Genomic DNA, 72,089 nt, shown 5'->3' with positions numbered 1-72,089 from the left:
CACGGCAAATGAGAAGGGTCTCAGAAATAGAGACATATGCATATGGTCACAGGGAAGGACAGCTTGGTACACTGGTGAGAAGTAAGATATGGAATTGAAGATTCGGAGTGTTGGAGCTGAAGAAGAAATGATGACAGACCACTAAGACGGGAAACCCCCCTACCCAGGACCCCCATTGTTCAAGTACTTCAAGTACTTCACTGTGGTGCCAGAGGAAGAAGTGTGTTCGGCATTCCTTGTTATGTTTTACGGACCACATATGTGCTCCTTCCAATTGACTAGGCATGTGTAAAGTATAAGTCCAATGACATATTTCATGTAAGGAAATCAACTTCAAGTAATAGTGTATATAGTAGAGGTAAAAGGTACTTCAAGCAGAAGAGCGTGTAGATAAACAGCTGTAAGTTTGAGAATCGTTACATTCATATATGCATCATCATCATCATCATCATCATCATCATCATCATCAAATCAAAATTGCAAATATCTATGTATAATCCACTTCATTTGCAAATCTGCTACCACAAAATCATCATCATCATCTCTCACAGACTTATGGAATTTCAATAATTTCTGTGGTAACACACATAGTTATCATGCACTTACCTCCATAAGAAAACATATCTAGTCATAATCCAACATCAGTTCATTACAAAAGTATGTTCTCCTCTCTTACATTTCTTAGGCATGGGTTACAAAATCAGCATAAAACCTTACCACAAAAATCTATCTTACTCTGTTATATTTTACTGGTACACAGTGGCAAACTACTACATATTGAATCTTAATAAGAAAAATGGATATCATTTTTGAAAATACTGGTTACTAAAAAATGAAATTGATGTTGTTTACTTCTCCCACACTGTATGTTAAGTGACTGTTCAAGATATAGTCTGGTGTCTTACATGTTGCACACTGTATACCCTAGGATAGTAGAAGAAATCTAAAAGTGCTCTTACTATCTAGATAGGATAGAAGAAGAGGAGTGGTTCCAGAAAATAAATATGAAGTCACTGGCTGGGCAAGGCACCATGTGCCACATGGTGTATCTATGAAAGTACCACAGATCCCCTACCTGTTAAATTTCACCACAAAATTACTGAAAAAATGTTTCCGACAGGATTTTCACCCCCAGATTTTGCCTTGACTATACAGTGCACAGAATGTAGTCTCAACTATTTCAACTCCACAAATCACTTTTTAATTCATAATGGATATAAGAATTTAAAAAAAGTTCAAATATTCACTGATAACAGAGATGAGAATAAATTTCTTTCTATTAGTTATTTCACTTTCACTGGATTAAAGTACTCAATGTAGGGTTTGCTAAAGTATACAGTATGACCTTGACTGTGTTATGTAAGATGCACTTCAAATAAATTTCCAATGGTGTGTCAAATATTAAAGAACAAATATCATGATTCTAAATGGGTAATTAAGGTTGTCTGTACAATTTTAGCTGTGTAACATTCCTAAGTCCAAATAACTTTTAGGACTTTGGATGTACAAGTCTGTATGCACTTGGATGTGGGTTTTCAACAATTTCAACTGGTCCTATGTAAATATCAAAGCATTTTTTAATTTCATTATTTAGAGCTTTAGATTTGGTGTAACTTTTTGTCAAAACTAGATCTCCAACTATAAATTCTGTGTTTCTTATGTGTTTGTCATGCCATTTTTTTCTTTTTTTGTAATAGTCATTCATGGTTCTTCTAACTACTTCCTCTCTTTCAGTTGCTGTTATGCTTTTACTTGCTGGAAACATTACAAGTTCTTTAAATAAGTAAGGTGGCTTTTGATCAAACATGATCTCATAAGGAGAGTGTCATGTGGTAGTATGTTGTAGGGAATGTAGGCTATTCATAATATCTTCAAAATCATTAATATAATTTAACCAGTTAGTATGTTCTTTATGGCAGTAAGTTCTACATAATCTTCCAATTTCCCTCATGTAACGCTCAGTCGGGTTGCATTTTGGTAAATAAGATGAAGTCAGGATATGTCTGATATATTCTTCAACAAATTCCTTCCAAAACTTTGACGTAAACAGACTCCCATTGTCTGATAAAATTGCTTTTGGTACACCCACTTTAATAAAGAAGTCTTTCACAAATGTGGTTGCTATTTTCTTGCTAGTTGCTTTCTTTAAAGGATAAAATTTTACATATTTTGAAAATAAATCTACAATAACAAAAATATACTGAACCCCTTCTTTAGTTGTCGGAAGTTGGCCATACAAATCTATTCCCACTAAACCCAACTGTTTATGAGGTATCACATTTTGTAAAAGACCCTTGTTGGTTTTGTTACTAACTTTTGTTCTCTGACATCCATCACAACTGGTAAGTAAAGTCTTAACCCTCCTAGACATGTTATGAAAATATATTCATTCCTGCATTTTTTGAATACATTTCAATGCACCACAGTGTCCGAAACTTTCATGTGTATATTTTATCAAAGTATTGATGTGAGAATCTGGCCAGCAAGCTTTCCATATATCACTGTCTGGTTTGTGTCTACAAAACAGAATGCTTTTGAAGACTTGGTAGTACATGTGTACCTTGTCATGACCTTCTTTCCCTAAATAACTTTCAACAAGCTACCAATGATCATCGCCATTTTGGTATTTTCTAATGGATTACAGATTTTCCTAATTTCATTTTCTTCTTTCACATCTTTAAAGCACATAATTTTGAAATTCTTTCCTTGACTATCATTTTCATTATCATTTACATTTCTCACTGGCATTCTTGAAAGGGCATCAGCAATTACATTTTCCTTTCCTTTTATGAAATGAAACGTACATCTAAACTGCTGTAAGAATATTGACCACCTGGTAACTCTCCCATGATACAATTTACATTCCTGTATGCAAGTTAATACTTTATAATCTGTATAGACTTTGACTTCATGCCCAAACAAATAATTTGTAACTTTTTTTAATCCCCATGCTATTGCCAAAAGTTCCTTTTCTGTAATCATATAATTTCTCTCATGTTTTTGTAAGGTTCTACTTGTAAATGCTATATAATGATGTTCTACTTCCCCTTTGATTTCCTTTTCTTGGAACAAATGTACCCTCAAAACCATAATCACAACTGTCAGTCATCAAGCAAAATGGTAATGATAAATCAGGCCTATAAAGGATTTCACTTACTTTCAACTGTTTCTTAATTACATCAAAAGTTTCTTAATTTCCTCAAAAGCTAATTGACATTCATCAGACCAATCCCACACTGCATTTTTTCTTAACAGGTTATTTAAACATGGTGCATTAAGTGCCTGTTTTCACATATTTACAATAAAAGCTCACTAATCCAAAATATGACTTCAAACCTTTTTTATTCCTATGTTTTGCGAATTTTGCGATGGCCTCAATCTTTTCTCCATCAGGCAAAATCCCTTTTTCACTTATGCAAAGGCCAAGAAATTTTAATTGTTTCATCGCAAATTTAAATTTTTCTAATTTTAGTGTCATAACCCCCTGTCTCATTTTCTCTCTAATTTCCTTTAAAATTTGTATATGCTCTTCCCAGGTCTTGCTTGATACTAAAATGTCATCCACATGTATGATTAATTTTTCCAAGAGTTCTTTACCCAAAACAAAGCCTAATCCCCTAATGAATTCTGATACAGATACACTTAAACCAAATGGTACTACACAGTACTGAAAACTTTTTTCATTAAACAAAAATGCAGTGTACTTTCTAGAACCTCTCTCCAGTTCAGTCTGATGAAACCCATAAGTTAAGTCAAGGCTAGTCACATACCTTACATTTTCAAACTTGTTAAGCAGTTCATCTATGCTTTCAGGATGGTCAGTTTCTCTCTCTAAGTATCTATTTAGATGTCTTGAATCAAGAACGAATCGGATATCCCCATCTCATTTTGAAACCACTACTAATGGGTTATTGTATGAACTACAACTTCTTTGTATTATTTTCCACCTTTCCATTTTCTGAAGCTCTCTTTCCACTTCTTTTCTTTTGCAGATGGGAATAGCATATGGTTTAATGAAGAACGGATCATGCACTTTACCTAATTTCAGTTTACATCGATTCAGATTCAGATTCTTTATTAGTCATTCAGCATTATTACATGCAATAGACTTCGTCAGTTCACTTAACCTATTAATTTTACAAAATAAATTTTTACATATTTAAGTTGATATTGGGCATTTCTAAAAATTCTTCTAATGAATAGAATGGATTAGTTAACAAGAAGTTATGAACATTGTCTTTAAATAATTTGTCAGTCTTGATTGACCCATTTTTAGACAATTTGTTATATATTTTAATTGCCATATACTTATGACTATTGTTAGTTTTAGCTAATCTATTTTGTGGCAACAGCAGAGAAGTACACGTTCTTGTATAGTAGCCATGCCTTTCATTTGTTACACTTAAATTAGGTAGTTCAGCAAGTATGCAGTTAACACTGTCAAGAATATATAAATTAATTACTGTTAAAATTCTATATTTAATGAACAATGGTTTACAATGTGTTCTATTATCTACCTTAGCCATTACTCTGATTGTTTTCTTCTGGATCACCATAATTTCATTTATTTTTCTGCTGTTTCCCCAAAGTATTAACCCATACCTTAAAACAGATCGAAAAAAGGCAAAGTATGCTGTCCTTACGTACTCAAATGTCACACAACACATCAGTCTCTTCAACAAATATATAACTCTTCACAATCTAACCACTATGTGATCAACATGAGAGTTCCATGTTAGACTGTTGTCAAGTACAATACCTAAAAACTTTGCCTTTTGTTTTTCTATTTTTGTAGTCTTTGATAGACTGAACCACATATTCTGGGTCTTTTCCTCATTTAATAGCAGGCCATTGGCATTAAACCATGATGTTGCATTTTCTTTTGCCAATTTCATATCACTTACAAGGTTATCAAGTACGTGGTTTACAGATAGAAAAGTTGTGTCATCTGCATATATATATGTCTTTACATCTATATTTCCTGGTAAGTCATTTATGTGTACAAGGAAAAGAAGTGGTCCCAATTTAGATCCCTGTGGCACTCTGTGTTGAACCTCGAGTATGTTTGACAGATGACTTCCTGAACTCACCTTTTACTGAGGTATGATTTGATGAGTTTTAAACTTTTATCACATATTCCATAGTACTCAAGTTTAGAGAGCAGAAGTGAGTGGTCAACACAGTCAAAAGCTTTGCTCAGATCACATAAGGTTACCTGTGCGTGCGCATGGTCCTCAAATGCCGCTAGGATGTCTCTGACTAAGAGCTCTATGGCATGTATAGCTGCCTTCCTTTTCTGTAACCAAACTGTGATGCACTTAACATACCATTTAGTTCTAGGTATTCATACATCTGCTTATATATTATGCCTTCAAAGACTTTTCCTAGTACTGGAATTAGTGAAATTGGTCTGTAGTTTGCAGGATCTGATTTGACACCCTTCTTAAAGACTGGAGTTACCTTGGATGGTTTGAGAGGATCCGGAAAAAAACCTTATATGAGACACAGGTTTATAGAATATGTTAATGGTGCTGCAATGTAATGTATGATTTCTTTCAATAGATTGTTTGACATATTAAAAATATCTGTGCTGTATGAATTTTTCATTTCTTTGACTATTTTAAGAACTTCATGTTGGCATACCTCTTTGAAGTGTTTCAATGATGATCTGGCCCTATTATGATTTAGGTTTGCTCTCTTCAGATAATCTATACATGTTACATTGGGTTTACTGATCAGCTTTTTGATATCATCAGCACAGCTTACAAAATATTTATTGAATGTATCTGCTGGTATTGGGACTGTCTTGTCGAAGTTTCTGACTTCACCTTTAACAGTATTAATTACTGACCAGGCTGTTTTACATTGGTTTTTACTATTTTTTATGAAATTTGTGTTGTATCTTAGTTTCGCCAATTGCAACTCTTTCTTATACAGTTTCTTAGTGATTTTTTCGAGATCCTTAATTTCATTAGAACTGTTTACTTTGGCAAGGCACTTTAACAGCAGTAGCTTATTTTTTAGATTCTCCAGTTCTTTGGTGTACCAAAATTTACCCTTTCTTGTTTTATGGTATTTCTTTTGAACAAGATGGGCTTTTAAAATACCTGTTAAGTAATTGTGGAATGTTTCATAAACTGTTTGGGCACTGGAATCACAGTTTTGAAATAATTTTTCCCAGTTTGTTATGCTCAGCTGGTGTGTTAGTTTTATGAGATTGTGTTTTGTTAATATTAAGGTATTAGATTTTGTTAACTTTTGTGCAGCCTTGCTCTCATCCTCTTTTATAAAATGTCCTAACTCTACTGTTAACATGGAGTGGTCTGAGAAAACAAATCCCTTTATCTTGGTGGAGTACATATCATGAGCACAGTTGACAAAAGCATTATCCAAGCACGCTTGTAGTCTTGTTGGTTCTGAATTTACATGATGGAAGTTGTGCTGTCTTAGCATATTCAGTAACTTATTTACACTGGGTTTGTTACATGTTACATCAAAGCTTGAATTAAAGTCTCCCCCAATTACAGTTACATACTGTTTCCATTTCGTCATCTAGCAGAGTACACTGTCTAAATTATCTAAAAAAGTTTTTTCATCTGAGTCAGGGGAATGGTAAATACATACTACGATAAGTTTCATTATATCACATATGATCCCGGTAATTTCAAAGTGTTTCTCTACACATGCCCAACTAAGATCTAATTCTCTACACTCTATTTCATTTGAAACATAGATAACAGTACCACCATTACGGTACTGAGATCTGCAAAAACTGTTTCCATATTTATAACCTTCTGGTACATAGTATTGTATTTGTTCTGGTTTAAGCCAATGTTCTGATAGATATAAGAAAGAATACTTATTCTGTGGCAATGACGCCTCCAGAATTTCAACTTTATTTTCAAGACCCTGAATGTTTAAAAATAGGATGTTGTTGTGACTTATCTGTGAGTTAGCAGGCTGGTTTTTCACATTTTTATTTTCTTCTTGGCTTGAAACCATAAAAAATTATCACTGAATAACACAGATGTATTTTTCCTTTGGCTCCTCCTTAAGCATTGCTGTCTTGCTGCTCCAGTTGTTGGTTCTGCTGATAATGATGGTGCTGCTGCTGTTTCACTTATTTCTGGTGTTTGTTGTTCCATAACTGCTGTGCCTTTCTGTGGATTATAAACATTTGGAGTGTTCACTTGCATTAATAAAATTTCACATTTGTCTTGGAGAGGTGTAGCTTCACTGACAGCAGTTTCACACTGGAGTCTACAGGATACACACACTTCCTGTCCCTGAGAGGTATGACTTTTCTATCATCACACTGAACATTTGAGATTTTATTTACAAGTTCTAAAATTTTTGTTATTATTACATTTTTTCCAAGTACATTTAGATGGGAACCATGTGTTGTGTGAAATCTTTTCCCTAAATTGCTGATGTTCACAAATGTTACATTTTCAAACAGCTTGCAAATATTTTGCATCTCTTTATTTGCAGTTTCAATTTCTTTATTTACACAGGACCATTCTATCAAGTCGTAGGAACGGAGTGGCACTGAAAAAACAATAACATTTGTTCCTCTCAGCTCATACAGTTTTTTTTTTAGCGAGGTTAAGAGATCGTTTTTTTCGTTCCTAGCTATATCATTTGATCCCGCCAGGAAGATGGAAAAGTCCTTTTTGCTCAATGAGGAAATTTTTTCTTGACTCATTGACGTAGCAGCACTGAATTTTGCTCTGGTTTTATTGTACAGTTAAAACTAAAATTCTGACTACTTGTACGCCGAAATTCAGCGACTGTATTTCGTCCTTGGCTGTCGGCATACAGTTCAATTTTACCGGTACTTGCTGTTCCGAGATTACCTGTTTTCTACCTACCTTTGCAGTAAGCGAAGTCTTGCTTGGCACTATTTATTATGCCTTTTTTGCTAACACATGTCGATATTGTCTCAGTAGAGCAGCTTAGTGGTGGAAGATTTTTCGTGAGCACTTGCGCATAAGATCTTTTACTTAACTGCTGCTGAAATATTACATGTTTTACCCTATTCACAAAGTTGCTTGGTTTTCCACATGGTACACTTGCACTGTTAACTTCACTTTCACAATCTGTAGTCGAAAGAGCTTGAAAGTAATTTTCGTTCACTATATTTATGTTTCTTTCGCTGTTTTCTGTATCTTGTATTATCTGTTTGCGTCTTTTGTACTTCACTTCCGTCCAATTTTCCGACATATTCGTACTTTCATGGCACGTGTTTTTCATGTTCCGTTCACTTTTTTCTTCTTTAATTTTCTTGATATCCATCTTCAAGGAACTGATAATAAATTGTAAACTAGACACCCGTTCGCTGAGCTTTGTAATTTCATCCTTACAACTGTCACAATTTTTCTTTTTCACGGCAAAATTCACACTTTTTCTCGGACACGCACAACGAATTTTTACACTAGCCGCCATCTTACTGATACCCTTTTACTCTCCCAGGTTTTACATCAAATATGTCATTATAATCCCACAAAAAATCCTCAAGTTCTCTTCTGTTCTCTACATTAAGGCTTTCAGTTTCAGACACTTTTCAGCTACCAGTTCACTGTAGGAGTCAACACTGTTATCATTAATACAAAATTCCTCCTCTTCCTCACAATAACCATCACCATTAGTCTCTTGCAACCCCCTAATCAGATTACTTTGGCCATGATCTTCCATTACAATACTAGCTTCCCCACAAATTACTCTTTGGTTCAACAAACGTTATTTTCATGTCGGCCCAGATAAAATTTACTTTTGCCTTAATTATCCAGTTCATACCCAATATCAAGTTTTCATTGAAATCATCAGTCACTAAACGTCCTTGTACAAATTGCACATCATTAATTTTAAATTCTAGTAAGACTTATCTGGTAATCAATTTACTACTTTTTCCTGTTGCACCTTTTACTCTTGTCCCTGTTACTGGAAATTATGTGAAATTCTCATTACTTTTAATCCTATCTCTTAGCTTCTTTGATAATCCTGTAATTGGGCTACCTGTGTCCAGAAGACAGCTTCCTACTCAATCAGAAATCTGTACTACAATATATTGACTTCCAAGTTCTTTACCAATTTCATTGACTTCATTTTCAAATAAAAGTTCCTCCTCTATATCCCGGAAATTCACCCCTTTGTCACAATCATGGCTTTCTTCTATTGTTTCTATGCATCCACTGATTATTTTTCTGTTATATGACTGTTTTAGATTTTCGAAACAACTTTTCTTCCCTAAATACACATTTTGACAAATTTCATTTGTGATTTTAAACCTTTGGTCACTATCTACTTTCACTATTTTATCACAGATCAAATTTTCTCTCTCATTTTCATTAATACATTCAGACACAATATCACTAACATCTACTGTCAAAATTAAACTATCACATACTTTTCTACTTGTTTCAAAATCATCACTCAAGCTTACATCGGAGTTTCCAGAATCATCAGCATACAATCATCAACCTTAACTTCTGCATATAACATTCCATCCAATTCTGTGAGCAATACAGTATCATCAACACCGTCTTCATCATCATAAACATCACCATCATCATCATCACCATCATCATCATCATCATCAACATTATCATCACACTTAATACCGCTCTCAACACTAAATTCATTTCCATCTTCACACATTTCTTCAAATACACCAACAACTTCAACACTATGATCATTCTGTTCTACTACATAATCTCTTTCCTGTTTATTGCTAACTGAAATTTCATCTGGAATAACACTATCACCTTCACTTTCATTTCTAAGTACATGATCATCAGCTTCCATACTTACAACACCAGTATCAGTTCTTTCACTCATTTCACAATCACTCAACATCTTCTCTAAACCATACTCATCAAATCTGTTCTCATCACCATCAGTAATTACTATTACATTACTACTATCAAAGAAATTTGTCAAAATGTTTTCCTCTATTTTAAATTCAAATTTTCTTTTCCTTTTTTGTTCATCCTTGTTCTCATATAAAAAATTCTCCCAAAAATACTTAACAAAATTCATTCTGTTCACTTCAGGTTGTCTTCTGGATACACAGTGTTGGTATGCCCTATTTGCTCTACCCCTTCCGTTTCTGAAATCACCACAATGTGCCTGTTTATAAACACCATTTCTATTTGCCTCACTCCTCCAGGCTCCAAAAGAGGCAGGCCTTAGTTCCTGGACCAATCCTTCTATTATCAAAATTGTTACCAACATTTCCTCGACTTTGTCCCTGCTACCTATTTCTCGGTTCAAAATTTCTGTTCCCTGGTCTCTGCCTATCATTTCTTTCCCCATTTCTTCTGTCATCATTTCAGGATCTACTGTTCCCTTGGTACTCTCCCCTATGATTTTCATTTCAAAAATCTCCCCTATATTTTCATTTCTAAAATCTCCCGTCCTATCCATGTGTTCAAAATGATCATTGAAAGCTCTGTGGTTTCTATTTCTACTGTCATCTTGCCTGTCATTATACCTTTCATTTCTTTCCCAGGCTAGGTCTAATTTGTAAAATATCTCAAAAATTCCTCAATAGTGTCGTCAGGCCCATAGACCAGACTCAACTGTACTCTTTGTGGCAAATGTCTTTTCAAAGCATCAATTTGAATCATCTCACCTAGTGGCTTATCTAAATGCACTAATGTTTTTAACTGCTGTTCACAACAGGTTTTCATCTGACCACTACTTTGCTTGAAATTTGGACCATTTAAGAACTCGGACTTTACTCTGGCTTGTCTAGTTTCCGACCAAAATTTATTCATGAAAGCACATTCAATTTCACAAAAAGTCACGTCAGGTTTGATTGTCTGGTTAGGCCACAAGAGAGCCTCACCATTCAATTTAATTTTTAAATTGTCATTCGAGCTACTTTCAAAATTGTCTTTAATTGAAGCGTAAAGTCGACAGGATGTATACCCCCTTCCCCTGAAAAGGTTTTGATATTGATATTATTACAAAATTTATTGTAGTTGCTGAAACATTTTATAGTAACAGTGTCCTCAATTTCCTGAATTTTTTAATTGAAATTTGCACTAAACATGTAACAATGTCTTCTCTTAGTTCTGTAAAATTATCATTCGCAATTTTGGTGAAGTCTTGTATACTTTTATCTGTCTTGGTAAATTTTTTCACCACATCTTTGTTAAACTTTTTTAAATGTTGAAATTCTGATACTGCAAATTTTTCGAAATTATCATCTTTTCTATCTACAGATTCTAATCTTCCTTCAAAATTCTGCTGTTCTTGTTTTAAAGTAAAAATTTCCCCCTCTATAACTGACACGTTCTTGATATTTTTGTCTACTTGAACCCAACATTTTTCTAAGCTATCTTCTGTTTCACATATTTGGTTCCCGTGTCCCTCTAATTTCTTTTCAATAGTGTCAAGTATTTGATTGAGAGAAATTTTATGTTCATCAATTGACTTTTTCTGTTCCTCCATTACTTGAACTAACCTATCCAAAACAGACGCACTTGAATTGAACCCAGGAAAAGATGAACATTCACTTACATTATTGTGGTCACTGTTCTCCCCAATTCTGTTGTTTCGATTATCATTTATTTCCTCCCCACTAACATTTGCACCATTCTGATTATTTACGTCAACCTCCTTGTTGTCTTCCATATTAACAAGGATAGCAAGAAATTTTCAAAGAGAAAAAAAAAATAAATAAATAAATAAATAAAATTTATACCTACAGTACTTTTCTTCTTCTACGCTTTTTGATTATTTCAGTTTACCTCGATTTTGGCATTTATCATTATGTTCTTTGTATTGTAGTGTTGCTGATTACCATCTCGTTGTTTTCCCCGTGGGACCCTCAAATACAATATAGAATTACAAAATTTTTCTGAAACAAAATTTAAGATTAATTTACAGAATCATGACATAACCCAGCTCCATTCACCACATGTGAAATTATTATTAAAAATTTTTATAATTATGTAGGGTGTACTCATCCAACTGCTTTTTATCTGCTGCCACCACAAGCACTGTGTTCCTTCATGTCCACTGTAACTTGGTTTTTACACCAAGAATGACCAATACAAACATTATGTTTCAGAACCTTTATTTTATATCATGTCATAATTATTATGTTACTTTGACAAAACGCAAAAATACTGATGTGCTTACAACACTGACGTGCATCTTACTTAAGCAATTACATGCTTCTTGCATAACATCTCACGAGATACTGCCGTCCAATGCCAACATGGCTGTCCCTTTATATATAAATCCGAACACTCCTTGGTATTGTTATAAAGGGTTTTTAATAAAATTACAATTAAAACTGCTGTCTCAAAATTAATGACATATTTCAACAGTTGCACTGGCTCTTATAGAGCAAATACATATAACAATGTTCAAGCATTTAACATTTTGGGAGTGTGTAAATACTCAAAATTCGAATTATTTATAATCCTTTTACTATTTTTATAAAATGCGAAAGATACATGGTTCAGAAAATGTTCCTACCAATGTATATGTTTCCAAGCCTCCCACTGAATGTGGCAAAATAGGTCTTTTATTTATTATTGACAAAACACATAAAGAACTGCCTATGTTTACATGCCACTTATAACATTTTCACTAATTACATTTTAATTTTCTAATCAATTTTGATTCTCTCAATTGGTTTTTCATTTAAATACCATAGACTTTAATTTAGATACTGCTTTAACATAAATCCATCTCAGTTTCAAAGAAATGACTTTGACCAATGTTCTCAATCATTTGTTCCAGATTTTACCTAATTACGTTAATACTAAATATTCCTACCAATTATAGAACTTATACACTTCAATACAATTATAATTTAGTAAACAGTTTCATTGTAACAATTTTATAAGTTTAATTATACCACTACCTTTTGTTTACATCAGTGATTCCTGTTTATTTCAAATTGGCTCAAAAATGTGCGTTTTAAATGGATTTCAGTGGACTTTTATGTCTCACACATTAGTTTTCAATTAAGTCATGTTGGGGAGAAATGCTTACAACAAATACTTTCGCTTGTGACATTTTTCCTAGTGATTCTCTCAGTGCTTTTACAGCAAGGCTACTGTCTTTTTCATACGCATTGTTATCTTCCTCCAATTACGACACAGTTCACACCACCTTTTACAGCTGTTGCAGTTTTTCAGCACTTCTGGTAAAGGAGCTCCAGGTTTTGTAATTCCAGTGACTTTATAGTCTGACTGGATATCGGACATGATTGTAGCTAGTCCTTTACCATGGCTCGTTGACAGAACGTAAATTTCCTCTTTTTCCTTCACTGTTTGTTTTTCTGTCTTCCATTCCTTGTTGTCACGTATTGTGTTTACACCATGCTTACGTTTAACAGGACATAACGGTAACGAGTTGCCACAGGCACTTATTTGGTCGATAGACGTGTATGAGCAGTTTCCTGCAGCACTGAATTTTTTTTTTTCGTGTCTTTTTACTGTCTGAATTTAACGCCTCGTATCTGTTCATTAGTGGAACATGATAAACGTTCACATTTAACACAGGGTGGGAGCATTTCTTAGGCTTAATAAACACACTCTCCTGTTCACAACTTTGTGTCTCTGTCGGTATGTCCACATACTGAATCAAACTTTTCAGCATTTCAATATATTGTCTGGCTTTAGTTAAGTTGTTTTGTAGTTCTTCCCTCACACTTATTTCGAGTCTTGCATTACACATTTCTAAGGCAGCTTCAGGACCGTTGCACTCAGTTCCGCAATCAAGTGAATTTTTACAAAGATTTGCTTCCATGAAGCAACATGAATGATACCATTTGTGTGTCACTACACATGTTCTGATACCTTTTATCACTTGTTTTTCACATAGTAGACAATTTACTAATGGTAATTTACTGATATTTAATGAGTGATTTACCAGTACGTCCATATGTGCCACCATCTTGGTCAAAGATATAATGCCTCCGCCAATGTATTCACTGGACATGGCCCCCTCTGAATTCTTTCTGTTACTGAGGCTGATGCAAACCATGAAAGGACGTTTTTGCCACCATTGCTGAGATAAAAACAGAATCGCTGAACACCATAATGATAAGTGAGTTCCAGGAGTGCTTTCAAGATTGAAAAAAGTACTGGCACAAGTATTTTATATGTGACAGGTATTACTATGAAGGAGACAAAATTGATGATGATGACGATGACAATTAGATAAAGATTCTTTCAGAAAAACAAAATATCCTGTTACTTTTTGACTTTCCTCATACACCATGCAGAATGACCATGATGGCAAAATCAGAGAAATTAGAGCTCATACAGAAGTTTTCCAATGGTTGTTCTTCCCATGGCCATTTCGTGAATGGAGCAGAAGTAGTGGTACCATAGGTACACTCTGTAAGGCAGTTTGAGGAGTATGGATGTAGATGAGGTAAGTTTTCACTGGTAAATAGATTTCTCCACTCCCTCCTACTTGTAGGCATTTGCAGCACTGCACTCTCTGCAGCCCCAACTCCTGTATTGGTGAGATTCGCATTAATTCAGAATGACTTCACTTCTGTCCCAGTTAAGCACAATCAACATTATGAAGCAAGACATTGGTTAGCAATCTGTAGGTTATAAGACCATCACAGATAGAGCAGAGATTCATGTGTAACAATCACAGGGAAGTAAATCAGGATCTGAATCCCAGTTTGTCAAAATATTTTAGAGCTTTAATAACTAAGCCACCTAAATTAGGTGCACCTACCCAAGTTCTATTTCATATAATATGCGAGAAAGATGACACATTGAAACATAAATTGATCACCTACTTCCATATCCTATGATTGGTTCGAAAAGGCAAAACGCACCATTCAGTATTTTGGGATGTATCCATTAACAGTAATCATTCTCACATTTTGCATTCAGCCCAAAGAAAAGACTGGTTTGATGCCACTCTCCATGCTACTCTATCGTGTGCAAGCCTCTTCACCTTTGAATAATTACTGCAACCTACATTCTTCTGAATCTGCTTGCTGTATTCATCTCTTGGTCTCCTTCTACAACTTTTACCTTCCACACTTCCCTCCAGTATTAAATTGGTGATCCTTAGACGTCTCACAATGTGTCCTGTCACCGATCCCTTCTTCTAGTCAGGTGGTGACACAAATTTCTTTTCACCCCAATTCTATTCAGCAACTCCTCATTAGTTATGTGATCTAATCTCCAGCATTCTTCCATAACACCATGTGTCAAAAGCTTCTATTTTCTTCTTGTCTAACAGTTTGTCATCCATGTTTCAGTTTCACACATGGCTGAACTCCAGATGAATACCTTCAGAAAAGACTTCCTAACACATAAATCTATATCTGATGTTAACACATTTGTCTTCTTCAGAAATGGTTTTCTTGCCACTGGCAGTCTACATTTTGCATTTTCTCCATTTTGGCCATCATCATTTATTTTCTTGCACAAATAGCAAATCTCACTCACTACTTTAAGTGTCTTGTTTGCTAATATGATTCCCTTAGCACCACCTGATTTAAGTATACTACATTTCATTATGTTTGTTTTGCTTTTGTTGATGTTCATCTTATATCCTCCTTTCAGAAAACAATCCATTCTGTTCAACTGCTCTTCCAAGCCCTTTGCTGTCTCTTGACAGAATTACAATATCACCAGCAAACCTCAATGTTTTTATTTCTTTTTCTTGAACTATAATTCCTACTCCAAATTTTTCTTTGGTTTGCTTTACTGCTCGCTCTATACGTACACTGAACAACATTAGGGATTGGCTACAACGCTGTTTCTCTCCCCTCTCATCCACTACTTCCCTTCCATGCCCCTCTGATTACCGTACAAGTTATAAATAGCCTTTTGCTCCTTGTATTTTACCCCTGTTAAATTCATAATTTCAAAGTGAGTATTCCCGTCAACATTATCAAACGCTTTCTCTAAGTCTACAAATGCAATACATAGGTTTGCCCTTCCTTAACACACCTTCTGAGACAGCTTGTAGGATCAGTATTGATTCATATATTCCTACATTTCTCTAAAATCCAAACTGTTCTTACCTGAAGTTGGCTTCTATCAGTACTTCCATTCTTCTGTAAAGAATTTGTGTTAGCATTTTGTAACCAGTACTTACAAAACTGATAGGTTGATAATATTCATACCTGGCATCACCTGCTTTCTGCAGAATTGCAGTTATTACATTCTTCTTTAAGTCTGAGGGTATTTCATCTTGCACACCAAATGGAAGACTGACTCTCCAGATGCTATCAGTAATTCTGATGGAATATCGTCTACTCCCAGGGCCTTGTTTCAGCTTAGGTATTTCACTGCTCTATCAAATTCTTCTTGCAGTATTGTATCTCCCATCTCATCTTGATCTTCCAGTTTCACATTATTATCTCCCTTGTATAGGTTCTCTATGTACTTCTTCCACCTTTCCCTTCTTTGCTTCGATCTGTTTTTCTGTCTGAGGTCTTGATATTCACACAGCTGCTTCTTTTTTCTTTGGTTTTCCTGTAGGCGGTATCTATGTGTCTCCTAGTGATATATCCTTTTAAATCTTTACATTTGTCCTCTAGTCATTCCTGCTAAGCTGTTTTGCAGTTCTCATCAATCTCATTTTTTAGACATTTGTATTTCCTTTTGTCTGTTTCATTTGCTGTGTTTTTATATTTTCCACTTTCATCAATTAAATTCAATATCTCTTGTCTTATCCAAGGAGTTCCATAACCAATAAATTCTGGTCAGAGTCCACATCTGCTCCCAGAAATGTATTACAATTTAACCTCTGCTTCCAAAATCTTTCTGACTATTATACAGTGTGTTCAAAAAAGTGTTGAATACTTTGAGAGGTGATAATACTCACTGAAACAAGAAAAATTAGCACAATAAACATGGGACCATAAATGCATACTTTCTGAAATAACTCAAATAAGTATGGGTCCAGAAATCCAAACTTTCTACATTAAACACGTGTTTACAAGTGGTGTTCAACATGGCAACCCTCTGGTGTAAGGAATGACACACCATTTGAAATATACGCGGTTGCTCACCCGCTGGCAAGCATTGGAGACACGACCCTGTAATGTCCGCACTTTGTTGCTTGGCGTAGTGTAGACCAGTTAATCAAAAGTCTATGGGATTGAGATCTGGGGAATGAGAAGGTCAAGGAGTAAGATCCCCTGCACAAAATTATATCAGGCACTTCCTTCTAATTTCTTTCCTCCACTCCATATTCACATATAATTTCCTTCTCTCCCTTTTCCCACTGTCCAATTCCACTCCATTAATATTTAAATTTTCATCTCCTTTAACTATCTGCATAACTTCTTTTATCTCATCACACATTTCTTCAATCTCTTCATCATCTATGGACCTAATTGACATATAAACTTACACTACTATGGTGGGTGTGGGCTTCGTGTCTATTTTGGCTATGATAATGTGTTCATTATGCTATTCACAGTAGCTTACCCACATTCCTATTTTCTTATTCTTTATTAAACTCACTCCTCCATTACCTGTATTTGATTCTGTATTTACAGCCCAATATTCGCCTGACCACAAGTCCTGTTCCCCCTAACTTCAACCTATCCGTTTCCTTTAGAACGTCAGTTTTGTTACACCTGATGACAACATCCTCCTGAATAGTTCCCACACAGAGATCTAAATGAAGGCTGTTTTACCTCTGAAATACTTTACCCAAGAGGATGCCATCATCATTTTACCATACAGCTGGATGTCCTTGGGAAAAATTGCAGCTGCAGTTTCTCCTTGCTTTCAACTGTTCACAGTACCAGCACAGCAAGGCCATTTTGGTTGATGTTACAAAGCCACATCAGTCAAGTCACCCAGACTGTTGCCACTGCAACTACTGGAAAGGCTTCTGTCCTCTTCAGGCACCACATGTTTGTATGGCCTCTCAATAGCTACCCCTCCGTTGTGGTTGTACCTGTGGTACAGCTATCTGTATTGCCAAGGCACACAAGCCATCCCACCAACGCCAAGGTCCATGGTTCATGGGCGGCCTCTCAAATTTACATCAAATTAAACAAATCTCCATATTAAAATCAGTCATTCTTGTATACTTTCAATGTAATTGCAGAGAGGAAAACAACAATTTTCTGTAATGAACTGCAGTATGCTGTAAAAAATATTGTTTACATCAGTGTTCAATAGTGGTATGTAAAAAATACGAATTCACGGAGAATTTGACTGCTGACAGGCATATCTTGCTATTTCAACAATGACATGTGTGACAGATGATTTATCAAATTTTTGTGTGATTTTTCAACATTTCAAGATCTTTTCCACCTGACAGAGGTATGGATGTACACAGAATCAACTTCTGAATTGCTGCACCTTACATCAGTGCAAAAGTGTGACTTATCTCCCAATCGATTCATGGGTAGTACTACTTACAATCTCAGAATTTGCTAAGATGGTGTGGTTACGTAAAAGGAAGGTTTACCTCATAAAAATTCAAGTAATATCAAGCTCATTCTAACGAAGTATCAATCTGATTCACACAGAACAACTGGCTTTCACTGCTGTGAAATGTTAAGTTATGCATATCACGAAATATAAAAAAATTGTAACAATCACAGCTAGAGTCCACCATAATGTAAGCAGCACTTTTTATGAGAAAAAAAAGAAAAAAGGGGGGGAGGGGATACTAGTACTCACAAAGGAGACATTGCTCATTACTTCAGCAGCTTCCACAATTTTAACATATCCTCTGATGTAAATCAATGTTTCTAGACTGCTTCTTGCTTTTGCAATGAACTACAGACTGAAGACTTTGGGGTAGCTGTGAATCTACGTATTTGTTACGTCTGAACTAAGCGAGAGGAGTTCCTACCATCCTGATGAACAACAGTGCAAAAGTTGTTCGCACAAGCATTGATGACCTAGATGAAGTAACTATAAGATCCATTTGAGAGAAATTCCTTTCACATTCACTGAAAGATATTGGAACTGTGCCCAAAGTGTGCTTCAGAGGAAGTAGTGTATCTGAGAATTTATTTTCTTGAAGATATTCATGGAAACCATGAATGATTTCCCTTCAGTTAAACAATGGAAAATCCAGGATGGAATGTAATAATTATAAGAAAAGGGAAGTTGCCACTCACCATATAGTGGAGACGCTGAGTTGCAGATACGCACAACAAAAAGACTGTCACAAACAAAGCTTTCGGCCCATAAGCCCTTCAACAAAAACACACACACACACACACACACACACACACACACGCACGCACGCACGAGCAAGCAAGCAAGTACACCCCACGACGCGCACGTGTGTTTGTGTGTGTGTGTGTGTGTGTGTGTGTGTGTGTGTGTGTGTTTGTTGTGCCTGTCGGCAACTTAACATGTCTTCTTTATGGTAAGTGGCAATCTGTCTTTTCCTACATTGTTGATATTCCTACAATGCTTTATTTTTTCCTTCAGATGCTATTTTTTGGCATGCTTTATGCCTCGTGCTCTCCTTGTGATTGTGTATCTTTTTTCTCAGTGACATTAACTGCTATTTTTGGGATTGTCCAGAATGACTGATTTTTACCATTTGTCCACACCACTGAAATTTTCATTTGCATCCATTTATTGACAGCTAGACTTCTCATTTCAGGGCACAATTTACATCCCAACATTTTATTCTTGACATACAGCCACTTGTTGCTCTTCCATTTATCTACAACAGTGTCCAACATTTGGGTAGCCATATTCAGAATCTTTCTCGTTTTCACCATGAGCAGATTCAACACTTTCTGCTTCTTTAGTCTACCTATTTTTACTAATAGGCATAATGAAACTACTTATTTTCCTCATTTTAAAGAAGAACTGCACTGATTTAAGCTAGGTTGACATTAAAGCTGACATGAACAGCTCGCAAACACATGCTTGTAGCAATGAAAATATCACAGAACAAGAAACACTGATGCAACAAGTGAACTGAGTGCAACTTCCTATTTGCAATAGCAATGTACGAAACAAAAAGATGTGGTGCCAACTTATACGGTATATAACTGGAAATTTCACACATGAAGAAAGTGCCATCTACTGGGATATTTATAATACATTTTTCTCTAAATAAATCCAACACTTTAAAACGTAAGAAAAAAGGTGCTGTTACACATAATGCTAAGAAAAAGCGCTGGTTACAAGTACATGGTAGAATCAATGTGTGTAGATATGAAGCCAAAAAATCGCATTTGCTGTCATGAAGCTTTAATTTTATGTAAGTTAAAATGAAATCTGTCTATTACACTTTGCTTACAAAACACTTTCACTGAACTTACTTGAATATTGTTCATCATATCATTCAATTACTTAGATCACAGACTGTAACAGTTTAGCCATTCTGATATTGCGGGAAAAGGTGATATAAGGAAATATTAATTATAGTGAGTGAGTATACAGCATGTAGCTTATATGAGCATAGGTTTTCCCAGGGTTTATGAAAAGCTCTCAAGCTTCAGCCAGGAGACCATGTTGTAATACTGTGAAATTTTCACGAGTGTCCTTCTTATTTTTTTTTTTTTTTTTTTTTTTGGTAAAATGCCAAGACATTGTGGTTGTCATCCTATTTATATGTGAAGGATGGCACTATGCCTCTTCCTCTACCTGGTGTCAATGAGCCAACAGTGGGGGAAGGGAGTTGAGGCACGGCCAGACACCACTCTGTATGGATATCTACATCTGCCTAGCAAGTCAACTACTGCAAGGTGGACTTCCACCATTCAGCAGTTAATACACAATTTTACAGCAAACTAAGTTGATAGCCTTTGTCACAATTGATAATCTTGAGGTGCATCAGTTTACTTCAGCATGGAATCTCGTGTTACCAGCTATATGCTAAGAGGATACCAATCAGTAGTTGTCATGCCAGGCAGGTCAAGATGTCCACACACAGCACTTATACCATGCCCAGAACTGGTGATGCGACAGGTTGGTTAAGAATGGACACACCAAGAATTTAGCACAATCTCTAGACCTAACATAACAGCCCCTCCTGCTCCATCATGACATGGTGGACCCCAGTATCCATGGAATGGAGGTGGCTGTACTTCACATACACTGACCAGCCAGAACATTATGACCACCAACTTATTATCGACAAAAACCAATCCAGGCAATAGCAGTGTCACCTGGTATGGAGCGATTGCTAGTCACACTCACACACACACACACACACACACACACACACACACACACACACAGTGCATGTAGTATCAGCGAGTGTGCTGTCCATGTGTGGAATGAGGAAGGCACGCATTCCGAGTTTGATCAAGGGCAGACTGTGATGGCCTGGAGGCTCAGCACAAGCATTTTGGAAACTGCACGACTTTGTCATGTGTTCACCCAACCGGACATTGTGGTGCTGGATGGCCACCCCTCACTACAGATGTCTGGTGTTGTAGACTGGGCAGACTGGTAAAACAGGACAGGGGTGAACTGTGGCAGAAGTGACATCAGACATTAATGCTGGATAGAGTACAAGTGTATGTGAACACACAGTGCACCAAACACTCCTAACAATGGGCCTCCTCAGCCGACGATCCATGTGTGTGCCAATGTTAACACCATGTTATTGGCAACCACAACTGAAATGGGTATGTGATCATTGGCAATGGATGTTGGTACTGTGGCAGAGCGTTGCACGGTCTGATGAATCCCAATACCACATTCATCATGCCAATGGCAGAGTGTGAATCTGTTTTCTTCCATGGGAACACCTCCCTGGCACCTGTACTACAGGCTTGTGACTAGCTGGCAGTGGCTCCATTATGTTCTGAGGAATGTTCATGCGGACATCCATGGGTCTATGGAGCTCTCGCGCAAGGCACCATGACAGCTGAGGAGTATCATACACTGGTTGCAGACCATGCACACCCCTTCATTACAGCAATGGCATTTTTTTAAAAAGATAATGCACTTGTGTGTGCAAATGTGGTGCTAATTCTCTGCAGTGACCTACCAAGGCCTCATTGCCTACCTGCCATGATGTGTTACCACTGTTATCATGCCACGGTGTCTCACCACTATTATCTGTGAAAAAGGTGGGCGTACTGGCTATTAGGTAGTTGGTCTTAATGTTCTGGCTGATGGGTGCATAAATATGGGGATAACAACAATGTCTCAATGCTTCACCAGACGACAAGTGTGACACCTGTCAAAAGTCAGTTTCCAAACACTACCACATAACTGGAAACCCAGGGTCTTTCATCAGTGTGTACTATCTGATAGACTTTTTTGTGTCAAAGGGTGAAAATCAGCAATTGGTAATGCCTTAAACCTATGAGCGTTGAGGTGTGTGATCTGTAAGTACAGAATATAAATTCTGGTAGAAAAGCAAATGAAAAATCACAAAATAATTTCCTTTACAAATTTTCAATATTGTCTTACTAAGAATACATAATAAAGTAATACAGCAGTACTGTGAAAGAATACAAATCAATGAACATGGAAATTATACATTTCTTTCAAATATGAGCATCTTTGAACTGCTACCTGGAGTGTGCACACAATATATTACCTAAAAATAAATAATTTATCAGCATGCTATGAAAATGTGAATCAATTCTCTCTCTCTCTCTCTCTCTCTCTCTCTCTCTCTCTCTCTCTCTCTCTCACACACACACACACACACACACACACACACACAACACACACACACACACACACACACACACACACACACAAAATTATAAGTGCAATAATAAATAAATATAGATTTGGAACAGATATGGAAATTACTGCCGCCATTTTACAACAAGAGAACCCTTCCTGACAGAGACACTGTTCAAAATGCAAGTTAATGAATGACATATGACATCACATATGACCAGGAAATTGTGCATAGGACCACTACAGTACTACATTCTTACAGAAAAAAATAAAAACATTGACAGTTAACTAATGTTCTAAATTTTTATCTTGTTCTGCAACACTTGGTTCTATTTCCGTTTCCACTTTGATCTGCTGAAGCCAATGCTCCACCTGGGATGGCCTTCGTTCAGTTGCATTCTCTGTGCAATCCTCATTCTGAAAGGAAAGAAAAGGACAGCTACTATTATCCATTTCAACTTATTTTCTCCTTTTCTCTTAATTGCCATGATATCTCAGAGCACAATTCAAAGTTTTAAGAAGTTTTAGTTCTCAATTCCAAGCAATATCATTTGAGACTGATGATGGAAACATATTGAAAATCTCAAACTTTCATCATCCATACTGCAATTAAAATGTATCTGCGTAATAAATACTCTGTATTAAAAGTATAATGGAAAAAAAATTAATGGGAAGAAGAAAATTGTGAGCAATCAATTTACAGTGACACCTACAATTAAAACAGCACCTGTTCGACAAAGGTGCTTTGTCTTCTCTACCTGTAATCTCAGTATCTGCTTTTCAAATGTATTAAAGGCATTTAATGCAGAAACATACACAATCTCTAAAGCACCAAAGTCGCAAGATTAAAAACATAATAGACATCTTTTGTACCACCAATAATTAAAAGCAAGATGAAGGAGATAGGGAAGTCAGCAGGTGGGCGTCCCCAGGGCTCTGCAAGTGACAGGAAATGTCACACCCATAGCTGTTCTACACCTGATCCATCACAGCCAGGAGCACCCACTTGTCAACAAACTGCACCCAGAATAGAAAACTGGGTGTGGAAGAAAGGAGGCAAACTGAATCTAAAAGTGATTAAAATAGAGTAAAAGATGAATAAAAGAGTAGCCTGGTCAAGGAAATAGGGTTGGGGAAACCTCCAGACCTAGCATACAGCAGGAGATGCCCCATCTGCACCCATCCTGTCCCTGCTCCATATGTAGATTAAAACCTTATAACTGACAATAAAAATCACTTTCATGCAGAAAACTGAGAGAATCAGTTCAACTTCTGTCAATTGTTCACCAATATTAGAGGTAATGAGTGCAGAAGTCCATACTTAGGACAGAGGGCCAAAAGGAAGTGGAATTTCACCAAGATGTGAGCTACTGTTGGCAAGGCTCCACAACCAGAATGTGGGAGTGACTTGTTACATACAAGAAAACTATGGTTTGGCACTGTATGACCAATGTGGAGATGATATAGGATTGTGGATTCCTTTCAAGCGAAGAAGAAGGAAGAGCACCCTGCTACAGTTGCCTCCTTGATTGTGCAGTTTATTAGACGGAGCAGTAGCTCACCAAATGTTGTGCCATTTCCGAGAAAGTAGACACCTCAAGTGTACTTACGTATCTGCAGTGGCAAAGCGAAATGGGAGTGAGTAAACACTCCTCAAGCCATTTGTTTGGCCAGTTCATTCCCCAGGATACACATATGAATTGGGACCCAGAGAAAGACAACTGAGCAGGCAGCACAACAAAAGTCAGCAAGAAGGTCGTGGGTAAAGGAGACCATAGGGTGGCAAGACCAGTATCAGTCAGTAGTATCTAGACTGCTTTTGAGTAAGTATATATTACAACATTGTCAAAGGAGGCCGTATAATAAAATGGAGAGCTCTGCTAATACGTGTCAGCTCTGCCATAAACACACTACACGTTCCTGGCAGGAAATGGCGTTCCATATTGGCAAGAGATGTAAACACATATCCCATCTGATCAACAGTTTAAGAGGCTTATGTCATAAAAGATAATGGAGCCTGGAACTCTTGAAAAACTGGACACAACAGGAGCCAAAGAGATTGGTCATCATTTGTCGCCTGGGCACCACCCACAGGGGAGCACACAAAAAAACACAAAGAGCACAATCCACGGAGGGGAGATGGAGCTCTTGGCAGAGGCAACGAGGTGCATTCCAACTCATAGTCCCACCAGAGAGCGGATATCACGATGATATTACCTCTCATATGTAAAGAAAATGGGGATTGTCGAATGGCGATTGCATAGGAGACCAATAGCTGGTACCATTGAATCTGAAGGGGGAAGAACCCTGTTTCAGCAAGGAAGCTGTCTATGGGACTAATTGGAAAGGCACTGGTGGCCATGATGGTGGACTGGGTCTAACAGTTTTAAAGCTGAACAAGCTACCGAGTCACAAACCGTGCAACCATAGTTCAGGTGGGAGAAACAAGGATCTGGTAAATACAGATAAGAGTAGCACAATGCGCACCGCAATATGTGTGGGCACATAAGCGGAGAGCTAGTCTTCAGCTTGATGAATATGGGTCAGCTTGGTCACCTTTCTATCAGAAAGGAGGGCCAAAAGACAGGACTGTGCTACAACATTCAGATGCTGAGTACCTAAGTAGGATTCTGGGTCAGGAGGTACTGTGGGACAATGGCAGAAATGCATGATCGACATTTTTGTAGGAGAGAACTGGAAACCATGGAAAGGGCCCATGCAGAGCCCACTGCATTGCACCTTGGAACTGGCATTCAGCAGAAGCTACCAAGTGGAAGCTAGGACCAAGTGCAAAAATTGTTGACATACATCAGAGGGGTGACCAGCAGCCCAACAGAGGTTACTAACCCATTAAAAGGGATGATGAAAATAGTGACACTCGACACAGAGCTCCATGTGATGCTATTCTCTTAGATCTGGGGAGTGAAGTGCCAACTCTAATATGTAACAACAGGTGGGATAAAAACTGTTGTTGTTGTTGTTGTTGTTGTTGTTGTTGTGGTCTTCAGTCCTGAGACTGGTTTGATGCAGCTCTCCATGCTACTCTATCCTGTGCAAGGTTCTTCATCTCCCAGTACCTACTGCAGCCTACATCCTTCTGAATCTGTTTAGTGTATTCATCTCTTAGTCTCCCTCTATGATTTTTACCCTCCACGCTGCCCTCCAGTACCAAATTGGTGATCCCTTGATGCCTCAGAACATGTCCTACCAACCAATCCCTTCTTCTAGTCAAGTTGTGCCACAAACTCCTCTTCTCCCCAATTCTATCAATACCTCCTCATTAGTTATGTGATCTACCCATCTAATCTTCAGCACTCTTCTGTAGCACCACATTTCGAAAGCTTCTATTCCCTTCTTGTCTAAACTATTTATCGTCCATATTTCACTTCCATACATGGCTACACTCCATACAAATACTTTCAGAAATGGCTTCCTGACACTTAAATCAATACTCGATGAATAAACATTGGTAGAGATGGCCTTGAAAGCCATAGTCATGAGAAATGAGTAAAGTGTGATGATGCCGAGTAGTGTCATACGCCTTATGCAGGTCAAAAAAGGCTGTGACAAGGTGTTGGTGTTTAGAAAAAGCCTATCAGATTGCTGTTTCCAACCTAAGCACATTGTCAGTTGTGAACTGTCCTTCCAGGAAACCACACTAATTGGGAACAAAAGGCCTGGAGATTCGAGAACCCAGCATAATCTGCGGACAACCATCCTTTCAAGCACTTACAGAGAGTGTTGGTCAGACTAATCGGCCATTAACTATAAAGAGGTTGAGCTCTTGCCTGGTTTAAGGATTGGAACATCTATACCTCTCGCCATTGTGAGGGGAAGGCATCTGGAAGGTAAAGACGGCTGAAGACCCTGAAGAGATGTTTCCTTTGGGGAAGATTCAGGTGTTGGATCATCTGACTGAATGTAATCAGGGCCTGCAACTGTGTCATGGAGTGAGGCAATAGCCTGAAGTAATTTGCAGTCAGTGAAGAGTTCATTATAGAATTGAGGTTGGTGCAGGGTGGAACATAAGAGGATGTCTTCAACTTGACACTTCCGCAGTAGAAATGTAGCTGGATGGGAAGAGCGTGCCAATGCTGTTGCAAAGTGGGTCGCAAGCTGTTCTGCAAGTACCACTGAATTGGTAGAAAGACAACCCTGTAGGACAAGACCTGGAGTAGATGTTGAACATTGGCACCCCTAAGACCACAGAGATTGGCCCACACCTGACATGAAGATGCATACATCCCTGGAAAAGAGACATGTGTTCCCAGCATTCCTACTTACTGCATCTGATTAAATAGTGAGTCTTAGCACAATGTCGCTCAAAAGTGATCCTGAATAGCTACTGCAATGTCTTTGGTCCACCACAGCACCATCCAATGATGGGGTGAGATCAGTAGAAAGGAGAATACCAGTTCCAGTGGCACAGATGATTGCACCTGAAATGACTTGTACAACCTCATGAATACAATCTGACTGAGAGGCATACAAAGGCCAGTTGACTCTTGTGAAGTGCCCAGCATGATACTCAGTCTGTCTGATGGTGGCATAAAAACAAAAGACACATGATAACTGGGACAAATTCCAGGCTGAAATGAAGAAAATTAGCAGCAAGTCTGCTCAGCATAACAATTTAAGAACAAGGCCCAACATTGTGGGGAAACAACACAGTGTAATATACAAAATATTTTGGGCCTACGCCACATTGTGAATCTGAAAATAACAGAAGTTGGCAAAATCTCACACTTAACGAAAGGAATTGCAGGCGATATGAACTAAGCATTCCTGGAAAATGATGCCATGACAAAAGAGGAATTCATCAAATGGTGCCAGTGTATTGAGGAAATGCAACAGATGATGCATCAGACAAAAAGAGGCATGACTGACTCCTAAATTTGTTTCCTATGGCAGTTGCAGAAGACCACCACAAAGTCTCCTCTCTCATGTGTCAAGTAGTAAGACAAGAGAAACAGAAATTTATGGCAGTCAGAAGTGTTAGACTGGATATATAAGAGATAGCAGCAGTGAATGTCAGGCTTATGTTCCAGGATGTAATAGAGAATACTGAGGAAGATTTGTATCGATCTTTAGCACCAGTCCCATCACCAGTCGAGTGGGACACGAAGAATGGATTTGGCCAACTTGTACTTATACCGTAGCCATCAAACAACATCTAGCATAAAGTCAATACAAGTTGAATCAGCTCTTGGGCCACGTATAACACGCTGCAGAAGCACAGGCATTTGAAGCACAAAGGACAACATGCCAGTATGTTTTCACTGTGGACGCCCTAAATGCCGTAGAGAAAGAAGATGAATATTCAATAACTATCACACCACAAGAAATCAACCATTATAACAGTCAGCCAACTGAAGACTATTATAATCTACCTGCCAGACACAGCACAACATTGTACCATGGACGAGGTCACATGCTGTAGCCACTGCTTGTCACTGTACAGAGTTACCAGCCATTCACCTAGCCGCTGAATTCAGGAAAACTACACAAGGCAATCATCTATGGAGATGAGGCTGCCACAGATGAAAATAATCCATGGACAACAATTGCCACAATGTCACGAAATCTGATCGATGTCATCGACAGCTAAGCTCCTTGTTGACTAGGATATTTTTCTTCTGTAGCATCTAATGCTTATTGTCACCAGCTAACAAAGACTATATTCCATGACAGAAAAGTGACTGTGCATGCGTGCGCGCACGCACACCCACACCTACTCTGCCTTGTATGATTGTTTGACACTGAAGACATTGTTATCCTACCATAATAATTGAGACAACTTTGATTCATCAGTCTCCATAAACAGGTAAAATATAAAGCTTTTCTCGACTGCAAAAAGCTACCCAGGCTCTCAAAATAAATCTACATAACCATGATGATTATAGGGGTCACAAGTAGTCAAGAAGAACTGTTGATCACTAATTAACAGAAGTAGCCACAACTTACCTCTAATCATATGTGCATAGGGACAGCCGAACCAGTCCAGGAAGGGTGGCTTAGTGTCAATAATGAAGAATCACATTCTGCTACTATAACAGCCAACACAGTGAAGGAAGCTACAATCAAACTGCCAATTTGGATCTGGACTAATCCAGCAATAATGTCAACGAGTGACAGCCATTCTGCGACAATGTTGGGATACTTTCAAATTTGGAATTGAGGAAAGATAAGACCAAGAGGTCCATAACAAAACACCATACAAACACTGGGTATCATCCATCAATTAATCAGCACTTGTATAGGTTGTTGCCAACTGAACAACATATAATTCTGGAGGAAGTGGAGGAGAAGATGCTGCAAAATTACATAACTAAACCTTCAGAGAATCCTTGGTCCTCTCCTTTGGTCTTTCTGAAGATGAAAGATTTCGGTGTTTCTGTGTCAACTACGAACTGAACAAATTCATAATAAAAGATGTCTTCCTATTGCCACATACTGATCACATCCTAGACTGCCTGAAAGGAGCAAATTATTTCTCAATTATGGTCATGCAATAGGCTATTGGCAAATGATGGCACAGGCCAGGTAGAGACTGCCTTTACAACACCTGACTGCTTCTATGGGTTTACTGTTATGCCATTTTGATTATGAAACACTCCAGCCACCTTTGAGTATATGATAGACAACCTCCTTTGAAGCCTTTAATGGATGATGTGTCACTGCAATCTGGATGACACTATCATTTTTAGAAGACATCTGAAGAACATCAAGTCACCTGACAACCAAGTTGAAGTGTCTTCAGACCACAGAACTCTGCCTGAATCCGAAAAAGTGCTTCTTGATCATCCAGAAAAGAAATCTTGGAGCACCTAGTTAATGGCACTGGGGTCTGTCCCAATCCAGAGAAAGTAAAAGCAGTCAAAGATTTTCTAACTCCTTGGTACATTCATGATGTGAGAAGTTTTCTCAGAATGTGCTCATACTACCGGCGATTTATAAAACAGTTATACATCAAGGCACGTTCCTTGCAAGAATTACTGCATGGAGACATCAAATTTTCCTGGGATGATATGCAAGAAAGATTTTTCTTTGCCCTCATGGAGGCACTAATCTCTTCTTTAGTTTTGGCATTATATAATGTTAATGCTAAGCAGACCTTCACACAGAAGCTGGCAGTTTTAGGATAAGTGCAGTTCTAGTGCCAAATCAAGAGGTGCTTTTGCTTCCAGAGTACTCTCCCAGTCCCAGATGAACTACTCTACAACTGAAAAAGAGTTCCTTGCCATTGTCTGGGTCATCGATAAGTTGAGTCATATTTATTTGGCAAACCATTCACCATTGTGATGGATGGCCATTCTCTATGTTGGCTGACAAGCCTGAAGGATTTTCTGGATCAAATGCCGATATGGGTGCTTTGGATCCCGGAGAATGAAATCACAGTAGTATACAAAAGTGGACACAAACGCCATCACACTGATTGACTACATGGAATTCTTTGGATGAACACAGCAGCATGGATGACATCTCAGTCATCACTGCATTAAATGACATTGCTGCTGAATAGGGGGAAGATCCAACACTGCTGAAAACCAAAGGAAGAACTGGCCAAAGGACAATTCCAATTAACAAATGGAACATTGTGTATGAGGAACTATGACCCAACAGGGTTGGGTGGGGGGTGGGGGGGGGGGGGCTGCTTATCATTCAAGCTCATCCAAGCCTGGTTATCCTAAAGTACTTCCACAAAGCCCCAATGTCTTATTACCTTGGATACATGAAGATTTGAGGCAGAATTAGATGCAGGTGTCACTGGTCAGGTATCTACCTGTCTGTTAAGACGCTACATGAACCACTGTAAGGAATGCCAGCGATGGAAGTATGTGCTGCATATTCCACCAGGTCAAAATTGACTTCTTGGTGGTGGTTTCTGAAGTCAAAAAATGAATATCTATGGATTGACTACCTCACCCACTACACTGTCATCAAAGCTGTGTCAACTGCCGCAATTCCAGAAATTTCAACGCTCCATTTTGAAACACACAACATTCTGTATGATTATCCCCAATCATGGAAAACTTTTCCAATATAGTCTGATATCAGTAGCAATTTCACAATGCAACATCAACCACAAGATGACAATTGCATTCCACCTACAAATGAATGGCTTCACAGAACGCTTTAAAAAGACACCAGTAGATACGCTCTCTATGTACATTGATACTGAACAGAGAGATTATGATAAAATACTGCTGGTCAAGATGTTCACATTTAACTCGGAGAAGCAAGACACTACAGGCTTTACTCCATTTTTTCTGCTCCATGGTCAAGAGGCCGAAACAACATTGGATACACTGTTCTCATTTCAACTACAAAATACTCAGGATGACTACGTGAAACCCATCATCACCATGATCAAAAAAGGCAGCTGGCTCTCTTACAATGCCTGGATGCCTAGGAAATGGGCCGAGAGCACTATAACAGACATAGTCCAGGAGACTCGATATGAAATTTGATGTCTTCGCAGAAAATTGGTCTATCTGGAAAATTATTCAAGCACAACCTTGGGCAAATCATCACTTGTCAGATGTCACACACACAGTCAAGGATTATGACTCTTCTCACAAAGACAAATGCACAGACATATTATCCATGTCCATCTGCCCTGAGGCACATATTGTAAAAGAGGGTTTCTCGTTCAAGGAAACTGAAGGCCTGCTCGATGATCACAAAGCTTTGACTGGAGGTGCTGCCTTTGAAGCTCTTCACAGTAAAGAGGATGTGACAACATGACCAGAACACAAGGATTCTCCAATGCTGCCACACAAAGGACCACTGACAAGATCTAGAACAAGTATATCGTCATCAGGTCCAATGATACCTTCTGAAACAGCATGTTGCTATTTACCCAGGAGATGGAAGAATGCCACGAGCTGTGCTGCAAGGAGCATAGAGTAATGGTTGGTGCTGCTAGATGGCTTGCTATGGGCACAGCCAGTTCAAATCCATTCACTAGAAAATGTTGATTTAGTACTTCTTTCTAGAAGGTTCTCAAATTTTCTTATGTTTATAATATTTGCATGTTTCAAACGTTCGATGTTTGTATAAACAGCAGCACTCTTCTTCTAGATGGGGGTTCTGCTCTGTCTGTAAGTTGCTATCCATAATAAATATACTTTCAGGCCATGCGTTAACTTAACTGCTTACGCTGCTTTGAATTTATATTTGATTGTGATTCTGATGTGGCCATCGGTACCTATTTCTAAAAACTGTTCTCAAATAAGTCCCTTTCACAGACATCTTGTCTGCCTTTACAAACATGAAAGTGTTACATAACTCAACTAGCTTGATTACAACTCTGAATGTTTTCTGGAAGTGAAATAAGGATACAATGAACAATTTTCTCATACATACAATTATTTCAACCACAAAAATTTTCTACAATATTTCACACTGAATGCATTATTGTTGTTGTTATTATTATTTTGTTCCTTTCTCAGATGTCATGTCTGGTTAAAAATGGAATGTGACGCGGACCTTGATCAAGCGTGACTTTCTTTTAACTGTATGGTATATGTTACATTGCATTTAGGAACTTTCGGGTAATTGAACATGTATCAATAATTACAGATTTCTGTAGTTGTATATATATACGTTTGGATGTAGCTGTATTGCATTGATGTACTGGTGGATATTGTGTGGTATGACTCCTGTAGTTGATAGTATGATTGGTATAATGTCAACTTTATCCTGATGCCACATGTCCTTGACTTCCTCAGCCAGTTGGATGTATTTTTCAATTTTTTCTCCTGTTTTCTTTTGTATATCTGTTGTATTGGGTATGGATATTTCGATTATTTGTGTTAATTTCTTCTTTTTATTGGTGAGTATGATGTCAGGTTTGTTATGTGGTATTGTTTTATCTGTTATAATGGTTCTGTTCCAGTATAATTTGTATTCATAATTCTCCAGTACATTTTGTGGTGCATACTTGTGTGTGGAACGTGTTGTTTTATTAGTTTATATTGTATGGCAAGTTGTTGGTGAATTATTTTTGCTACATTGTCATGTCTTCTGGGGTATTCTGTACTTGCTAATATTGTACATCCGCTTGTGATGTGATCTACTGTTTCTATTTGTTGTTTGCAAAGTCTGCATTTATCTGTTGTGGTATTGGGATCTTTAATAATATGTTTGCTGTAATATCTGGTGTTTATTGTTTGATCCTGTATTGCAATCATGAATCCTTCCATCTCACTGTATATATTGCCTTTTCTTAGCCATGTGTTGGATGCGTCTTCATCTATGTGTGGCTGTGTTAGATGATACGGGTGCTTGCCATGTAGTGTTTTCTTTTTCCAATTTACTTTCTTTGTATCTGTTGATGTTATGTGATCTAAAGGACTGTAGAAGTGGTTATGAAGTTGCAGTGGTGTAGCCGATGTATTTATATGAGTGATTGCTTTGTGTATTTTGCTAGTTTCTGCTCGTTCTAGAAAGAATTTTCTTAAATTGTCTACCTGTCCATAATGTAGGTTTTTTATGTCGATAAATCCCCTTCCTCCTTCCTTTCTGCTTAATGTGAATCTTTCTGTTGCTGAATGTATGTGATGTATTCTATATTTGTGGCACTGTGATCATGTAAGTGTATTGAGTGCTTCTAGGTCTGAGTTACTCCATTTCACTACTCCAAATGAGTAGGTCAATATTGGTATAGCATCAGTATTTATAGCTTTTGTCTTGTTTCTTGCTGTCAATTCTGTTTTCAGTATTTTTGTTAGTCTTTGTCTATATTTTTCTTTTAGTTCTTCTTTAATATTTGTATTATCTATTCCTATTTTTTGTCTGTATCCTAGATATTTATAGGCATCTGTTTTTTCCATCGCTTCTATGTTCTTCATTTATAATTTTGTTCTGTGTTGTATGTGTCATTAATTTCTGTGCAATGACTGAAGTTAATATTTTGTATATTGTTGGTAGGCATGTTATGGGGCGATATTTAGCTGGGTTTGCTGTGTCTGCTCGATCTTTAGGTTTCAGATAAGTTATTCCAAGTGTAAGTGTATCAGGGAATGTGTATGGGTCTGCAATGTAACTGTTAAATAATTTAGTTAGATGTGAATGTGTTGAGGTGAACTTCTTTAGCCAGAAATTTGCTATTTTATCTTTTCCAGGGGGCTTTCCAATTGTGAGTAGAATTAATTGCTTGGGTGACTTCATGTTGCAAAATAATCACGTCAGGCATTTGTGGTATCATCTTGTATGTGTCTGTTTCTGCTTGTATCCACCGTGCATGCCTGTTATGTTGTACCGGGTTTGACCATATGTTGCTCCAGAAGTGTTCCATGTCTTTTATGTTTGGTGGATTGTTTATTTTAATGTGTGTGCTATCTATTGTCTGGTAAAATCTCTTTTGGTTTGTGTTGAATGTTTGGTTTTGTTTCCTTCTATTTTCACAATTTTGTATCTTCTAAGTCGTTTGGCCAATGCTTGTAATTTCTGCTTTTTTTCATCTAATTGCTCTATCGCTTCTTGATGTGAGATTTTACCTAACCTTTTTCTTTTTTTTCTGACATTTCATTTCTTATAAATTGTGTTAGCTGTCCGATTTCTTTTCTCAGTTTTTCTATTCTGATCTGTAGCCTGTGTTGCTATGCTGGTTTTGTGGGTTTCTTCTGTGTGTTGGTTGGTTCTGATCTCTGCCTAGTGTGTATATTCAGTGTAGTGAGTGCTCCTACATAAACCAGTAGTTGTAACTCTTTCATAGTTGTATTTTCATTTATTTTGCTGTGTCTGATTGTGTCGATAGTTGTTATTGTTGTTTCAACGTGTGGGTTATTTGGTGGTCTATGCAAGAATGGTCTAATGTCTATATTTGTGTCTTTGTATTCTATATATGTCAGCTGAAATTTTTCTTCTATATCTAACATGTATGTCACTTCGTGTTCTATTTGTGCTTGTTCTGGTGGCTGTCTTAAGATTTAGTTTTCCTCTGTTTAATTGATGCGTGTTGTTCTTTGTTTGTTTGCTCTGGGATGTTTGAGTCCATTACTGTATTTTCTTCTTCTTCTTCTTCTTCTTCTTCTTCTGATCGCACATTATTTTGTTCCAGTATCTGCTGTACTTGTTGTTTGATGTTTTCTAATTCTGACTGGAGTATACTGTTATTTTTATTATTACACGAATCTGATCAGCTAGTCATTGTTCTGTTCAAAATTTTAATTCTGGGTATCTGGTAATAAATATTGTGTATACTTGTGATTGGTATCCAGTTGTGTTGGTTCCTAGGTTTGTTGCTTGGTAATAACAGACCACGAGGTGTCGATTAACTTCATCTGACAAGATCATCCGCTGTCTTTGTTTTCCTTCTAGAGTGGTCGCAGGAAGCATATCCTGCAAAACACCTCTATTTGGATTTAAATCATTTTCCAGTTGGCTAGCAGTGTCGTTACCATTGTGGGCGGGCATAGGGTTCAAACATCGCCCCGACCATGACGGCGCTTGTCCGAGGCTTCTTTAGTTCTGTCCTGAATCAACTAATCACACTAAAAGGGGGGTTAGCCCTATTAGTGGTTTGTTCTTTTCATCGCCTATTATGACTGGCAGAACATACCGGAGGCCTATTCTTTTCCCGGGCCTCCACGGGGTTTATTATTATTATTACTACTACTACTATTATTTCCAGTTCCATAGTTGAGCGGTCAGGGCAGCAGAATATCATGCGCAAGAAGCCCAGTTTGATTCCCGACCTGGTCAAAGATTTTCTCCAATCAGGGACTGGGTATTTTGTTGTCTTTATCATCATTTCATCCCCATCAACACACAAGTCACCAAAATGGAATCAACTACAAAAACTTGCACCAGGCGACCGGCTATCCAACGGGAGGCCCTAGCCACATGCACATATCATATCACAATACTAGTACTAATACCCTGTATTATTATAAATCAATTTATCATCAAGAAAGCCTGAAGATCTTAAGAAGTCAGCTTGCCAAAATATCACCATCTGGACATGGCCATACGGCTGAAGAAGTATTCGATATTACTATTATTATTATTATTATTATTATTGAAACTGCGATGAAGAGTTCTCTCATTGCCAATAACTTATTCTTCCTATACTTTACAGAAGGAAGGATGACTGCCATCGCACGTGAATGGGATAATGACAGTAAATGTTGCCAATGAGTGTTACCAAAGTTTACCCTTTGTGATTCATATTCAACACAACATTGCAGAAACCACTTGTACAGTTTTTCATAAACAACCTTGTCACTGCAATCACTAACCAGGCCTAATCCTTAACCTGACAATTACATTTCAGAATTTTTAGATCCAGAAGTCTGCACCACTGGCAACACTGTAAGTAGCAACAACTTGTAGGTGGTGTACTCTACCATTCACACAGTATGTTTTTGGATGTGCCAGTGGTCTATCAGTAACGGGAACATTAAATTCACAAAAAATATGTGATTATTACAGAGCATCCATAATTTATGTCTCTTTTTGACATGCCAGTAGCACCAGTTCCACCCAAAAATATTTCCGTAACAGATATCTGACTGACTGTTCATATATGAACACCTCTTACTCCACAGTTTTACAGGACCTCCAATGACTTAGACATTATCTTTGCAGTAACCACCCCTCCCAGTGCCTGCTTCTAGCTTACCAGTTTGACAAGAATGAAGAGCTTTATTACTGTGTACTTCACATGGGTAGTGTGTACTTCAAGGACAGTTAATACTGTATAGAGAAAGTCTGATAGAGATGCAGGCATGACATTCGCTTTTGGGACACACAACTGGATGTGAATAACTTTAAGTTAATTACAAATGATATGGGAGGTATTAAACTAGCTTTTACTCACAACTACCTATTTTGAAAGTTACCTAGTGTAGAAGCATGTGAAAATTTTGTGGCTTTTGAAGTCACTGTCGGCAAATTTCAACAGACGAAAGACTTAACTAATGATATGTTGATGTCTCTTGCAGTATACGGTAGGAGAAATCTGTAAGCATATAAACTGCTGCCTTGATTACAATAGACTTGAAAATTCTAATGCATTAACATTTGTCATTATTAGCTTATGTTGAAAGTAACTACAAGATGTGCTTACTCTAAGCATTACAAAGCAGTAATCTATTACTAACTGATGACTTCAAAACGGATTGTGTCCATGTGCAATTTTGTGTCATTTGAGTAGAACAAGTCAGAATAACTTCTTATTGAGACAAGGTTGCCACAAGAGTTACCAATCACATTGGAAACAAAATTTCACAACAGGTAATTACTCGGCATAGCCCTTATCTACTTTACTACTTACTCTATCAAGTAACATGCAAAGAAGAAGACATGATTTTCCTAACTACAACAGTGTGAGGCTTCGAATTTTTATGTATAACAGACAAGACGTGTCAAACTCTATGTGGCAGTCAACATTTTGAATGTTATTGGTGGATGGACTGAAATTAATTTCCATGTTGCCCAAAGCGACATATTCAGCTGCATAAAGAGCACTACTAAGGCAGCAGTCAGTTTTAAGAATTACACCACAATAATTCTACATAAATTCTCTGTAACTGTGAAATTTGTCTTTAGTGTGAAGTGAGTAAGATGTAAATTTCAAACTATATGAGCTACACAGTTCAGCACTACTTGCTTAGTTCACATTAGTAAATCACTACAGGCAGGCATCAGTCCATCTGAACACAATTCCTAGCTACACTTATCTACACTTACCCTAGTAATAAAGTTAAGTAAGATTTCGCTAGATATCTTTTCAATATTGCTTCATTCAGCTAAGCTGCTGACCACAGTTCATCTCAAATTGTACTTAGCAGTGCAAGATTTTTAGATCCATTAAAGAAATAGATTGACCATGGAAACATTATTCCTGTTATCAGTAAAGCTGAGACTTGGCAACACTAAGGGAAATGTTTGGCAGCTCTTACCATCTACCAATTTCCTACTGTGGATTTAAATTAACTTGATATTGTCTTGTGAATACAAGAAGATGATACTCTGAATAATACACATAATTCTGACCAAATTTTGTCACAGAACAATAATATTTTTAGTAAGTCTTTTCTTTCTCTTTATTCGGGCTGTAAATTAACACCAAGAAGTACGAAAATCAAAGAAAAAATGTTTCCGGTATAGAAAGAAATAGAAAAAAATTGCAGAATACGAAAGTCATCGGGGCAGGACTCAATCTGACTGAGCAATTTACTATAAATTAAAACAAAATATGTTTTGTGTCACATCTGGAAAGTAATCATTACAAGAAAATTGCTATTGTTGTGCAGACTGAATCTCGGCTTCTATCTATGTTATGCTTGGCTGTAAAAACTCCATTCATTGAAATATATTATTATAATTTCTGTATGCAGAAGTCAGACTCTCAATGATCTTCTAGGTCATTGAGAGTTTTAGCATACCTACACAACAGACGAACCTCTTTCTCAACTCACAACTAACTCTGGAGTGATAAATTAAGTACACATTATCATATACAATGAGGTTCTTTCACACAGTATGGTGGAGGACATGGCGATTCAATTGTTGAGCCAAAAATCTGTAGAAAAAACAATCAAACCTAAGAGGATAATATACTAGTTCCTCCTTAGTGTGTTTCAGCACTGTCCACCTGGTTACAGAAACCAACAAGGAATGTTTTCTATCCAGCTGCTTTTCAGCCTATTTGAAGTACCTTGTCCAGATACTGCACAGCCTTCGGACTACCTGCACTAGAGAACTCGTGGAGCTGTCTGTGCAAGATGTGCACACTGCTACATGGCCATCTTCATATGCTTCTATGACAACATCGAGTATTAAGCCAATATTACACTTGTTGGTGAAGAAAAAGCAAGACTATTCCTCACATTACATTCAAAGGATTTCCTTACAAACCTCCTTCGCGCAGCATGTTGATGTTCATAACAGGGGGTTGAACTGGTCTTTGTAAGGGATACCTAGAGGCTAATCTGATCACGTGGGCATAGTTGCAAATGGTCTATGTCAACACTTCCCTCCCAGTTGCCTCTGAAAAGTCAGTATGCACTTCTGTTGCAGCCTCTTGGGGATACCTTGGAGCCATAATTTATAAGTAGTGGACACAGGTATATTTGTTAATCATGAGCATCATTATGAGAGGGATCTTTGATGTTGTGTGTTTTACAAAAGCAGTGGAATGTTCAGATGATATTGCTATGGCAATGTCATCTGAACATTTTGAAAGTTACCTAGTGTAGAAGCATGTGAAAATTTTGTGGCTTTTGAAGACATTGTCAGCAAACTTCAACAGACGAAAGACTTAGCTAGTGATATGTTTATGTCTCTTGCAGTATGCAACTTCTTTTGCTCACAACCCTTCTTTCTGAAAAGCAACAATGCACCACTGATCTAAGCACAAAATGGCACTTCAAGGCATTCTGACAGCCTGAACAGCGCACATTAGCTGTAATGTCCCATTTACAATTGGGGACACAGTGCGCACTATTTACTTTTACCTTTATTACTCACTCTTTACAGAGGAATGGAAAAACTAGTAGAAGCCGACCTCAGGGAAGATCAGTTTGGATTCTGTAGAAATATTGGAACACGTGAAGCAATACTGACCCTACGACTTATCTTAGAAGCTAGATTAAGGAAAGGCAAACCTATGTTTCTAGCATTTGTAGACTTAGAGAAAGCTTTTGACAATGTTGACTGGAATACTCTTTTTCAAATTCTGAAGGCGGCAGGGATAAAATACAGGGAGCGAAAGGCTATTTACAATTTGTACAGAAACCAGATGGCAGTTATAAGAGTCGAGGGGTATGAAAGGGAAGCAGCGGTTGGGAAGGGAGTGAGACAGGGTTGTAGCCTTTCCCCGGTGTTATTCAATTTGTATATTGAGCAAGCAGTGAAGGAAACAAAAGAAAAATTCGGAGTAGGTATTAAAATCCATGGAGAAGAAATAAAAACTTTGAGGTTCGCCGATGACATTGTAATTCTGTCAGACAGCAAAGGGCTTGGAAAAGCAGTTGAACGGAATGGATAGTGTCTTGAAGGGAGGATATAAGATGAACATCAACAAAAGCAAAACGAGGATAATGGAATGTAGTCGAATTAAGTCGGGTGATGCTGAGGGAATTAGATTGGGAAATGAGACACTTAAAGTAGTAAAGCAGTTTTGCTATTTGGGGAGCAAAATAAGTGATGATGGTCGAAGTAGAGAGGATATAAAATGTAGACTGGCAAAGGCAAGGAAAGCGTTTCTGAACAAGAGAAATTTGTTAACACCGAGTATAGATTCAAGTGTCAGGAAGTCATTTCTGAAAGTATTTGTATGGAGTGTAGCCATGTATGGATGTGAAACATGGACGATAAATAGTTTGGACAAGAAGAGAATAGAAGCTTTTGAAATGTGGTGCTACAGAAGAATGCTGAAGGTTAGATGGGTAGATCACATAACTAATGAGGAGATACTGAATAGGATTGGGGAGAAGAGAAGTTTGTGGTACAACTTGACTAGAAAAAAGGATCGGTTGGTAGAACATGTTCTGAGGCATCAAGGGATCACCAATTTAGTATTGGAGGGCAGCGTGGAGGGTAAAAATTGTAGAGGGAGACCAAGAGATGAAGACACTAAGCAGATTCAGAAGGATGTAGGTTGCAGTAGGTACTGGGAGATGAAGAAGATTGCACAGGATAGAGTAGCATGGAGAGCTGCATCAAACCAGTCTCAGGACTGAAGATCATCACAACAACAACAACAACTACTACTACTACTACTACTACTCACTCTGCTGTACACAGCAAATGTCTGTGAGTGTTGCAAAAATGGTTTCTGATCAAAAAATGCAAGTCAAGAGGGTAGAGCTAAATCTGACTAAGCAATTTATAAATTAACAACAGAAGTGTTTTGGGCAATAATGGAAAGCAACCATCACGAAAAGTGAGTGGAAAGTGTCAAAGTAACATTGGACAATAGCAGTGATCATCTTTGTGAACTTTGGTTACTTCCTCTTTAATCAGCAACCAGATTTTCTTTCATGGCTGATCATATTCCATTACACATCACAAATTTCCTTTAGTCCAAAGTTTTCCTTCTAGGTTTGGAAGAAGAAAGTCCCAATTCAGGAAATTTATAATGTTTCTCAGTTCTCTGACACACCCTTTGGCTCCTGATCCTATATATTATTTCTGGGAATTGTTTTTGCTTTATCATCATAAAAAAAAATTGAAAGCACTACTGCTAAAACATAATTCTGATGTCACATATGCTTTCACAGGGAAACAGTGCAATGCCGTTTTCATTTAGAACATGAAACTACTTACTTGGTTATTAGAATTCATATCTTCAACCGTTATTCTTGCATCTGCTCCTTTTGAAGGCATATGACAAAGATTCAGACTCGTGCGAGGTGTGAAGCCAAATCGGATCACTTCCTGTTCAGCAGTGCTTTCTGACAATGACTTGTACGATGACATGTGATCCTCATTTGCATCTTGATAATCTTCCAATCTGCATTAAGTGATCGACATTTTTAGACAGTAATATCAATACACAAAACATTCTTGAAATATTAAACAAAAAAATTATTAGTGGCAGTCACATTTTTTACCTGTAAGGTGTAGAGTATGATGCTTCTGTACTGTCCATGATTATTATGGTCCCTCGGTTTACACTGACTTTACCAAATGATTGTATAGCATTGAGCAGTACTTCCTCTTCTTTCAAATCAGCTTTCACTTGCATAGGGGGTTTAGGCATATCACCTCTAAAAACAAATTGTTGATGAATGTGTCAATAAGCTGAGTTTGCAAACACCACAAGTATCTTATTTGACAGAAAAGTACTACAGCTCACAGCTAAAAAATTCACAGACTCAGAAAGATGACACAACATACTGCTAAAATCAGAAGTCTCATTGTTGGTAGGTTTCTTAGTATCACAATCAGCAATAGAGAAAATCATTTTTTAAACAATCAAGAAATATCAGCATTACAAAACTGTGGCATAAGCACTATAAAAACAACAGATAGCAAAAGGAGAATGTGGTAGTACACCACCACCACCACCACCACCACCACCACCACCACCACCACTACTACTACTACTACTACTACTACTACTACTAATCATTCACAAAGGAAGAACACAGACCAACCCCCAACATAATGAGAAATCATGGAAATGAAAATTTAACTCAAGATGAAAAAGTGGATCATAAAGAATAACAAAAACATGGTAACTCCTGGGAACATCAGCAGCAAAAGTATGAAGGCACTCATAATCCAAGTCATTAACATCACTGCACAAAAATTAAGAAAGGTGTGATTACAATTTTTTTAAATAATTAAAACTGCTTATGGCATACATGTGCACGTGCCCCCCCTCCCATGTACACATTACTGTGATCATCCATTCCATTGCTGCTTCATAATAATTGAAGGTTTTTTAAAACTGTTTACAGAATATGAAAATGTGTCCTTTTGTCAAAAAAATGTGCTTTTGGTGACAAAAATATGGATCAGCTTGCAGTTGCATGGAAAACTTCAACAACATACATTTGTATTTTATTTCTTTATCATGTACCGAAGCTGCTTGGTTTACAAAATGCTGATTACCAAAGTTGCAAAAAAATTGATGAGTTAATAAAATATGAAAAATAACATTACAGACAAAAGTTCTTGACTACTGCAAGAAACTCCCGTACAAAATTGAAGTGGTGCGCCACAAGGAACCTTTGAATATAGATATGAAGACTTCATAATTATCACACTCTTTTTGTTGTGCTGATAGACAATGAAGATGAGCCCTACCAAATAGTGCAGACCTTTCTGTACAATACTCTGAGTGTTATCCAAGTGCAAATTATTTTTCTGTCTAGCACTCACCGAACATCTGAATGGTGTAGTCTCTTCTGATTTAGTTAATACTGTCAACAACAAATCACATGATGGAGTACACATACAGGGATGAGAGTCAGACTTCTAAGGCACTTCAAGAATGGTCTCTACAGAGTTAATGACCTGACAACATTGATCTGCTTGATTACCTATTTCTGGGCTCAAAAGATCTGGTGTTGCACTGTTGTTGTTGTTGTTGTTGTTGTCGTCATCATTTTCAGTCTAAAGACTGGTCTGATGAAGCTCTCCGCACTAGTCTATCATCTGCATAACTACTCCAGCCTACACACATTTGAACCTGCTCACTGAATTCAAGCCTTGGTCTCCACAACTTTTCCCTTCCTCACGTCCCTCCATTACTAAAAGTCATAATTCCTTGATGTCTCAGGGTGTGCCCTGTCAGCCGATCCCTTCTTTTTGTTAAATTGTGACATACATTTCCTTTTTCCCTCAATTCAATTCAGTACCACTCCATTAGTTATTTTCTCTACCCATTTGAAAGTCTGCATTTTATATCCTCAGTACTTTAGCAACTATCAGTTATTTTGTTATCCAAACTGTAAAATTCATTAATATTTTTACTGTCACATTTTCTAATCTAATTGCATTAGCAATGTCTGATTTAATATGACTGCATTTTATTATTCTTGTTTTACTTCTGTTGATGTCCATCTCATAACACCTTTTCCACACACTAAATCTTCCTTGAGACATTTGAGTCTCATCTTTTATCTACGATAATGATAGAAGCTGAAGAAATGAATTAAAATTTGTGCCATGGCTGGGACTTGAACGCAGGTCTCCCTGTTCACTGGGCAGGTGTGCTAGACACTACACAACCACAGCATTATAGCTATCACAGCTGCATAGGCTATTCAAGTCAAATTCCCTCCCTAACACAAACTCCAATTCACATCTTAAGCTTATTTTCCCCTTCTTAGATCATCACCGTTGCCAAGGCTCTCCAGTATTGGAATAGCAACCCAGTGTTGGACACAATGGGTAAATCCTTCCTGTTCAACTGTCCTTGCAAAATCTTTGCTGCCTCCAACACAACTGCAATAATATCAGCAATTTTAAAAGTTTAATTCCCATTTCAAATTTCTCTCTCTCTCTCTTTTGCTTAAAGCACAGATTGGATAACATCAGAGAGAAGCATCAGCAGTGTCTCACTCCCTTCTCAACTGCTGCTTCCATTTCATATCCTCTAAGTCATAAGTACAATATGGTTTCAGCACAAGTTGTAAATAAATTTTTGATCACTGTATTTTAACCCTGTTACATTCATAATTTTAAAGAATCAAAGCATATGTTCCCATTAACAGTGCACAGAGTTGCCCCAAAATATATAACTGAAAGAGGTCCTCCCCTAAAATTAGTCACTATAAATAGAAGAAAGTACAGCTGGAATTTAACTAGTACTGCTAACTCTGCAACAAAAATATTGTCCCTAAATAATATGCAGAACAGTTTACACAGAATATAAATCTTGAAAAAATGTACTCGCATTTATATAATAAAGAAAATCATGTTCTTCACCTACAGCTAAGGACAAATTATTTCCTTCTGACTGGGAGGATGTAAATGTGTCATTGCTGTAGAACTGATTTAGCAGAAATTTGCTAATGCCCATTTCTGAGCAGTGTTTCTTTTTTCCTTCTTCGATTTAAAGGATTTTCTCCTGAGCAATAAGAAAACAGACTGCAAAGGGATGGTTTATTATAATCGTTTGTTTGTCTCTCACCTCCTTGGCAGCCATTCAACTTTGTCATTCCTTCAGATTCAGACATCCCCAGTACCCAGCAGGATGACACGTCTTACCATTCTATCACAAGAGTGAGAGAGAATAATAATTACTTTAAAGGCACCTATGGAATTGTAAATATGACACAATTCACTCCTTGGTAAATTCTTGACTACTCCTGCAACTGGGCACTTCATGAAAACTTAAGATTTACAATAATGGAGGTGGTGGTATGGCAGTGAGAAAAATGACTTGCTTTTGTATCCATCAAGTGAGACAAGCATACCAGTTTTTCATCAAAATAAGGCCTGTAAATCTCAATGCATTTCTAAACAATGGAAAGTCTAGGATATAATAACAACAACAATATGCAAAGCATAAATTGCTACTCACCACTCAGAAGAGTCATTGAGTCTCAGACTGGCACAATGGAAAACAATGGTAGAAACATTCAGCTTTACGACAAAGTTCTTCTTCAGAAGTAGGAAACACACACAAGCACAATTTACATACATGAAGCCAATGTTGTCTCTGGGCACTAAGGCAGAACTGCAATTGTGTCAGATGTGAGAAGCAGTCTAGTTGGGGGTACAGAAGAGGTACAGGTTGGGGAGGGCAAGGGGTGGGAGGAAATGCTAGTGCTGTCTGTGGGAGCATACAGGGATGCAATAGTGACAGGATAGAGCCGCTATGTGCAGCACTAGGAGGCCGTGCTGGGTGGGGAGGGGGAATGGGAGGAGGAAAGTGGTGAGAAGAGAAGTAGACAAGGACAAAGGTGAACATATGCATGATGGCAGGACAGAAAGCATGGAGTAGGAGAAGGAAGTATTTGACACCATGCCCCATGGCAGACTGCTAATGAAGGTACAAGTACATGGAATAGGTTCACAGATATGTGTGTCACTCCAAGACTTCTTAAGTAACAGAACCCAGTATATTGTCCGAACAGTGAACAGTCAACAGACACATCATCAGGACTGTCCCAGGGAAGTGTGATAGGACCACTTTTATTTTCCGTGTACATCAATGATCTGGCAGACAGTGTAAGTAGCAATCTGTGGCTGTTCGCTGATGATGCTGTGGTATATGGGAAGGTGCCATCATTGTATGACTGTAGGAGGATACAACATGACTTGGACAAAATTTCTGGTTGGTATAATGAATGGAACCTAGCTCTTAATGTAACAAATGGAAGTTAATGTAATTGATTGCGAAAAACAAACACATAATGTTTGAATACAGCAACAGTAGTGTGCTCCTTGATGGGCCACATGGATTAAATATGTAGGTGTAACATTGCAAGACAATATGAGATGGAATGAGCATGTAAGAATTGTAGTAGGGCAGGCAAATGGTCAACTTCAGTGTATTGGGAGAATTTTAGGAAAGTGTGGTTCCTCTGAAAAGGAGACCACATATAGCGCACTATTTCGACCCATTCTTGAGTACTGCTTGAGTGTTTGAAACCCACAGCAGGTTAGATTAAGGGAAAACATTGAAGCAATTACCGGCAGATTTGAACAACATGCAAGTGTTATGGAGGTGCTTCGGGAACTCAAATGGGAATTTCTGGAGGAAAGGAAGCATCCTTACAAGAAACATTATTGAGAAAATTTAGAGAAACAACATCTGAAGCTGACTGTCGACTGGTTCTGCTGCTGCCAACATACAATGTGCATGAGCATCATGGGGATAAGATATGAGGAATTAGGGTTCATAGGGAACCGCATAGACAATCATTTTTCCTTCGCTCTATTTGTTAATGGAACAGGGAAGTAAATGACTAGTAGTGGTACAAGGTACCATCTGCCATGCATCATACAGTGGATTATGGGAATGAAGGATATGTTCCAGGGAGAGCTTCCAACTGCATTGTTCAGAAAAAACTTGTGGTGGTGGTGGTGGTGGGAAGAATCCAGATGGCACAGGCTGTGAAGCACTCATTAAAGTGAAACACATCATGTTCGGTTGCCTACTCCGTAACTGGGTGCTCCAGCTGTCGCTTGGCCACAATTTGATGGTTGCCATTCATGTGGACAGATAGCTTAATAGATGACATGTCACACAGAAAGTAGCACAATGGTTGCAACTTTGTTTGTAGATACCATGGGCATTTTTACAGGTAGCACTGCTTTTGATGAGATGGAAGATACCTGTGACAGGAATGGAGCAAGTGATTGTGGAAATATGTGTTGGGCAGGTCCTACATCTTAGGATTTTGCAGAAATATGAGCCATGACACAAGAGGCTGGGAGCAGAGGTATGCTTGTCCATCTTACTCCACTCCTGTGTTCTCGAGCAGCACTACCTAATAGGAAATTGCCATTAGTCTCAACAAACAATGACTCTTGTTAAACATAATCCTGCCACCGATCTCTTCAACTGGTTTGTGCAAGTCAGGGCATTTTCCCTGTAGCACTTTGTAGCTGATTTTATTGGGGTGCTAGAAGAACAAAGAAAAGTCTGTGGAGTTTTCCTTGAGCTCTCAAAGAGATCTGATTGTGTATGTCACAGCACACTAACACACAAAAAGAGCACAAAACAAGTGATACTCTAGTTTTCAGATAGTAAAGTTTGGTGTACTTTAGGGATCAATCTGGGGCCGCTTCTTTTAAATTTGTATGTCAATAACATGACAGCAGCAGTAGTTGAGACTGTAGTAGTGTTCACACATGATACTTCAATCACAGTAAAAAATAACTAGCTAAAAGAACTAGATTAAAAATTCCGGTGTGTAAGAGAGAGAAAATTGGTGAGTGCACAGTGTACACTACAGAAGTAAAATGGGGAAAGTTTAAACTTCTGATAACGTGAAGATGAGAGTGTTAACTTTTGTGTCGATAGCAACATGTTGGGATTAATGTTTCTATCTCACCCACCTTATGTAAAGGAAATCCTGGACTAGTATTGGGCATTTTATCTAAAGGTGAGTAAATGAAGTTTTGATTAAATTAGGTATCTCTGTGTACATTATATGCATAAAGATAATCAAAATTGTATGTGCCTTGAATACACCTACACAGTGGAAATTGTCTACAGATAAATTAATGAATTAAGAAGTAACAAGCTGTGTACAAGCAGCTAGTGTCTTTACAGATCCACTAAAAAAATGGAAAGCATTCAAAGATATGGTCAACATAACACATTGACCTGCAAGGCTTTGCCTGCTCTGTCACTCAGAATATTTTACCATTAAAATGACAAATCACAGGGAGATGTAGTCAGACTGCATGCATCTGGCAACAAAGAATGCATAGTCTTAGACAGATGGTACCACAAGGTGAGAGGCCATGCATCAGTTACACAAATCTGCAGCATTTGCTTTATTTGGCCATATACTTGTTATTAATTATTTACTTACATAAATTTTCAATGAAATACACAAATCAAGATAGTCCTAAAAGAGATTTTTTTAAAATAAGTATTTTCTTTTCTGGCTTCCCAGATTCAGGCTAAGATAAGCCTGTTCTGGTTCACCATACTGTTCTTGAGCTGCCCAATAACCACCTTTCTGAATTTTTATAGTGTATGGCCTGCTTCACGATTCTGGTCTTCAAAATAAACAGAATGTGTTCCTCCTATTTCTTTATTTCATGCACTTTTCTCTGTTATATATTTAATCCAAAATTCAGCCATTATTGGGATGTTGCTGATTTAACTCTCTTCTGCTGTAGTCTTTTACAGCTCTACAGAACTTCATCTCTGATGTTGCCAACTGCCTACGATTCATCCTACTTGGAGCTAAACACTCTGCTTTATACAAAAAGGTTGCAACTGCCATTACTTTCTGTAATTTCATTTGTACACCTTTCTCCACTTTCACTTTATGGGTTTTTATAGTTGTCCCAACACCAAGTGTCAGTTTTGTTTGCTTATATCCTTATCTTATTCATAGCAATATTATTAGAAGGAAAATTGCATCTCACCATATAGCAAAGATGCTGAGTCACAGATAGGCACAACAAAAAGACACTTACAATTATGGCTTTCAGTCGTTAAGACCTTCGTCAACAATAGACAGACATATGTGGTGGAATGACGGCTGTGTAGTGCTGGAATGGGAACAGGGAAGGGGCTGGATGAGTGGGGACAGTGACTAACGAAGTTTGAGGCCAAGATGGTTATGGGAACGTAGGATGTGATGCAGGGAAAGTTCCTACCGGCGCAATTCATAAAAGCTGGTGTTGGTGAGAAGGATCCATATGGCACAGGCTGTGAAGCAGTCATTGAAATGAAGGATATAATCTCTGGCAGCGTGTTCAGCAACAGGGTGGTCCACTTATTTCTTGCCCACAGTTTGTCGGTGGCCATTCATGCGGAAAGACAGGTTGTTGGTTGTCATGCCTACATAGAATGCAGCACAGTGGTTATAATGGTTGTAGCTTAGCTTGTAGACCACATGACTTGTTTTACAGGTAGCCCTGCCTTTGATGGGCTAGGTGATGTCAGTGACTGGACTGGAGTAGGTGATAATGGGAGGATGTATGGGACAGGTCTTGCATTTAGGTCTATTACAGGAGTATGAGCCTTGAGGTAACGTATTGGGAGGAGGGGTTGTGTAACGATGGACGAGTATATTGTGTAAGTTCAGTGGACGGCAGAATACCACGGTGCCAGGGGGGGGGGGGGGGGGGGGGGAACATTTCTCATTTTAGCGCACAACGAGAGGCCTTAAAGGCTGAAAGCTATAATTGTGAGTCTTTTTGTTGTGCCTATCTGCGACTCAGCATCTCCAGTATATGGTGAGTAGCAACTTTCCTTCTCATAATATTGTTACGTTCCATCCTGGATTTTCCATTGTTTGATTTATCCTGTTCATAGGTCATGTAGCAGCTCAGCTACAAGCAATAATGCCCTTGCTTCAATGTTGTGCAATTGGGGCAGATTGCTGATCTCATCGATTCCTTTCCTAGGAGCACACTACCTAAGTTTTAGTTGCCGAAATATTCACATATAAATGGAGATCCCACAGAGATGCAGCTCATATCCTCCACAGTTTGTCTTAAATTTTTTAACCGTTATTTAACTGTCTGCATACGCAACATGTTCACAAATTATTAGCTTTCTAATTTGACTCCAAAAGGAAATGTCCTTGGTTCACATCAAGTCAGCTATGTAGATGCAAATTCTGTGGCTGATTTTATACCTCTAACAATGCTGCTTTCCACTGTCTTGATTATGATACTGGGATAAACATTCTGAACTAATTTGATCACATGTCTTAGATACCCTCTTTACCACATTTTCTCCCAAAACTTATTCCCATCAATATTATCAACAGCTTTTTCAAAATCCTGCAAAGCTAGGTGTATCTCCAAGATGAATTACTTGTTTTTTAAACTATCTGTTTCACTGTGAAAACATTATCACTTCAGGACTGGCTCTCTCAGAAGCTTCAGATATTTATGAATATTTCACTTACTACTTTTCCAAACACTTTGTTGGCCATATTTGAAAGATCCAAGCTTTATTGTGAACCTTCATCTTTTCTTTTTAGAAAGCAGAGAAGACTTCTTGTATTCCATTGCCCAGTATTTCATTCCACCTGCAGCATGCATTGGAAACGATGGAAAATACACGCAGGACATCCTAATAAACATAGATCAAGGAAACTAGGTTCATGCAGTATTTTTTGACTTCAAAAAAGCATTTTACACACCACCGCAGAAACATTCGTGACTGGATTGAGGATTCTTGGTATGGAGTATGCAGCACGTTACCTTGGATGGAGACTCACTTAAAGAAGTGGAAGTAACTTCAGGGTGCCCAACTAAGTTTGTTGGAACACTTTTTGTAGATGTATATTAATGGCATGCCAAACAATACTAATGGTAACCCCAGACTTTGTAGATGATACAGTTATCTATTAAGAAGCACTATCTGAGAAAAGCAGCACAAATTTTCAAGCAATTTTGATAATATTTCAAAGTGCTGTGAAGACTGGCAACTTCCTTTACATCAACCAACGTAAAATCCAGGATGGAATGTAACAATATTGTGGAAAGAAAAGTTGCTACTCACCATATAACAGAGATGCTGAGCTGCAGATAGGCACAACAGAAAGAATGTCACGAATATAGCTTTTGGCCAGTAAAGCCTGTCGTCAAAATTAGACGACAAACTGACATATACATACTCATCCAAACCCAACTCACACACGACTGCAGTCTCAGGCAACTTAGGCAGGTTTAGAAATGCAAATAGTGCATTCAAAAACTGATAAAATTTAGTATGCTATGACTACTACAACAATTAGTGATAATTACAATCAGTCAACTTATAAATATACCTAGGTGCGTACATTTTTACAGGTATGAAATCGAATGACCACATAGGCTCAGCTGTATGTAAGGCAGGTAGCAGACTTTGGTTCATTGGCTGGATAATGGAAAATGCAATCTGTCCACAAATGGGACTGCTTATAAATCATTTGTGCATCCCATTTTAGAATATAACAAGTATTTAGGGACACATACCAAAAGGACTAATAAGGATTACTAAACATATACAAAGACGGTACAAATAGTCACAGGTCTATGTGACTTTCAGGAGTGTGTCACAGAAAAGCAGAAAAATCTGAGTTAGCAGATTCTTAAAGACAAATTATCCCATGAAAGCCTACCAAAATTAGACTAATTACAACATACACAGAGGCACTGTACATGTATATGCAGAGACAGATAGATAATTTTCGGAAAACACTTGTATTCCACAAATATCATATTTACTCCATTGTTTTCTAATTTCTTTCTGGTAATGAAAATAATAATGAGCAACAGCAGACTAGTTTATATAAGGACTTAAAAAAATATTGTGAATTATTAACAGATGATAACATTAAAATATTTTTAACAGTAATTTGTTTAGTTTGAACAGTTTGATTAGTGAAGATTATCTGACATGAGAAGTCAAATTAATTCAAAACTATTACACAATTAAAAATAAATCTCTACAATCTGTCACATTATATACACTATAATAACAACAATCAATTATTGATAAAATTATTTAACTGGATGGATAAAAAAATTATCTACCAAGTGGCAGCAGAACACACACATAAAGACTGTTGTAATTGACAAGCTTCTGGGGCCAGTAGCACCTCCTTCAGGCAGAAGGGTTGAAGGGGAAAGAAGAAGGGTGAAGGAAAAGGACTGGAGAGGTCTAGGAAAAGTGGTAGGTTTCGGGAAAGTCACCCAGAACTGCGGATCAGGAGAGACTTACTTCTCATCCCATACGGTAAATCTCCCTGAAGGAAAGAAAGGTCTTTCCTTCTCATCCCATACAGTAAGTCTCCCCTGACCTGTGGTTCTGGGTGACTTTACCGAAATCTACCCCTTTCCTTAGACCTCTCCAGTGCTTTTCCTTCACCCTTCTTCCTTCACCTTCAACCCTTCTGCTTGAAGAAGGTGCCACTGGCTCCCAAAGCTTGCCAATTACAACAGTTTTATGTGTGTGTTCTGCCACCACTTGGTGAATAGATTTTTTTATCCACTGAATTAAACATTACACTATAATAAGTTTGAAACACTCACATGGCACAAAACTAGTAATTGCTGAAATATTAATAATGTGCTTCCCGGTTTTCTGCTCAATTGTTATTTCATTTCATGCAAAATATTTCATGACCAACCCAGCCATCTCCTTCAGGTGTTGCAAGTTTTGTGGTTATATGTATTTGCTACCTGGACTCCAACCAGGCTGAACTATTGTTGCTGTTTATAACCAATTTCGATTTCTGACAACAACAACTCAGCAGAACACCTCGCAGCACACTATCAATCAATCATGCTGAAAAAACCTGAGAGATAACATCCCTACACTCTCATGAAATATACTTTGCTATTACACAAGTACTTACTCTTTATCAGTCTCAGCTACTGTGACATATTCTCTCACTGTACTCTGGTTACTTCCTGCCCTTTGTAGGTTAGTGAATAGTCTGCTGGAGTAAAACTAATAGCTGATCGAGGGAAAGTTCTACGTTACAGAAAAGCGCTATCTGAATCTTGTCACGTGGCTCTACATGGGGCTCATTGCGAGTCCCTACTTCGAAAGTTTTATGCGCTTACAGTACTGTCCTTTTACATATTCAAATGTGTATTGATAACATGACCTATGTTGGGGTCCTGCAAATTAATAGCAGTTACCATAGTTACAACACATGCAACTATTGGTACCTCCACACAAAGTGTGCACGAATGAGTCACACTCAAAAACATGACGGCCAGTTTGGTGTCACTTGTTGTAATGCAATGACAACATACCTAAGGAGGCTGAAGAAGGAAACAGCTTTTAAAACGGAGTTAAAAACATATCTTTTTGAGAAGTGTTTATATTGTGGTGTGTTAGCTTGAAGAAATACTGGGTCCTTGCTTACTGATGAGTAGTTTTTAATCTGTTAACAGATGTGCCATCTATGCTTTGTCTCTTTGAACAAGAATGTTTCTACTGTTGACTTCCTGTTTTCTCTGTTTCAGATGCAGTACAACCTCCCTGCATTCAGAGAAGGGGGTCAGTTCCAAGAATAGCTGTGATGGACATAGTGTTAGCAGATGGTTGTGCATGTATATTTCTTATAAGTTTGACACAACAAGTTTTATATTCTAGTTGCATAACTGATTATGCGCCTTGTGCATGATGTAAGCTCCTTGTAGACTAGGTGGCCACGTGATTTCCTTTCAGAATTATACACTGAGCAAAGTGGTTAAGGCAGTGTTAATGAAATGGACTCGCATTCAGGATGAACGGGGTTCATACTCTATCCACTGTGAGTTGAGTTTTCCATAGTGTCCCCAATTTTCAAGGTTAATGGCAGGATGGTTCCACTCTGGTAAGGCCATGGCCAATTTCCTGCTCTATCATCATCTAAAGCTGCCCTATTCTGTATATGTTTTACGTATGCATACACTATTTTTGTAATGTGTATTTCACATCACAAATACTGTTTTGTTGAATGATCAAATGACAACAAAATAAATAAGTAAATACTTATGTACAAGATCCAATTATGCTAATATTATTAATGCTTTTACACTAGTGTATTTTAAACAACCACAAGTTGAACGAGCCAAAAATATTCATCTCACACTTTTATCACTTCCATAACGGTAACATAATAACCTTTCTTGTGTCCTGAAATGTTCAAGTACGTTTTGTATCCTCTGTATAATCCGCCAAATAATTTTCTGATGCGTGTTACCCACATATATAAAACACATTTTGCTAAACTGCTGTAGTTTGTTATCTTACCCATATATATAAAATACATTTTGATAAACTGTTGAAGTTTATTCGCTTTTCTTAAAACAAATACTACTTTGTTTACAAATATTGTATTCAGATATTTCTTACATTGAACGCTCCAGGAGAACACTTTCATGCGATTGTAACAGTGCCAGCTGTTGGCTCTGGAGAGCGTCTACTTGGCGTAAGAGTTGTTTCTCGCGAGACCTCAGTGCTTCTGCCAATCGTGCAAACGACGAACGGATTTCCGACTGAACCTGCAATGCAACATAAGTGCAACACTTATGCCAAGCGGCTTACCAGAATGTAAGTACTAAGTAATATTTTTATGTGGAAACTGATTAATGACTATCTCATTCCAAATGCTAAAATTACTTGCCGATGCTGTATTCGTTTCTAACAACTGTCTTGATTGTGCTAAAATAGCAGCAGCCTGGCTAGGTGATTTCAGGTCAGTATTTGTAGAAAAGTCATCATCTTTCTTGTCAATCATTGTGCAGAAAATAAATTAACACCTTTATAAAAAAATCTGTCTCTAACCTACGAAAACCTAACTGTCACGAGATAATTCTGCGAAAATACCGTTAGTATATTTAGAACGCTTTCGCTCACTACCACACACGCAGCCTTGCCATCAACAATGACACTATCGCGTTATACTACACTGTACAATCATGACAAACCAATGTCGCTATCGCTATGTTGTGCCAGCTGACAGCTTCGAGCAGGCGACACAATCATTTTGTTTTCCCAGAGTTACTAATCCTCGACTTTATACCTCGATCTCAAAGTAATCTCTATTTACTACACCAGCGATACTACTAAACTGTCTGCGACAGCGACGGATATAAATTGTCTGCGCACATAACTTCTGCGCAAACAGATCGTTGCAAAATAACCGGAGTTTAGCGCTGGTACAAAATACCATGGAGGTAAAAATACCTCCATGCAAAATACGCGCAAACATGATAGTCGTAGTTTTGTACAAAATTGTTCAGAAGTGTTACCGCGTATCATCTCTGCGCAGACAGATTGTAGTATGTGTATAGGAATTAGCCTCAAATCACTCGCGAAACTTGTTTTAACTGAACAGTGAATTCTAAAATGGCTGTTACTTGTGCATTCATTATAGAGTTCGTTGCCGAATTTATGGCAAAGCTCAATACAAATTTTCTCCCGATATTTAGTTTTTAAATATTCACAGCCTCAATGTAATACAATGCATTTACTTCTAGATCACTAATCTTTTTAAACAAATTAGAACTGCTTGCATTATTAAGCTTCTTCGATTGAGTATCCATTTATATAAAATAAAAAATAATAATATTAAAAATTTTCACTCAAAATTCTGTGCTGAGCATCATATGTTAAATTTTTCTTACCATACATGAGGATGCAGGCAATTGTATCGTTCGGAATTTTATCGTTAAAAGTGACAACGAATTTCATTGTAGTTTTCTGTGTGGCTAATAAATTCCTTCTTCTAGACTTAATGACATAGAGAGGATAATTTTCAATAAAATTGAAGGGACTTACATTGACATCACCATGCAATTGAGTGACTCTTTAAGCCTAGGAAATCATCGTATGCATTCAGATAGTTATTATGTGGATATAGATTCCAAATTTCTTGAGGAAAAACTTCATTTCATCCATTCTTTATTTAAACATTCTGTAAGTTAACGTGGTTGAATAAAGAATAATCAATTAGCTGATTATTATTTTGATTAGTTTGAAATACAACAAAAATAAATAAGGCATATGTATCAAATTTTGAAGAATTACAATAATTAGCAATATCTAGTTCAAAATTTCTTTTTCCATCTAATACGGCTATTTCAAATGTTTGTGACTCAAAGAAAGAAACTGGATTTTTTGGATCATTTAGTCTTTCTTCTTCTAGCTATAATGAATATTCTGGCTCACATTTTACGACTGGAACACGAATTTCCATAGAGTCTACTACAGTTTTACCTTCTTATGGAAGTGTATCTTTTATTTCAATTCCATCATCGTTTTTATTAGCCCATCTAAGAATAGCATCTGCAGCAGTTGAACTCGAAGTAAAAATTACTGTTAAACTCCTTCTCACATCATTTTTTTATCTCTAAAAATTCACCCAACAAAACTAGCGGAAAAAGTACTTAATTTTTTTACTTTTTATCTTACCATTATTAAGGATATGTGCTTTCATGGTTTCCTCACGAGCTATAGTCGAAGACAATCGCATAAGGACAGATGAAGAAATGAATGGATGTTATATTCTAGACAAAATATTGTTCCCTTTCTTTATAGTGATGATCTCAAACAGTTTTGACACATAGTTATCAATTAATTTTTTTATTGGATTTTCCATTATATGATGGATAGTCTGTACCATCAACTCCAATAGTATTAAAGCTCATGTACAATAGAGTATGATCAGGATGAACCCAACAATCTCCAATATTTATATTAATCTCTGTGTTCTTAATGGGTAGATTTAGATTATTTTTAGTCTTCTCATTCACTGGGAATGACTAAAACTAAAAACTCTCGATTTTGTCATGATTTAATAAGAATAAAATATACTAAGACATTTCTCAAACAACTGTTACAAAGCACAATTACAGTCAACCAAATTACCATTTTCAACAGTTACAGTAACTTCTAAATATTGAATAGGTTCAATAATTGGAATATATACAGGGTAATGTGGTTCATGAGTTACTGGTCCAGTTCACAGCTTGTGGTCTTGTGGTAGCATTCTCGCTTCCCATGCAAGGGGTCCTGGGTTCGATTCCTGGCAGGGTCAGGAATTTTCACCTGCCTCGAGATGACTGACTGTTATTGTGTCATCGTTATCATCATCATTCACCCCCATTATGGTCGGAGGAAGGCAACGGCAAATCACCTCCACTAGGACCATACCTAGTATGGTGGTGCGGGTCTCCCACATTGTACCCTACACTCTGTTATGGAGTATGGGACTTCATCATCATCATCATCAAATTCTGCATTAGGCTTGAATAAAGAAACAATATTAGTTTCTCCATGAAAATGATCAGTGGGCTTTACAAACATTCCATCAGCCAGATTAAAATTTCTATTAATTAATTCAAATAGAATGGTTTTAGGAACATCGTTATCTACTTTTTTTCAATTGCATTAATAATTTGATTATTACATCCTAGCATACTCGTAATATTGTCTTCTTTTATATCTATATCCAACTTTACATCACTTTCAAATCGCTTTCAGTAGTAATTCTATTTCAAATCCCACCTTCTGTAATGTGAATATTTGGCTTTTTGAATGAATAATTCTTTTAAATTTTTTAAACTATACTGGCCTAGAGGAATTTTTCTCCATCGCAACACAGTTTATTATTTTTTGATGTAACATTTGGCGTTAAGAAATTTGAATAAAAACCAAACAGGGCAACATTACTAAAGCTGTCTCATTTATGTAAACTCAATCTTTTTTTCAGAACAAACGACTTGTCAATTAACTGAAATAAATTTCTTAATTAATATTAAAAAATTTTATTAACTTAATGACAGATTGGGGACCAAAAATAAGAATTCCGGAAAAGAAACTAAAAATAAACATTGTAAGCTTTTAACAAATTCTATTTGATGTGCAAGAATAGGAGAAAATGGCTGTGGAAGAACAACATTAATGATTGTTAATTATATTCTGGCATCAGGATGGTTGAACTGGAATATAATGAATCATTTGTACATTTATTCTAAAGGTATAGATCAACCAATACATAAAGAATTTATAAATAAGAAGAAGAAATTGAAGATAAATAAAGTATACCAGAAAATAGTACTTTTATTGAAAATAATGATGAAATTATTCCATTAGATCAATGTTAAGATAATTCAGATGTAATTTTGATGACTTCATTCTTGAAAATCTAGATAGAGAATATTTTACTAGAGATAGACATAAAGGAATAAATTGTTTTTATTTAAGTCAAATTGTTCAAAAATTCCAAAACAATTAGTCAGAGATAATATAATTTTTTAAAATATTGTCAGACAAGATGACACAAAATTAAACCATATTTATCATGAGTTTGTTGGAGGTGATTTAAAGTTAGATAATTGTAAAGAACTGTGTAGTAAATGTTGGAATGATCAACTGGATTTTTTATGATAGTGATTACTAGAAAACCTAATGAAGGTAAGTTCAGAAATAAAATACAGAATTTCATAATGTTAAAAAAAGTTTAGTTAATGGTTTTTCATGTCTAATAAATGTATGCAAAATATGACCCAGAAGTTATTAACAAGCTGGAAAATATATAAAAATAAAAGAACAGTTAAAAGGGAAAGTTTAAAAATGGAAAAAACAATCACAAACAGAATATGAAAAATATAAAAAAAAAGATCAACCAGTTATCTATACAATTGGATGACTAAAACAAGGAATTGAAGGATTAGGTGATAATGTGTCAAAAGCATTTGAAAAAAATAGAGAAGTTTGAAAAACAAATGATTCCTTTTTTTCTATCATCAGTTAGAAGAATTTAATATGTACCACCAATTAAACAATATGAAAGTCCAATAAGCAGCTATATTTTAAATAAATCAGGTATACAAAATTTATTAACGAAATATGAAGAAGACAGGAAAAGTTGTGGTACTACAAAGGAAAGTGATGCTGGAAAAAGAATGTAAGCGAAGGAATTCTAGAATACACAAACCATACTGAATATAAAGTTTTTGGATTAAGACCTGATGGCGCATTTAAATTTTTTGGTAAATTACATGTAGAATTGAATGGTCATAAATTAAAACTTGGTGATAGGATATATGAAATTACAGATGGATTAATGAATTTTTTAAGTAAACAACAAATAATTATGGAAGACATAAATTCACTACTTGCAGGTTCTGGTTTATCAAATTGTGCAGATACACTATACCATTAGGGACCATTATATTCTGAAATACATCCAAATAAAATGAAATCAAGAAGATATGTTAAAAAAAGGTTTAATAAAAGAAGTTGTTGAGGTTTAGACTCAAGTATAGATGCGAAAACAGGTAAAGGTTTAATTAAAAAATATTCAGAAAAAAAATTTGAATATCCATGGAAGGATAACGTCTATCAATAAATTGATAGATTAGCAGTAATCCATGGAGACGAACAAGCATGAAATAAAAATTACCATCATAAAAAATTGGGAGTAATGCAAATCTTAACAAGTAAATTTCATGATTTCATCACGAACAATCCAAAAGAAATTCCGTAGTTGTTCAGAATTTTGAATAGTGTTACGTACACATTCTGGAAGAGTGGAAAACATGGTAGAGGTTTAGTCAACTAATTTTGAAATAATTTATCTACCAGGATATTAGTACTGTTGGCTTTTTACTAAGCTAGAAGAAAGACTAGCATATGGTGATCCAGGAATAAATAAATTAGATGATAAATTTAAAAAACATGGTATTGCACATAGAGATAATAATAATTTAGAAAAAAGACTCAAAGCAGATAAAGAACTTCAATTAACTGCAAAAGAAAGAATGCATGCAGATGATGCTTCATTACAAGAAAAATTAGTGGCAGCAGCATTTAGAGGAATTATTTATGGAAAACGAAAATTAGGTATGGGTTTAGGTGTGAGTGGCAATGTTTGTGGAGAGTAAAAACATGGAATGTTATAAATTTTTAATCTTCATAAATGAATAACTTTACAACTGCTTACACTTTGCAATCTAGTGGCAAAATTAAAGTAAAAGGAATTAAAATTAGAGCCAATAATTATTAACAACGTAGTATTAATCAATTTTTAACTGATGCCCAAGAAAGGTAGAGAGATAAGAAAACTGACAGAAATTTACCCATTACATTAGCCATACCGACGGCGAAAAAAAATTGAACATCTTAAGAAAAAGAAAGAAACAAAACATGAAGGTGGATATCTTCCATTACTATTTTCTGTATTACCATATTTAACTGCAATTGGGTCACTTGCTGATGGAGCTGCAGCTATTGCAAATGCAATTATAAATGAGAAAAAAGCTGATAAAGAAGTACAAGAATGAAAAGTACGTAATCTGTGAATGGAAAAGAAAGGCACTTAAATAAAAAAATTTCAAAAGAATAATCTATTTCTATCCTAATGCATTAATTAATTTTGATATAGAAAAATTGGTTAAACAATTAAAAACTAAATATTTTCGTGACGTTTTTATGATTGATGAAGTACCAAGTCATCCTAGAGAATTCGAATATGGAATAGTTAATTTAGATATATCTGACCACGTTGGTACTCATTGAATTTATTATTACAAGAATAAGGATATAAAATTCGTTTTTGATTCACTTAGAGGAAATATACCTAAACAACTAGTTAACTACTAGGGGAAAAATTATCTGTACTACAATGTGGAGAGGATACAGTATTTTAATAAAGTAATTTGTGGTCGTTTATGTCCATTTGTCTTGAAGATGTTAACAGACAATTACAAGTATAATGATATTTTGATTGTAATAAAAAGACATATTTGGACATAAGCTATAAGCCTATCTCAATAGCGATTTAGAAAAAAATAAATATTTTCTATCATTAGAACTGATCAATTAGTTCGAAAATTTGAAGATTTTTAATAAAAATCTAAAAAATTCATCATTAGTAGGCTCAAAAATAATTAATGTAATTAAACAATTACAGAATGAATTAAATGAAATTTTAAAAGTAACCAGAAATTATATTGGCTTTAAAGGTAGAAGAATTGCGAATATAAATGATCCAATGGATGTGAAAGTTATAATGAAGAAACAATATTTGCAGAATGAATTATCGAATCTTGTTACATGTCCTGAATACATCAAGATCCTCACAGATTTAAAGCAAAGAAATGGTGTTTATGATGGTACCATGGAACATTATAATAAAGAAATAAATAACATGAAAACAAGTCTCCATCAAGCATTAGATAAAATGGATTTGGTAAGAAGTAAATCTAAGTCATAAGATTCGAAAATTAATAAAGATCTAGAATTACTGAAGTATTTAGATTGAAATAAAATATTTAATTAATTTTTATTGTATATGAGTGGAAAATCATAATCACATCTATTGTTTGAAGTGTAAAAAATTTACTGAATCACATAATCCTCAAAGAGTCACCACTAAAAATAGAAGACAGAGAACAGAAAGTCTTTGTACAGTATGTAAAAGAAAAAAATGTAAATTATTTAAAAACATTTGTAGATGAAGGGATAAATATTCATGAAGAAATTATTAAGGGATTACATAAACTAATGAGAAAAAGTTTCAAAATGAAATGTAATTTCTCCTGGTGTAGACGATTTATGGCGAGGTATTTAAACTGAAATGGACTCTAAAAAATTAAAATCAATTTGAAAAAAAGGAAAGAATGTAAATATGACTTCATCTTCCTTATCAACACGTTGTCTTATTGGATAGTCAGTGTCTTTATATTCTTCACGGTAAGTAATAACAGCCATACAGTTGTAGAATTAACTGTGAAGATTACCAACAGTTGGTGCTTCATCCATGTTTAAAATTGCGTCTTTATATTCTAATATTTCAAGAAAACCTTTAGCTTTAAACCATTTATTACTTTTATCATCAGTTATCACAAATGCTTGCTTACCATTCTATGCAAGCCTGTTATTAACAAGTTCTATGACGGACTCAATTTATATAGAATGAATATGTATTAAATAATTTAAAATTCTATAGGTATCGATAGTGCCGTTCGCTGACTTTCTCTGTAATTACAAAAGTTGAACTTTGGTGCAGGGACAGAATAGATGAGGGTTAAAACTAGTGAAGAATCATTACATCACTAATCAATTCATCTTGTGAGTAGTTATCTGAAGTATTGTACTAATTTCGATCACAAATAATTCTTAAATTTTGTTTCATTTGTCGCTATAACTTGACTGAATTTGGCACATGTATTATTCTAAAAAATTCTTCATGATTTATAAGTCTATTTCGGATTATACCTATTTCATTTTGTGCATTTTTAAATTGTGTTCATATGACATAATATTCATAATTAAAATCATATAATCTTCAAATAACATAAGTTTGTCTTAAATTTCCTTCACTTAATTGAGGAACAACATGAGGTAAGTGTCTTTATTTCTTCATTTCTTTCATTTATTATTCGAACTTCATCACGACTTTACTTGTCTGAAACTTTCTTTAGTTTCATCTTTGATTTTATTTAAATTTAGATAGTGAGTTATTCTCTCTTTCATTTTGTACTCGCATTGCTTTCCAACAGTTGGTAAAAATATATTTTGGTTCTCATATCTAATGAATATGGACCTGGTTCATTGATAAACTTTGATGAAATTTGTAAATATTTAGGAAGTCCTGCACTAGGTCTACCAAGATGTTTAAGAAGATCTTGAATTGTTTTCCTAGATTGAACATATCCTAAAAGATCAGCAGCTTGATTTGTGTAAGACAATGGCTTATTCTTTTCATCAATAATCATAAACACTTGCTTACCATTTTATGCAAGCCTGTTATTGACAAGATCTATGATTGACTCCCTTTATATAATATAAAAATATATTAGACAAATTAAAATTCTATAGGGGACACACTGAAAATTTAATGTTAAATATTTTTTCTCTTCACGTTTATTTCGTTCTGAATATATTCATATTCTAGTGCTAGTGGATCATCATGTGTTATTTCTGTAAATGGAATTTCGTTGTTTTTCCGAAATTGAACATAAGTTTTCTTATTTTGTTTCATGTTTGTTGAGGTTAAATCTTTCCATAGAGACAAGATAAAATATCATTAGTAATAAACACATTTTTCTCTATATATGTAGGTACCCAAATATCTTTCAGAATTGTACCTAATATTTAATTGATGATTATTCTTCTGAATAAATTCAAATATCTTCATTTCATTGCAAACAGCATTATATGTACTTGAGACTGCTTCAGCTGTCGCTAGATTGGCTCCATTTGAATACAATAATCATATATTAGATAAAAATATTTAGCCTGTTTTACTAATTTCCTTAATAGTGTGTCACTATAGATCACAATTTTTGTTTGAGGAAATGTCTATTGGTTGCAGACACATAACTGGAATACAAAATACACAGTAGAAATGCTATTGACTGTAAAAAAAATTAAGAGTGCAAATATTACATCTATACTTTTATCTAGACCACAGCAACAAGAAAGTGGATTCATTTATTAAGAAATTACTTTAAGCAATCTAATAAAAATTGTCTCAATAAATGGAAGTCAATATGTGTAAGAAATGTGAAGTGGAGAAGTCAATTGATAACATTCACTCACATAAATATACAAAGGATAAACGTTCACATATATGTAATGAATGCCTTATAAACTGTTAAGGTAATGTGAATAATGATAAACAAGTTCTTTGTGATTGTGGAAATTTAATCGGACTATTACAAGAAGCATTTAAAAAGAGTTTTCAAAGATGAACTATTGTTATCTATGAAAAGTGAAATATATGTTAATTCAACCAAGAAATGCATAAACTGACAAGAATTTAAGAATTTAGATTGCTTTTAATCCAGTCCTACATCTAAAAGCAAACTGTTTTGTAGATGTAAGCTTTGTATTCGGAGTTATTATAAACAATGAAATAAAATTAACTAACTTTTGTGTGATTAAAAAGAAACAAACTGTAAAAATGCATAGGCTGTAAAGAAATTAAAGAATTTATTTGTTTTCCTTTAACTGTTCATCTGCGAACAAGCGCTCAAGTAAATGTAAAATTTGTCAACTAGAATATAAGCTAAACAGAAAAATGGTGTGTAAATGTGGAAAAGAAATATTTAATTAAAAGTGATCTCAAAAGACATTTACAGTTAGTCAAACATTTTAAATTAATTGAAGGTAAAATTTAATTAATTAAGACATTTCACCATTTCACTTCTCTTTTCTTCCAAAGCTAAAGTTTATTATCTTTATAAAATAAGGACCAAAAATGGAAGCTTTGCTGGGAATGATTACAGTCGCTCAAATTCGTGATTATGCAGAAGGACTAATTTGAGTGTGTATAGCAGATTAAGAAATGATGATTTAATTAGTTTAATTATTTTGCATGATTTGCCACCATCTGCTAGGGCTCTCGATAATTTGAAAGTAAGAAAACTCAAAGCTACGAGCTAAAAATCATGGTATTAGAGGACACAGCAAATTTAAAAAACCAGAGTTAATTAGTGATGTTTGGTTCCAGGAGTTTGTTTGATCCATAATTATTCCATATGACTAGATCAAGACGAAAACGAGTACCTAATGCAAATTATTTCTACAGATTTGTGATAATGTTACTGAAAAAATCTTGAACACCTAGAGAGGAAAAAATAGTGAGACTAGATCGATTTTATCTATTCAGTATCAAACGATTTGAGCAAGAAAAAAAGACTGGGCCACCAATAAAGCACTTACTTGAGATTAAACAGGCAAGATAGAGATTTAATGAATAATTTGAACTTGGTCTGTAGACTATAAAATTGTCATTAATGATGCTAATATTGCTAAACTCGATCTCATTAGTGAGAAAACAGATTATGTCACGATAGCACCAATGATTAAAGTAGAAAAAAGAAGAACAATTTTAGAAAAGGAGGTAAGTTGAATATAACATCCAAAAATCCAAAGATGTTTTTTGCAATTTCTACAGGATACAAGGCATCCAATGCTTCTCAAGAAGCTGTTCAAGTTTTGTGCAAATAAACTCGGAATATATTGACATATGATGAGACTATAGATAAAGCAGATATCTCATTTAATATTCAGATGATAACAATTCCTTGAGGCAGGGAAGGTAAAAAATAATAGATAGAGCTGATGATAAAAGACTAAAACCTGTAACACAAGAATTAATAATAATGATAATCTATGCTGTTCTAGGGCAATAATAGTGGTATTAACATACTATACAAATAATATTTTGGATATAGAATTAACTACAAATGCGATTAAGAAAATTGGAGATAAATATAAATTACAAAAAGACTTAACTGATTTATTATGTAATCAATTAGGTGAGTACAAGAAGAAGGTTTATACTTTAGATGATATTAAAAATGTTAGTATACTAGTTTTCCAAAAACATTTGATTTGAAAGAATTGAAGAAAGGCTACTTCCTGTATTTATTCATTACACAAGAAAATGAACATTACATATGACCAATTCCATATACACGATATTATTGTGTTGACACTATGAAACTGGAAGATAGAAGCATTTGTCAAATTATGTGTTAAACATAATGAAAGGAATTAATAAGTACTTTAATTCTGATGTAGTTATATTAAGAAGAGATTTTTGGAACTAAGAAATTAATTTCTAGACATAGCTAATATTGATTCATTCTGTTATTTAACAATTGCTGCAGTTTGTATGGCCATTTACAGATCTAAATATTTACCTAAACATACAATCGCTGTATTGGATTAAGAACAAAAAGAAAATTATAGTAGAGAATCCATAGACTGTTTAGACAGTTTAAACAATAATAATATTTCACATGCTCTTAATGGTGGAGAAGTAAAAATAGCTGGGGCAAAAGAAGTGGGTTTGATAAAGAAAGTAATACTATTTATCAGTACCACGATTGTTTTCGGCATGATTGTAAAAGAAGTTTTACAAGTGAGACGATTATCAATAAAAATAAGGAAAGAAAGGATGACTTTAACAAGAACTGTAGAAATACGAAATGCAGGATCTAATTTATTGGAATTTTATTTGCCTAACTCTCCAGAGTATAAGTTGCTTAAAAAATTAAAACAGTTACTAGAAGTTGTCAAACTATTGAATCAAAGAATAGATTTGTACAGTGGTCAAACAAATGCGATAAAATTAAGAGCTATAGCAGATTCTGTTAACACAAAAATAAAATGTATTGACTTATGTTCTCTGTATCCTACTGTGTAATTTTATCCTGAACAACATCTGAGGAAAATATGTAGACGAAAATATTTTCTAAGAATCGGTGTGGTTTAATAGAATGTAAAGTAGTGCAATCTAAAGGACTGTATAATCCTGATGTACCTTTGTTGTTTCCTTTGTGTGTCAAATGTGCCAAGAAAAAATAAATAAATGCAATCACAATTACAAGGAAAGAAGTTTTATTGGAACTTGGACGACTACTGAAGAAAGCTGTTGAAAAGGATATAACATTTTAGATATCTATGAAGTATGGGATTTTACAAATAAAAGCAGCATGTTGTTTAAAACTTTTGTGACAGGTTATATGAAAAAAATTGGAAACCAGTCCACATGATTTTGTAATTGATGCAGAGTGTATCAAAACAGTTAAAGAGAAATTACATATTGATTTAGATCCTGATAGAATAATGGAAAATCTAGGAAAACGAACTGTTGCTGAGACTCATGACATTGTGCATCAGTGAAAATGTAAATCGAATGAGAATAGCCAATTACTATCAATTCTAATGTGCTGAGCTCGAATATCATCACAAAGACAATCCAAAATTAGCTCTAGAGTTCATTTTACACTGATTTCCTAAGGGGAGGTAATTATATACAGATTTTTATATTAAGTTTAAAATCGAATATTATAATTGTTTGTCAAAATCATAATAATTAGTAACAAAGGATTATATTATTTTTCTTGGTCTTACGTGTGTGCACTGTTTTGGATACAAAACATTTTGATATAAATTTTAGTGAACTTTTGTCTCCCTTCTCTTCAACTTCAGTGACTTGATTAATGCATGTAATAATTTTAGCATATTTGTTTCCAGATTTACTACCAGTTGTTGAAGTTCACTGCTATTGAAGTGAACAAAAATGCCACGAGTTTGAGTTAACAGTGCTCACACATTTTGCTATATCTGTGGAGAAGTGACACTTGATTCACAAAAACAGGAAATAACTCCATTGATTAAAAAAGCTTACTGTTGTTATTTTGGATGCAAAATAGGTGATCAGAATAAAGCCTGGCAGTGGACAGCGGAGCGTTATCCCGGACGTGCACACTGGCTGTTCTAGAGTGTGCACGTCCGCTGGCACGCCGCCAAGGCCAAGCGTTGAGAGTGATTACGTAACAAAACTATTGCATCCATATTTCAAACATTTGGTACGTACGATAGGCAATTACATCTCTATCATTAAAACTTTCCAGTCCAGGTACACTAGAAACTCCACTACCACCTCTCACTATGGCTACAGTGAACCATCCATTTCCATGCGAGAATGTGTTGTTTATATCCAAACCAAAATTATGTGAACATCGAAGAAATACACAAGGTCCATCGACGAGGGCGTGGGCTGCAACTCTGTTCACTGGAATGCGATTCTTCTTGTCTCCTGATGTTGTTGTTAGTTCGATGTGAGAATGTGTCGTTTATATCCGAGCTAAAATTAAGTGAACATCCAAGAAATACACAGGGTCCATCGATGAGGGTATGGGTTGCAACACTCTTCACTGGAATGCGGTTCTTCTTGTCTCCTGATGTTGCAGTAAGTTCAATGTTTTCTATATTTTTGTAAACTGTTGTGCGACGACGACGTCGATATCTCCTGTACGGCATGTTGGCTGTGTTCAATGCAGTTGCCTGTGCAGCAGCAAGACACAGACTGAGCGTAGCGCGAGAGATCGCTCGCTTATATAGCGTGCGAAAACTTTAACCTTAGATAAGGGACTTAGAGTTTTCGCAGTGGCCAGCGGAACGTTATCCTGGACGCACATACTAGGTGTTCTAGGTATGCGCGTCCCCGCTGGCGCGCCGCCAACGCCGAGCCAAACAGATTTTGTAACCACCTGGCTAGACGCCAAGCGGGCAGTGTGGCACTATGCTTTATAATTTTTTTCAAACTGTTGATCCTTGAGCCCCCGGTTCTAGATGTACCCTTATCCGGTTAGTGGCTGACGCTACAGATCTTTATTTATGAAAATATACAGCACAATCATCAACAAATTTTACATATTCACATACACCTTTACCTTTTATCCAAACAAATACACCGTTGCCATAGTGAGAGGTGGTAGTGGAGTTTCTAGTGTACCTGGACTGGAAAGTTTTAATGATAGAGATGTAATTGCCAATCGTACATACCATATGTTTGAAATTGCTAATAAAGACTTTGGTAAATCTGCCTATGGCTCTACGTCTCCACTTGTATTGTATACACGTAACAAAAGAAAACTCAATCCTAATGAACCGCATTCCAGTGAAGAGTGTTGCAGCCCACGCCCTCATCGATGGAGCCTGTGTATTTCTTGGATGTTCACTTAATTTTAGCTTGGATATAAACGACACATTCTCACATGGAAATGGATGTTCGCTTAATTTTAGTTTGGATATAAACGATACATTTTCACATGGAAATGAATGGTTCACTGTTGCTATAGTGAGAGGTGGTAGTGGAGTTTCTAGTGTACCTGGCCTTGAAAGTTTTAATGATAGAGATATAATTGCCTATCATACCTACCATATGTTTGAACTTGCTGATAAGGATTTTGGTAAATCTGCTTATGACTCTATGTCTCCACTTGTATTGTATACATGTATCAAAAGAAAACTCAATCCTGCAACACTTGTTCCAGCAATAAATTACAAGGATATTGTAGATAAGATGTCATCTTATGAAAAACGTGGTTGCTACAAGTCATTGCAAATGCATTTCTTATATAGTCATCTTGACTTCTTCCCCAAAGATTGTGGTGCAGTAAGTGATGAACATGGGGAGCAATTTCATCAAGATACTGTCACATTTGAGAACTATTTTAGCATGTTTACTTCTCGGCTGTCATAAGGATTGTTCCCGAGTGTGTGTACAATCGTCAAGCCAATCAAAAATGGCCATCTTGTGAATTTGTCTCTGAACAAAATAAATAATTGTAAACACTGTACATATGGACATTTAACATTTGTACTCTGTTATGAACATCTGTGACCAATTAATTTATGTATTTTCTTTTGTGCTTTACATAGTTCTGATACAAAGAAGATTTACAAAGTATTTTCATTCGTGTAATATTATCTTCATTTTTCTCAGTATTTTATTTAAATACTTCCAGAATGGCAATGAAATTTATCAATGCTTAACACATAACATAATTCAAGTAATTATTCACATAAAATTTGTTGTGTGGGATGTTGGAACATGAATGCCTATTTAGTTAGTGAGTCATTTATACAGAAATGTAGATTAATTTTTTGAAAAAACTAGAGCTAAATATTTATGAAGATCATGATTTTGTATCATTTTATACTAAAATAAACATAATTAACTCAAAATATTGCAATTTACCTATTTTCACTTTAAATTTGTTGTTCAGTGTTGTGGGGGAAATTTGGGTGATGGCAAAATGTGAGTCAAAAATTATTTAACAGATTTACAGTGATTTTACAAGATACTATTGGCTGATCGATTAGATAATGTGGATATGAATTTTATGAATGACTATATGGTTCATACGAAGTCCAGTTTCAAGGATTATTATATCGAGAATAATATAGTTACAAATATTTTTATAGCTCAGTCGTTACATCAAATTCATGGTTTAGATTGTATGATAGGTTAGATAAACTGTGAGAATCTGTTATATATTTTGATACAGATAGTATAGTATATATTGATAATGCTGAAAATACTGTGGAAACAGGTTGTATGTTAACCAAATGAGGTGGTGAATTAGGAAATAACTGGGTTATGGTTAGGGCTTCAACTGGCCCGAAAATTTATTATTACGAGAATACTGATAAAAAAACAGAGTTGAAGATAAAGGGATTCACTTTGAATAATAAGAATATTCAAAAGCTGAAAGGCAAATCTATGATAAGATTAATAAAGAGTGAAGGGAAGGAAAAGGTACAATTAGAATACAGCCAGATCGCTGGAGATTTACACACTAAAAATCTACTGAAGAAGCATAATAAGAAAGACTTATCATTGCAGTACAATAAAGGAGTAGTTCTAGAAAATTATGATACACTGCCATATGGGTATTAAAATTTATTAACTATTTAGTAAATTTTAATAAGATTAAAATATTTTTTTCTCTATCTTCTAATACAAGAATAAAATTCATACCACATTTGTAGCACCAATGATATATGTTTGTTAGTTTATTTTTATTGTATTCTCCATCTTCTACAGCCATAATTATTGAATGAAAAATTATTAAAATTAATGAACAGGCTTTATATAATTTTGTGTTATGCTTGGTAAATTACTTATTGGTAATTCATAATTTGCTACTTTTTTTACAGTCATAATAAAGAGAGATTCTGAGTTTTCTATTTCCTCAGTCATTTCTGTTCAGTTTCATCATAACTATAAAGTTTAATTTTGCATTCTTTTGTATAAATTTGCTTAAATACATTCATACATTACATACATACATACATACAAAGAATGATACATTGACACATTAATACTAACTTCTCAAGTGTTCTGTGATTAAAGATGGTTCAAAATATTCTTTGCAGGAAATACATTCAACTTACTTCTCTCATGGTTTATTATTTCTATCAACAAAGATATCAAATTTCAATTCATCCCACACATTTGTTATATTTATGTAGTTTAAAAATTCATTATTTGAGTAAATTTTTTATTTATTTCTATTGATTCAATTTTTATATTAATTTTTGAGGGTGGGGATGTATTTGATTGTTAAATAATCCTCTAGTGCGCTCAAGGGACCCACTTACTACTCACTTGTTTGTGAAAGCTTAAGACTAAGGAATACAGGGAATGATATTAGAAGGCAGCTGCTTATAAATCTTTAATAGAGAAAGAAGAGTAGTTGAACCTATGGCAAACAGGCAAACTGCAATAAAATAAAACATTGCAAGCTTAACCAAAATAGTTTTTCTGCCTACTTTGCACTATCGCATTACATTTACCTGCATTTAGGACTCCTAGCATACCTTCACTCATCACGCTATAACCTCTTTTGGCCATGTAGACAAAACCAAAAAAAGTACTTATTCTGCTGAAAAGTACAGTCAAAATACTGTGTATTGTGTTAAGTTGCTCATGGAACATCTTGCAGCAGTGTCTTCAGTGACGTAGGGTTCCTTATACTTATGAGTCTACAGGGTTACTCCACAATGAAAAATGTATTCATAAGAAGAGTTAATTTAAGGTGAACCATGAAACTCAGTACCATAACAATAAGTGTAGAATGTTTCCAGAATGAGATTTTCACTCTGCAGCAGAGTGTGTGCTGATATGAAACTTCCTGGCAGATTAAAACTGTGTGCCCGACGGAGACTCGTACTCGGGACCTTTGCCTTTAGCGGGCAAGTGCTCTACCAGCGGAGCTACCGAAGGACAACTCATGCCCGGTCCTCACAGCTTTACTTCTGCCAGTATCTCGTCTCCTACCTTCCAAACTTTACAGAAGCTCTCCAGCGAACCTGCAGGACTAGCACTCCTGAAAGAAAGGATACTGTGGAGATATGGCTTAGCCACAGCCTGGGGGATGTTTCCAGAATGAGATTTTCACTCTGCAGCGGAGTGTGCGCTGATATGAAACTTCCTGGCAGATTAAAACTGTGTGCCCGACCGAGACTCGAACTCGGGATCTTTGCGTTTCGGGGTCAAGTGCTCTACCATCTGAGCTACCCAAGCACGACCTGCGCCCTGTCCTCACAGCTTTATTTCTGCCAGTTTTCTATATCCTTGCAACCCTTGGGAGATGCAATATCAGATTATGACATTTTCCGCTGAATCCCATATTTTATGAGATTGTAACCTATGTTCTATGAATATACATGAGAGAGGACAAGTTATTCTCTCACCTACTTTTCGTATATAGGAAATTATTTAAGATTTTGTTACAACCTGATGAGCCTCAAACAAGACTCTAGAAATTTAATGGCCTGAGCAGACGTTGATGGAGCCTGATAGGACGCTAAAAGCATGAGATTTCTATGGTTCTTAGCTCATAGAAACGGCATGTTGGGAGTTGGAAGCCATTGGCGAGACCACGGCTCAGTAAATCTTGCCAGACAGGCCCACAGCCGTACAGAGCAGACAGAGCAGCCCCTCATTGAGACAGGTCTCCTGCAGAACAATGCTGTGATACCTGCATTGGCACCAGCGGGGGGCGACAGACTGAATGAACGCGTTTATACAGTCGAGTCGTAAACCGGGCATTGTGTGCAGAGCCACATGTAATAAATATACACAAGTTATCGTGTTCGCTGATACTGCAAATAGGCCTGTGACCAACTTCCATTGGCCACCTCAGTTGTATAAGAAACTCCGATGTCTGAGAAATGTTTAGAGATAGAATCTTCATTACACCTTATGTCTAGGACTAACGAGCTCCAAGGCACAGGCGATTTAGATAAAGATCTTTAGAATTGTATCTATTCGCTTGTTGCCATGGGAAGCGATGCGACTTCGGAGAAAATCATTTCCCCCTCCGTAAAAACTTAAAAAAGCCAGTAATTGGCGGTTTATTTTTTTCCAAGGATTCAGGTTTCTTAACTTTTGCCCTGGTTGGACAGGAGTTTGTGCTGTCGTTGGGAGGAGAGATTTAGCGCCTCTAGAACCCTATGATTGGCTCAAGCCGGCGTTAAATCGGTGTCGTTCGCGCACTTTGTAGGAAAACGGATTTTTTTTCTGAAGAGGTGCAAATCACTCGGATGGTGGACTTTGGTCTGGTAAGAGA

The 72,089-nt window shown here is 36.3% G+C and overlaps 1 protein-coding gene across 1 annotated transcript; it reads right to left on the bottom strand.

Annotated features, from left to right (window-relative positions):
* Positions 1-22,637: 22,637 nt before the first annotated feature.
* LOC126100788 (uncharacterized) lies at positions 22,638-54,221 on the bottom strand. The gene is made up of 5 exons (XM_049911411.1): positions 53,822-54,221; positions 53,551-53,699; positions 41,165-41,320; positions 40,878-41,064; positions 22,638-23,012 (listed from the first exon to the last, which is right to left on the bottom strand). The coding sequence occupies exons 1-5, from the start codon at positions 53,933-53,935 to the stop codon at positions 22,884-22,886; spliced, it is 735 nt and encodes a 244-aa protein (XP_049767368.1). The 5' UTR covers positions 53,936-54,221; the 3' UTR covers positions 22,638-22,883.
* Between the last annotated feature and the right edge of the window lie 17,868 nt (positions 54,222-72,089).

The sequence above is a fragment of the Schistocerca cancellata genome, chromosome 9 (assembly GCF_023864275.1).
Source record: "Schistocerca cancellata isolate TAMUIC-IGC-003103 chromosome 9, iqSchCanc2.1, whole genome shotgun sequence".
Classification (NCBI taxonomy): Eukaryota; Metazoa; Arthropoda; class Insecta; order Orthoptera; family Acrididae; genus Schistocerca; species Schistocerca cancellata.
Note: the sequence above shows the minus strand (reverse complement) of the source record. Positions and strands in the feature narration are given on the sequence as shown.

Bases quoted from the DNA above. Each gene is read 5' to 3' on its own strand.
- LOC126100788 (XM_049911411.1), bottom strand. From the start codon at position 53,935: ATGATTGACAAGAAAGATGATGACTTTTCTACAAATACTGACCTGAAA. The intron at 41,321-53,550 runs GTAAGAAATATC...ATTTGTTTTTAG, and splicing joins GTTCTCCTGGAGCGTTCAAT to AGGTGATATGCCTAAACCCC. The intron at 23,013-40,877 runs GTAAGTAGTTTC...CTTTCCTTTCAG, and splicing joins ATATGAATTCTAATAACCAA to AATGAGGATTGCACAGAGAA.